Source organism: Aegilops tauschii, chromosome 2, assembly GCF_002575655.3.
Source record: "Aegilops tauschii subsp. strangulata cultivar AL8/78 chromosome 2, Aet v6.0, whole genome shotgun sequence".
Taxonomy (NCBI): Eukaryota; Viridiplantae; Streptophyta; class Magnoliopsida; order Poales; family Poaceae; genus Aegilops; species Aegilops tauschii.
Genome location: NC_053036.3, coordinates 19,489,282 through 19,561,370, shown reverse-complemented (window position 1 = coordinate 19,561,370; position 72,089 = coordinate 19,489,282). Strand labels below are relative to the sequence as shown.

At 43.7% G+C, this 72,089-nt stretch overlaps 1 protein-coding gene, 1 long non-coding RNA gene and 4 pseudogenes across 4 annotated transcripts; 1 reads left to right on the top strand and 5 right to left on the bottom strand.

The window, feature by feature from the left end:
* Positions 1–23,541: 23,541 nt before the first annotated feature.
* Positions 23,542–27,922, bottom strand: LOC109775745 (disease resistance protein RPM1). The gene is made up of 3 exons (XM_045232492.2): positions 27,748–27,922; positions 24,023–26,769; positions 23,542–23,898 (listed from the first exon to the last, which is right to left on the bottom strand). Exon 2 carries the CDS (start codon positions 26,737–26,739, stop codon positions 24,592–24,594), a length of 2,148 nt encoding a protein of 715 aa, XP_045088427.1. The 5' UTR covers positions 26,740–26,769; positions 27,748–27,922; the 3' UTR covers positions 23,542–23,898; positions 24,023–24,591.
* Positions 27,923–29,126: 1,204 nt separating this feature from the next.
* On the bottom strand, positions 29,127–30,245 carry LOC141040630 (disease resistance protein RPM1-like; annotated as a pseudogene).
* LOC109775744 (disease resistance protein RPM1-like) lies at positions 30,092–31,926 on the bottom strand (annotated as a pseudogene).
* Positions 31,927–34,250: 2,324 nt separating this feature from the next.
* LOC109775743 (disease resistance protein RPM1-like) lies at positions 34,251–44,376 on the bottom strand (annotated as a pseudogene).
* Positions 38,985–43,086, top strand: LOC109775746 (uncharacterized). Of its 3 annotated transcripts, XR_012201626.1 has the most exons (7): positions 38,985–39,218; positions 39,296–39,504; positions 40,472–40,744; positions 40,833–41,059; positions 41,576–41,879; positions 41,984–42,168; positions 42,624–43,086. It is a non-coding gene; the product is annotated as an uncharacterized lncRNA (long non-coding RNA). The 3 variants fall into 3 exon arrangements; XR_012201625.1 differs by having other exon boundaries at positions 39,215–39,504; XR_006669161.2 differs by having other exon boundaries at positions 39,215–39,504; positions 40,472–41,059.
* A 1,813-nt stretch (positions 44,377–46,189) lies between the features above and the next one.
* Positions 46,190–48,927, bottom strand: LOC109775742 (disease resistance protein RPM1-like; annotated as a pseudogene).
* Between the last annotated feature and the right edge of the window lie 23,162 nt (positions 48,928–72,089).

Below are 72,089 nucleotides of genomic sequence, written 5' to 3'. Positions count from 1 at the left end.
CTAATCAACGGGCTATGGAGATGCCCATCAATTGATGTTAATGTGAGGAGTAGGGGTTGCCATGCAACGGATGCACTAGAGCTATAAGTGTATGAAAGCTCAAACTGGAAACTAAGTGGGTGTGCATCCAACTTGCTTGCTCATGAAGACCTCGGGCATTTCAGGAAGCCCATCATTGGAATATACAAGCCAAGTTCTATAATGAAAATTCCCACTACTATATGAAAGTGACAAAATAAGAGACTCTCTATCATGAAGAACATGGTGCTACTTTGAAGCACAAGTGTGGTAAAAGGATAGTAACATTACCCCTTTTTCTTTTTCTTTTTCTTTTTTATTTTTTTCTTTTTTTTCTCTTTTTTGCGGGCTTCTTTGGCCCCCTTTTTTAGGCTTCTTTGGCCTCTCTTTTTTTTGGATGGGACAATGCTCTAATAATGATGATCATCACACTTTTATTTACTTACAACTCAATATTACAACTCGATACTAGAACAAAGATATGACTCTATATGAATGCCTCCGGTGGTGTACCGGGATGTGCAATGATCTAGCTAGCAATGACATCAAAAAACGGACAAGCCATGAAAACATCATGCTATCTATCTTACGATCATGCAAAGCAATATGACAATAAATGCTCAAGTCGTGTATATGATGATGATTGAAGTTGCATGGAAATATATCTCGGAATGGCTATGGAAATGCCATGATAGGTAGGTATGGTGTCTGTTTTGAGGAAGATATAATGAGGCTTATGTGTGATAGAGCGTATCGTATCACGGGGTTGGGATGCACCGGCGAAGTTTGCACCAACTCTCGAGGTGAGAAAGGGCAATGCACGGTACCGAAGAGGCTAGCAATGATGGAAAGGTGAGAGTGTGTATAATCCATGGACTCACATTAGTCATAAAGAACTCATATACTTATTGCAAAAGTTTATTAGCCCTCGAAGCAAAGTACTACTAAGCATGCCCCTAGGGGGATAGATTGGTAGGAAAAGACCATCACTCGTCCCCGACCGCCACTCATAAGGAAGACAATCAATAAATAAATCATGCTCCGACTTCGTTACATAACGTTCACCATACGTGCATGCTACGGGAATCACAAACGTCAACACAAGTATTTCTACTAATCCACAACTACCCAGTAGCATGACTCCAATATCACCATCTTTATATCGCAAAACTATTGCAAGGAATCAAACATATCATATTCAGTGATCTACAAGTTTTATGTAGGATTTTATGACTAACCATGTGAATGACCAGTTCCTGTCATCCCTCTAAATAGATATAAGTGAAGCAAGAGAGTTTAATTCTTTCTACAAAAGATATGCCCACGCTCTAACAAATGTAAGTGAAGAAAAAGAGCATTCTCCAAATGGCGTTTTTCTATGTGAAGAGAAACAGGCAGTCCAAACTTCAAATGATATAAGTGAAGCACAAGAAGCATTCTATAAAGCCATACTCAAAAGATATAAGTGAAGTGCAAAGAGCAATCTATAAATAAACCAAGGACTATCTCATACCAGCATGGTGCATAAAAGAAAGGTGAAAAACTAATGCAAAAGACGCTCCAAGATTTGCACATATCGCATGAACGAAACGAATCCGAAAACATACCGATACTTGTTGAAGAAAGATGGGATGCCTTCCGGGGCATCCCCAAGCTTAGATGCTTGAGTCTCCTTGAATATTTACTTGGGGTGCCTTGGGAATCCCCAAGATTGATCTCTTGCCTCTCCTCCTTCTCCTCATATCGAGACCTCCTCGATCTTCGAACACTTCATCCACACAAAACTTCAACAGAAAACTCGGTAAGATCCGTTAGTATAATAAAGCAACTCACTACTCTAAGTACTGTTGCAAACCAATTCATATTTTGTTTTGGCATTGTAGCTACTGTAATATAACTTTTGCATGGCTTAATCCACTGATATAAATCGATAGTTTCATCAAAACAAGCAAACTATGCATCAAAAACAGAATATGTCTAAAACAGAAAAGTCTGTAATAATCTGAACATTCACCATACTTATTATATTGAAAAATTCTGCCAAAATTAGGAAAAATAAAAAATTTGTATAGAAAGACAGTGCAAAAAGTTTCAGAACCATTTGACGTTCCAGTAAAAGATGTAAAATCGCGCACTACAGCCAAAGTTTCTGTCCTGCACCGCACAAACCAACAAGCATTGTAAACATCCTAAAGGCAAACCTTGGCACATTATTTTTATAATACAATGGAATTGTACAAGGGGACAGTTATTTTTGTTAAAAAGTTTCTGTAATCAAGAGTCACAAAGTTTCCATGGGCATGAACAAAGTTCAAGGCTAGCTCCCATTTTAACAATGCTCGTCTTTCTCACTTTCGCTTTTCTTTTTGAAAAAGTTTTAGGTTCCCCTCTTTATTTTTTTTTGTTTTTAAACTTTATAACAGCACACAACAGAAATAAATGACTCTCTAAAACTTCTGGGTTGTCTCCCTGGCAGCACTTTCTTTAAAGCCATTAAGCTAGGCATATAGTGCTCAAGTAATGGATCCACCCGGATCCCACGGTATATCAAAGCCAATTTTAATTAACAATGATTTGGCATTTAGTAGTGAGCACAAGGCAACATATATCAAGCAATGACGAAGTCTAACGCTCTTCCTATGCATCGAAATGTCATAAAAGAACAATTCATACACACATAGTAAAGGCCAATGCATAGTATAAACAGTTTCTTGCAATTTTTCGTGTTGGAAACATAAAGAGGCGAAGATGTAGTTCCTCTCTCATAATAAATGCAAGTAGGAGCAGCAAGCACATGCATATTATATCTATCAAAATCATCATGTGCAACGCTAAAAGGCAACCCACCAATATAATCCTTATAAAGGCAAACTTCTCCGATATAGTGTAGTCGGGAGAATTCAAAAAGATAATAGGACTATCATGCGTGGGTGCAATAGCAACTATTTCATGTTTAACATAAGGAACTATAGCAAGTTCATCTCCATATGCATAATTCATATTGGCATCTTGGCCACAAGCATAGCAAGCATCAAGTTCATCAAAAAGGGGTATTTCAAGAGAATCAACGGGATCATAACAATCATCATAGCATTCATCCTTCGGTAAGCACGAAGGGAAATTAAACAATGTATGAGTTGAAGAGTTAATCTCATTAGAAGGTGGGCACGGGTAGCTAATCCGCTCTTCCTCCTTTTGTTCTTCGCTCACCTCATCATCTTTTTATCTAATGAGCTCACAGTTTCAGCAATTTCTTCTTCCATAGTTTCCTGCAAAATATTAGTCTCTTCTTGGACAGTGGAGACTTTCTCAATAAAAGCATCAATATCGGAATTATATTCATAATTCTCATAGAAATATTTCAATATGGCAAAAATTTCAAGCCTATAAACATCATCATCAAAAGCTTCATACTTTTCAAACAAAGATTCAATTTCATAAGCACCCTTAAAAGCAACAAATTCTTCAATTTTTTCAACATAATAGTAATCATATATACCATTAGCATAAGAAGCCAAGGTTTCATTATCATTAAATTTGCATGAAAAAGGAAGGTGTGGAGCCTTCATCCTAGAGCAACAAGTATAATCATATCTCAAGCATACTTACCGAGCATACCACTTCAACATATAAATTTGATCCCATAATAGTTTCCCTTTTTAAGTCAAGCAATAATCCCTAAAGTATTCACGTTGATCCAACGTGTCTCCCATTACATAGTTGAATGGGGTTTTCTAATGATTATCAAAGTAGTACATAATATTTTTCACATAATAAACATCAAGGGTTTTAGGAGGTTCCCCATCTCCATGAGTAGCAGGTACACCTAATGTTTTTGGTATTTCGTGTTCCATATCCATAACCAAAGATAGAGAACAACTAAGAACAGCAAATAAAAATTACTTAGTGATAAAGCAAACAAGCACACACGAGAATATTCACCCACGCTATTGCTCCCCGGCAACGGCGCCAGAAAAAGGTATTGATAACCCACAAGTATAGGGGATCAATTGTAGCCTCTTTCGATAAGTAAGAGTGTCGAACCCAACGAGGAGCTAAAGGTAGAACAAATATTCCCTCAAGTTCTATCAACCACCGATACAACTCTATGCACGCTTGACGTTCGCTTTACCTAGAACAAGTATAAAACTAGAAGTACTTTGTAGGTGTTTTTGGATAGGTTTGCAAGAATATAAAGACCACGTAAATAAAAACTAGGGGCTGATTAGATAAAAACACAATAAAGCAAATATAGCGAGTGTGGAAAAGTGGTGGTAAGAGTTGCGAAATTGTCCCTAAGCAATTGACTACTTTACTAGACCGATAACAAGTTTTATGTGGGAGAGGCCACTGCTAGCATGTCATCCCTGACTTGGAATTCTATGCACTTATGATTGGACCTATTAGCAAGAGTCCGCAACTACTAACGTTCATTAAGGTAAAACCCAACCATAGCATTAAGATATATTGGTCCCCCTTCAATCCCGTATGCATCAATTTCCATGCTAGGTTCAAGCTTCTGTCACTCTTGCCCTCCAATACATAGTCCACTACAGGAATCAGCTACTTTGCCGTCTGCCACGGCGGACGGCAAAGGCATGAACGGCGGACGGCAAAGGCCTTTGCCGTGAGCCGCGGACGGCAAAAGGCTCCGGCAAAGTAGGCTACGGCAAAGACCTACTTTGCCGTCTGCTTTCGGCGGCTGACGGCAAAGGCGCCTTTGCCGTCTACCGCGGACGGCAAAGAAGCGGACGGCAAAATGAGTAGTGTTAGTGTCCGTTAGGTGGCTAACGGCAGCCTTTGCCGTCCGCCAGCTGACGGCAAAGGCTGCAGGCTCTTTGCCATCTGTTGGCAGATGGCAAAGAGACCAAATAGGCATTAATTCTGTTTCTTCTTATATCAATTCATTTTCACAGAAAATCAAACACACATATATATATATGACCAATATAGCATATCCAACACATATTACCAATACTCATGAACACATATATATCCAACACATGTTACCAATATATAGTCATGAACACATATATATCCAACACATATCCATGAACACATATCCAACAAATATTACAAGGAATGATCTAAAACTAAATATCTATTTTCCTAAAAAATATCTTATTGCTAAGATCTTCTCCGGATCTTCTTCTTTTCTTCCAACCTGCATAACAAAAACACTAAGAAAGAGGGAATGGGTTAGGAGTAGAAATGTAGCATTTCACTTGGTGAAATGCAATGCTGTAGGAGCCAGTACTTGAGATCAAGATAATCTTAGTTAAGATCCTGATTTTCAAAGTGATCTTAATTATAAAGCCAAATAGAGTAAACCAATACCAAAGAGCCAAAGGAGAGAACCAGCCAAGGACCCAATCAAGAAGCCACCACAATTAGCAGTAAGTTAAATGCCAACACAAAGACCACTATCAGTACTAGCTCCAGGAATTAAGCCAACTAAAAACTAGTGATTAAAGCCAAAGATTAGACTTCATCACCACAATCAGTTTTGTCTAGTGACAATAGGTACATGTCACTGTGCAACGCCAAAAACAAAGCTCCAGGAGGAGATATACATCACAACCAGCCAACCAGACCAAGTCCCAACACATCCAACCACCAGCAGCTTAGAAGAGATAACTATTAAGGAGAGCTACAGAAGACCTCAAGGTATACTTGAGGGATTATGTGCTCAGACAGCCTGGAAGTGCCAGGGCTAGTTCATCACAGCACAGGGATAGTCAGATGTAAATTAAGCCTAAGAGAGGGGGGCTCAGACCAGCATCACTGCCCAAATCAGATGTAGTATCTGTCTTATCAGTAGAAAACTAGGAAAGTAACAGCCAAAACCAAGTATAGCATCTGTTCATAGGCTATTAGAAAGAGACGAATAGGAATAGCCAAACCAAGTGGTATCTGTTCATATCAGTATTAGAAGTAAAATAACTAAGAACAAGTGAGTATCCGTTCATGAGTAAGGTAACTGACCAAAGTAACAACTCCATGATCAACTAAACAGAACAGAGCAGTACAGGAGTATATATACTTCACAAATACACATAGATGGTCACTGACCAAAACCCTGACACAGCAAGAATCCATCACAGAGAGCTCCAATACAAGTTGATGCTCATCTACAGCAGCTAACCACAGCTAATAGAGCCTCACATCCAACAAGATCAAGAGCTAGAGCTATGCATTAGAGAGATCAGGAGGGGAGCAAGGAGAAGCTCACCAAAAGGAGTTGTAGCCGAAGTAGGATGCAGCCACACCATCACTATGGTGTGACCAGCATCACAACCAACACCACCACAACAAGCCGGAGCTTGCCAGAGAGCACCACAACGGCGACACCAGTGAGAGCACGGGCACGAAGGCGCCAACCAGGGGCACCGCAGCACGGAGGCGCCACCCAGGGGCACCACCGCGCCACGGCACATCCAGCACCGCCGGAGGATCCTCACGGCGACCGGAGCAACACCGGAGACACCCCGGCGATGTGGTGGCCGAAACCCTAGCCGCAGGGGAGGGTCACGCGTGGTCGCAGGACGACGCAGTGGGGCGGGTGGGCCGGCGACGTGGGCGGCGCCGGGCGGCGCGTAGCGGGGCGTCGGCGGGTGGGGTGGGGGCGGAGGGGTGGTGGGGGCTGCTCCGGGAGGCGGGGGCGGCGCCGGACGGAGGCGGGGGCGGCGCCTTACGGCGTTGGGCGGCGGGTGGCAGGGCGACGCCGGGCAGCGGGTGGCGGGGGCAACGCTGGGCAGCGGGTGGCGGGGGCGGCGCCGGGCAGCTGGTGGCGGGGCGGGGGCGGCGCCGGGCTGCGGGGCAGGTTCGGCGACGGGTGGCGGGGGCGGTGGTGGGTGTGGATCTGGTGGGCGTCGGGGAGGAGAGAGGGAGAGAAGAGATAACGGGCGGGGGGCGGTGCGTGTGGTTCTGGTGGGCGTCGGGGAGGAGAGAGGGAGAGAAGAGATAACGGGCAGGGGGCGGTGGGTGTGGATTTGGTTTGCCGTCCGCCGTTTTGTCTCTTTGCCGTCTGCTAGCAGACGGCAAAGAGAGAGCGTTTTTTTCGTAAACGGCTCGTTAGTGGGGGCCACCTCTCTCTTTGCCGTCCGCCAGCTGACGGCAAAGAAGTGACTGATGGCAAAGGCCTGTTTTGCCGTCTGCCATTTCTTTGCCGTCTACTTTTGGGTAGCTGATGGCAAAGACCTTTTTTGCCATCTGCTAGCAGACGGCAAAGAGCTGGCAGATGGCAAATTAGCTGATTCCAGTAGTGGTCCTATCAACATACAACTAACCCTATGGTGTGATCCACGCACGCGCTCATATGATGGGCACAAAAGGACAGCAACATAACCACAAGCAAATTAAACCAATCATAGCAATTCATCAATCACCGATAGGACAACGAAAATCTACTCAGATATCATAGGATGGCAACACATCATTGGATAATAATATGAAGCATAAATCACCATGTTCAAGTAGAGGGTACAGTGGGTTGCGGGAGAGTGGACCGCTGTAGATAGAGGGGGAAGGTGATGGAGATGTTGGTGAAGATGGTGTAGGTGTTGGTGAAGATCGCGGTGATGATGATGGCCCCCGGTGGCACTCCGGCGCCACCGGAAGCGAGGGGGAGAGAGCCCCCCTCCTTCTTCTTCTTCTTCCTTGACCTTCTCCCTAGATGGGAGAAGGGTTTCCCCTCTGGTCCATGGTCTCCATGGCATGGGAGGGGCGAGAGCCCCTCCGAGATTGGATCTGTCTCTCTGTCTCTCTCTGTTTCTGCGTTCTGGATTCTGCCCTTTCACCGTTTCTTATATATCCGGAGATCCGTAACTCCGATTGGATTGAAACCTTCGCCAAGATTTTTTTTCTGAAAATTAGCTTTCTTGCGGCCAAAGAAGAGCAGCAACTGCCTTACGAGGGGCCCACGTGGGTCAGGGGCGCGCCCCCTGACTCGTGGCCACCTCGGGCACCGTCTCGCGTTGATTCTTCCTCCCATATTTCCCAAATATTCCAAAAATATTCTCCGTCTGTTTTTATTACGTTTAGATTCCTTTTGATATGGGGTTTCTGCGAAACATAAAACAAGCAACAAACAGGAACTGGCACTGGGCACTGGATTAATATGTTAGTCCCAAAAATAGTATAAAAAGTTGCCAAAAGTATATGGAAATGGTATAATATCGGCATGGAACAATAAAAAATTATAGATACGACGGAGACGTATCACATATCTAATAAAGTACGGTTACGATGTTCGGACACACCATTACGCTGTGGTGTTCCAGGTGGCGTGAGTTGTGAAACTATTCCGCATTGTTTCAAATGAAGACCAAACTCGTAACTCAAATATCCTCCTCCACGATGAGATTGTAGAAACTTTATTTTCTTGTTACGATGATTTTCCACTTCACTCTGAAATTCTTTGAACTTTTCAAATGTTTTAGACTTATGTTTCATCAAGTAGATATACCCATATCTGCTCAAATCATCTGTGAATGTGAGAAAATAACGATACCCGCCGCGAGCCTCAACATTCATCGGACCACATACATCAGTATGTATGATTTCCAAAAAATCTGTTGCTCGCTCCATTGTTCCGGAGAACGAAGTTTTAGTCATCTTGCCCATGAGGCATGGTTCGCAAGTACCAAGTGATTCATAATCAAGTGATTCCAAAAGTCCATCAGAATGGAGCTTCTTCATGTGATTTACACCAATATGACCCAAACGGCAGTGCCACAAATAAGTTGCACTATCACTATTAACTTTGCATCTTTTGGCTTCAATATTATGAATATGTGTATCACTACGATCGAGATTCAATAAACCATTCACCTTGGGTGTATGACCATTGAAGGTTTTATTCATGTAAACAGAACAACAATTATTCTCTAACTTTAAATGAATAACCGTATTGCAATAAACATGATCAAATCATAGTCATGCTTAACGCAAACACCAAATAACATTTATTTAGGTTCAACATTAATCCCGCAAGTATAGGGAGTGTGCGATGATGATCATATCAATCTTGGAACCACTTCCAACACACATCGTCACTTCACCCTTAACTAGTCTATGTTCATTCTGCAACTCTCGTTTCGAGTTACTAATCTTAGCAACTGAACTAGTATCAAATACTGAGGGGTTGCTATAAACACTAGTAAAGTACACATCAATAACATGTATATCAAATATACCTTTGTTCACTTTGCCATCCTTCTTATCCGCCAAATACTTGGGGCAGTTCTGCTTCCAGTGACCAGTCCCTTTGCAGTAGAAGCACTTAATCTCAGGCTTAGGTCCAGACTTGGGCTTCTTCACTTGAGCAGCAACTTCCTTGCCGTTCCTCTTGAAGTTCCCGTTCTTCCCTTTGCCCTTTTCTTGAAACTAGTGGTCTTGTCAACCATCACTTGATGCTTTTCTTGATTTCTACCTTCGTCGATTTCAGCATCACGAAGAGCTTGGGAATCGTTTCCGTTATCCCTTGCATATTATAGTTCATCATGAAGTTCTAGTAACTTGGTGATAGTGACTAGAGAACTCTGTCAATCACTATCTTATCTGGAAGATTAACTCCCACTTGATTCAAGTGATTGTAGTACTCAGACATTCTGAGCACATGCTCACTAGCTGAGCAATTCTCCTCCATCTTGTAGGAAAAGTGCTTGTCAAAGGTCTCAAACCTTTCGACATGGGCATGAGTCTGAAATACTAATTTCAACTCTTGGAACATCTCATATGCTCCGTGGCGTTCAAAACGTCTTTGAAGCCCCGATTCTAAGCCGTAAAGCATGGTGCACTAAACTATCAAGTAGCCATCATATCGAGCTTGCCAAACGTTCATAACGTCTGCACTCATGCAATCGGTCTGTCACCTAGCGGTGCATCAAGGACATAATTCTTCTGTGCAGCAATGAGGATAATCCTCAGATCACGGATCCGATCCGCATCATTGCTACTAACATCTTTCAACTTAGTTTTCTCTAGGAACATACCAAAAATAAAACAGGGGAGCTAAACGCGAGCTATTGATCTACAACATAGATATGCTAATACTACCAGGACTAAGGTCATGATAAATTTAAAGTTCAATTAATCATATTACTTAAGAACTCCCACTTAGATAGACATCCCTCTAGTCATCTAAATTATCACGTGATCCAAATCAACTAAACCATGTCCGATCATCACGTGAGATGGAGTAGTTTTCAATGGTGAACATCACTATGTTGATCATATCTACTATATGATTCACGCTCGACCTTTCAGTCTCCAGTGTTCCGAGGCCATATCTGCATATGCTAGGCTCGTCAAGTTTAACCCGAGTATTCTGCGTGTGCAAAACTGGCTTGCACCCGTTGTATGTGAACGTAGAGCTTATCACACCCGATCATCACGTGGTGTCTCGGCACGAGGAACTGTCGCAACGGTGCATACTCAGGGAGAAAACTTATACCTTGAAATTTTAGTAAGGGATCATCTTATAAAGATACCACCGAACTAAGCAAAATAAGATGTATAAAAGATAAACATCACATGCAATCAAAATACGTGACATGATATGGCCATCATCATCTTGTGCTTTTGATCTCCATCTCCAAATTACTGTCATGATCTCCATTGTTACCGGCATGACACCATGATCTCCATCATCTTGATCTTTTATCAATGTTTCGTCACATGGTCGTCTCACCAGCTATTGCTTTTGCAACTATTGCTATCGCATAGCGATAAAGTAAAGCAATTACATGGCTCTTGCATCTTATGCGATAAAGAGACAACCATAAGGCTCTTGCCAGTTGCCGATAACTTTAACAAAACATGATCATCTCATACAACAATTCATATCTCATCACGTCTTGACCATATCACATCACAACATGCCCTGCAAAAACAAGTTAGACGTCCTCTACTTTGTTGTTGCAAGTTTTACGTGGCTGCTACGGGCTGAGCAAGAACCGTTCTTACCTACATATCAAAACCACAACGATTTTTCGTCAAGTATGTGATGTTTTAACCTTCAACAAGGACCGGGCGTAGCCACACTCGATTCAACTAAAGTTGGAGAAACTGACACCCGCCAGCCACCTGTGTGCGAAGCACGTCGGTAGAACCAGTCTTGCATAAGCGTACGCGTAATGTCGGTTCGGGCCGCTTCATCCAACAATATCGCCGAATCAAAGTATGACATGTTGGTAAGCAGTATGACTATTATCGCCCACAACTCACTTGTGTTCTACTCGTGCATATAACATCTACGCATAAACCTGGCTCGGATGCCACTGTTGGGGAACGTAGTAATTTCAAAAATTTCCTACGCGCACGCAAGATCATGGTGATGCATAGAAACGAGAGGGGAGAGTGTTGTCTACATACCCTCGTAGACCATAAGCGGAAGCGTTATGACAACGCGGTTGATGTAGTCGTACGTCTTCATGATCGACCGATCCTAGTACCGAAAGTACGGCACATCCACGATCTGCACACGTTCGGCTCGGTGATGTCCCACGAACTCATGATCCAGCAGAGTGTCGAGGGAGAGCTTTGTCAGCACGACGGCGTGATGACGGTGATGATGAAGCTACCGGCGCAGGGCTTCGGCTAAGCACTGCAACAATATGACCGAGGTGGATTATGGTGGAGGGGGCACCGCACACGGCTAAGAGATCAATGATCAACTTGTGTTTCTATGGGGTGCCCCCTAGCCACGTATATAAAGGATGGAGGGAGGACGAGGACGGCCCTCACAGGGCGCGCCCAAAGTGTGGAGTCCTACTAGGACTCCCTAGTCCTAGTACGTAGGATTCCACCTCCCACATGGAATAGGAAAAAGGGAAGGGAGAAGGAGAAGGAAGGAAGGGGGCGCCCCCTTTCCCTAGTCCAATTCGGACCAGCCCATGGGGAAGGGCGGCCACCCTTGAGGCCTTTCTCTCCTTTCCCGTATGGCCCATTAAGGCCCAATACGAATTCCCGTAACTCTCCGGTACTCCAAAAAATACCCGAATCACTCGAAACCTTTCCGATGTCCGAATATAGCCTTCCAATATATCGATCTTTACATCTTGACCATTTCGAGACTCCTCGTCATGTCCCCGATCTCATCTGGGACTCCGAATAAACGTCGGTCATCAAATCACATAACTCATAATACAAATCGTCACTGAACGTTAAGCGTGCGGACCCTACGGGTTCGAGAACAATGTAGACATGACCGAGACTCATCTCCGGTCAATAACTAATAGCGGAACCTGGATGCTCATATTGGTTCCTACATATTCTATGAAGATCTTTATCGGTCAAACCGCATAAGAACATACGTTGTTCCCTTTGTCATCGGTATGTTACTTGCCCAAGATTCGATTGTCGGTATCTTAATACCTAGTTCAATCTCGTTACCAGCAAGTCTCTTTACTCGTTCCATAATGCATCATCCCGCAACTAACTCATTAGTCACAATGCTTGCAAGGCTTATAGTGATGTGCATTACCGAGAGGGCCCGGAGATACACCTCTGATACACAGAGTGACAAATCCTAATCTCGATCTATGCCAACTCAACAAACACCATCGGAGGCACCTATAGAGCATCTTTATAATCACCCAGTTACGTTGTGACGTTTGATAGCACACAAGGTGTTCCTCCGGTATTCGGGAGTTGCATAATCTCATAGTGTGAAGAACATGTATAAGTCATGAAGAAAGTAGTAGCAATGAAACTGTAACGATCATAATACTAAGCTAACGAATGGGTCTTGTCCATCACATCATTCTCCTAATGATGTGATCCCGTTCATCAAATGACAACACATGTCTATGGTTAGGAAACATAACCATCTTTGATAAACGAGCTAGTCAAGTAGAGGCATACTAGGGACACTTTGTTTTGTCTATTTATTCACACATGTACTAAGTTTCCGGTTAATACAATTCTAGCATGAATAATAAACATTTATCATGAAATAAGGAAATAAATAATAACTTTATTATTGCCTTTAGGGCATATTTCCTTCAATCTTCACAATTGGGGTACAACCCTTTTTTGTGATCCTCTAACATGCGATCAAACTTTAGCTTCTCCTTTTGACTTTTGCACTGTCTCCTTGCATCAACAATGACCCGGCGGAGATCATCATCGGCCACATTGTCTGGTTCCTCTTAATCTTCAGCAGCTTCTTCCCCCGTGGCAGCATCACCGTATTCAGGGGGCACATAGTTGTCATCGTCCTCTTCTTCTTCACTGTCTTCCATCATAACCCCTATTTCTCCGTGCTTGGTCCAAACATTATAGTGTGACATGAAACCCTTATAAAGCAGGTGGGTGTGAAGGATTTTCCGGTCAGAGTAAGACTTCGTATTCCCACATATAGGGCATGGACAACACATAAAACCATTCTGATTGTTTGCCTCAGCCACTTCGAGAAAATTATGCATGCCCTTAATATACTCGGAGGTGTGTCTGTCACCGTACATCCATTGTCGGTTCATCTGCGTGCATTGTATATTATTAAGTATGTCAAAAACCATTACAGAACATCATGAATAGATAAGTGACCAAATTAATAGAAGTTCATCATCACATTAAAACCAAAGTACATACATATTGTTCAATGAGAACTATATATGTATGTACTTTGGTTTTAATGTGATGACATCCGCAACATGCAACTCCAATATCATCTTCTCCTCCTCAATTTGTTTTATTTTTTCCTTCAAGTAATTGTTTTCTTCTTCAACTAAATTTAACCTCTCGACAATAGGGTCGGTTGGAATTTCTGGTTCACATACGTCCTAGATAAATAAAATCTATGTCACGTTGGTCGGCATAATTGTCATAAACAATAAATGAACCAAATAGTTATAAAAGATAATATATATACCACATCCGAATCATAGACAGGACAAGGGCCGACGGGGGCGGATACCAAAACCATCGCACTATATAATAACAAGAAATAATAAAAGTAAGAAAATTAGACAAGTATCTATCTAATCATACAAGTAAGAATTTCTTTCTTTCAGAAAGAAGATAAGAACAAGAGGCTCACCACGGTGGTGCCGGCGACGAGATCGGCGCGGGCGATCGACGGCGGTGAAGACGGGGACGGGACGTGACGGACCGCTAAACCTAGACAAATCTCGAGGAAAATGGATCTTGGAGGTTGAGCTTCGAGAGGAGAAAGCTTAACTAGTGTGGCTCGGGCATTTCATCAAACACCTCATGTGCATAGGAGGTGAGCTAGAGCACCACAAAGCTCTCCCCTCGCCGGCCAGAAAAATCAGAGCAGTGGAGTGCTCTGCTCGCGGGCGAGGGAGTATATATAGGCATCTCATTGGTCCTGGTTCATGGCTGGAACCGAGACCAAAGGACCCCCTTTGGTCCCGGTTCCAGCCACGAACCGGGACCAATGGATGTGGGCCAGGAGAGAGGCCCATTTGTCCTGGTTCTTGTCTGGAACCGGGACAAAAGGGTCCGGACGAACCGGGACCAATACCCCTCGAGGCCCGGCCGGCCCCCTCGGCGCACGAACCGGGACTGATGCCCCCATTGGTCCCGGTTCGTGACTGAACCAGGACTAATGGGCTGGCTAGACCCTGAACCAAAGCCCTGTTTTCTACTAGTGGTATAAAGAACACTATAAGTAACATAAAGAATATCCATGTCCATAGACCACCTACCGACGACTACAAGCAATTGAGCGAGCTGAAGGCACGCCGCCGGCATTGCGCCTCCCTTATGGGAGTCAGACAAACCTTGTTGGGGTAGACTGTCAAGAAGTCATCGTGTGAAGACCCCAAAGGACCAACATACCAGAACAACAACCGTTGCCGATAAAAAGAAGCATACATAAAAATATCCAACTTGTAGAGACATGCAGAGAGACGAACGAATACCAGATTCATAAAGATTCACAAAGACAAACACCAACTGAATCCTGCAAGATGAGACACACCATCTGACGATGCTAGATGCAACCACTGGAACCGGGGCTAGGTGAGGAGAACCTTATTCCATTTTCAGAGAGCCACCACTGCCTCACTTCCTGAGCAAAACACAAACCCTAAACAAAATAAAAAACACCTATAAAATGAAGCAGGATTTGGGATCCGCCCTGCCTCCATGGCCCAAAGACCAAATGAGGCGAGCTAGATCGGTGGTAGCACCTGCAGGAGGCGTGTAAAACTATTTGCTGGAGTCACTTGTTGGGAAGAGGAGGAAAACAATTCATATGTTTGGTTGACTATCTATTCCTGGGATGTTTGCCATTTCTCTCTGAATAATGCATTTTTTTAATAATAAACCAATAGGTATAATCGATTTTGAACTTCACGTCTCCATGAAGATGAGTTGCACATCACATCTATTTTATTGTAAGAGGCTCACCAAAGAGCTAGCTATGGATAGAGGTGCGTGGAAGCTTGCTATCCATGTGCCAGAGCCATGAGTTGGTTGTGAGATCTTATGGAATTCACCTCTAGCCTACCCCAACTTGTTTGGGACTAAAAGCTTTGTTATTGTTGTTGTTGTTAGGCTCAGTACCAGACTACCAGTACCAACAATCAAAGGCATCCACAACCTTATCCTCTCCTACCTCTTCATCCTCCCTTCCGTTCGTCGTTTCTAGAGACTAGTGGTCAGTTTAAGTCGGGACACTTGTCGGTGAAGGTAGCGGCGCTCGAGGCAGAGGGCATGATTGTGCTGCAGCGATCTTTGCTAGTGAGACGTCCATGACCACGATCCTGTCGGTAGCTTCACGGGAGGCAACATCAACCTGATGCGTCATAATATGATGGTTCTTTCCTCGGGCACACATGTGACAGCGTGGTCTTGAGCTGGTAGGCGATTGCTACAGCTCGACAGGGGGTCTTTGTTAGCGACCAACCGTACACTCTTCACGGGCTGGGCCATTGGTTGCGCCTATTGGGCCTGGGCTGATGGGAAGCAATAGAAGGCAGCAACTACATATACAAGCGAACGGGCTACGAACGACTCGGCTTGGATCAGGACGGCTTCGGCCTCCTCTGCTTCTGTCTCTTCTTCCTCTCGTGTTCCTCTCCTCCTCTGTACTAGCTAAACCTTGGTGAATCCATGGCTTGTAGTTCAAGTCCTTGAGCAATTGATCTCTGTACTAGTGTGTTGCTAACAGTCTTAGATCTACATATCCGGTGACAACGACGAGTATGTTTTGCGGATTGATCCTGCCACCACAGATGAGGACATCAGGGCATGGGGATGGAGCAGGACTGATGGAGTGTCCCGAATTGGTATTTTGACAGTGATGGTGACCTGATCTCTCGCTGATCTCTGTAGCATGTGCGACGGGGAGCTTCGTTGTTCGGAACCTTCGGTAATGATCGTATCTTGTTGTGACTCGAATGTCTGCATCTGCGATCATGATCTTCACCTGCATCGTGTGTCAGGTCAACATTGTGTTAAACATGTACATGCTGGAATCGCGGAAAGTGATGACAACAATACATGATGACTATGATTTGATGGTGTTTCTCAAGTACAAGTCTTGAGCTCTAGTGTGAAAGCCCAAGGTTTGACCCTAAGAGCATCTCCAGCCGCGCCCCCAACAGCCCCCCCCCCCCCTCCCCCCGGCTTTTTTTAGCGCCGGCGGGCGAGAATCAGCCCATTCGCGCCCCCATGAGTCCGCTTTTCGCCGGGTTGGGCCGAAGTAATAGCCGGCGCACCCGAGCCGAACCCGGCACGCTGGGGGGCCTGGGGGCACCGGCACAAGCGAAAAGGGGCGTGGGGCCACTCTGTCGGCGAGTTGAGAGCCTTTTCCCGCCATTTCTTCCCGCTTTCCCCCCGGCTTCCCTCTCATTCTCTCCATTCCTCTTGCCAATCTCCCTCCTCCTCCCCTCCCAGCCGGCCGCCATGCCGCCGAAGAAGTACGCGCTCCCCCGCACCGCAACGGCTGCGACCGCCACGTCACCCAGCCGAAGCAGAGGAAGCCGAGGGCGCCGCCGTCCAAGCCACCGGGCATGTCCAACGCCGACTCGAGGGCGGAAGTTCAGCGTCGGGAGGCTGTCACCACCGACCGGCGGAACAGTGCCAACGCCAAGAAGGCCCGGGACAGCACGGTGCTCGCGGTTGCGGCTGCGGCTGCGGCGGATCAAGCGGAGAGCTCGGCCGAACAAGCCGAGGTGGCTCGCGTGGGGATGATGAATCCACCTGGCGGCCACGCCCAGTACGCGCCCTGGAGCCAGCAAAGTGTCGGTTCTCCGGCCGGCTTCTCGTCGGTGCCGCAACCCTGGGGATGCACGCCGTCGCCGGGCTACGCCGGCGGGGACGCGCATCAAGTGGGCGTCCAAGGAGCAGGAATGTCTCGCCGAAGCGTGGAAAGTCATCTGCCTCGACCCGATCATCGGCACGAACCAGAGCATCGAGGCGTATTGGGAGCGCATCAAAGCCGAGTTCGACGAGCGCAAGCTGGTCGACCCCTACTTCAAAGGCGTCTACATGCAGCGCTGGTCGAAGGCAATGGCGCATTGGGGGCTCATCCAGTCGGCGTGCAACAAATGGGATGGGATCGTCGAGGAGATCGCGGCTCGCCCGGAGAGCGGCGCCAGCATTGAGGATCAGGTATGGCACGCCGGTCTCCCACTTCTTTTCGCCGTGCGCACCCACCAACTGATTGTTCCTCGGCGCAGCTGCTGCGCATGTTCGCCATATATCGCCAGGACAGCAGCGACAAAGAATTCAAGTACCTCCATGTCTTCAAGCGGATCGAGAAGTGCGAGAAGTGGGCAGATGTCCGGCGCACCCTTGCCAAGGCCAAGGAGACCTACAAGCCGGACGCGCCGACGCAGGGCGCGGGCGACGGGGGCCCCGAAGGCAACAAAGGGGCCAAGAAGGGGAAACACGCCGACTCGGTTACTGCGCGCGTGCAGGAATCCATCGAGCATTCCTCGCCGACGCACAGGCCTGGGTCGCCCTGCGTGAAGAGAAGACCGAGGCGCGGTGGTCGGTGTTGATGATGAGCAGCGCCGTCAAGCTCGACCTAATCCGGACCAACGTCGCCGCGAAGAAGAGGAACACCGACCTGGCTTTCCTACTGGGTGGGGCGGACATGCTCCTAAGCAACGACGAGCAGGTCAAGGCTTGGTATTTGGCGGAGCGCGGCCTCATCCTGAACCAGCTGCCGTCGACGGCGCCGCCAACTCCCACGCTCACGCCGACGACGCCGCCAAGTCCGAGCGATGATGCCTCCACGACGCCCAGCAGCACAGAAGCCGCGCCGACGCCGCCCAGCACAGAAGTAGCTCTGACACCGCCAAGCCCGCGCACGCCGACTCCGCCGACGCCGCCGTGTGATGCGTTGCACGCACGTCTTTTCTTTCTTTTTTTATACGCCAAACTTTTCATTCGATCCCCGAACTGTGGCAAGATGATGATTGCCGAACTGGGCCGCTGATCGCCAGAATTGTGGCATTTTTTTGTGAGCGGGAATGACCAAGTTTGAATTTGCCGCGGCGCCTGGGGGCGTTGCTGGGAGCTAGGTCGCTCCCAGGGCCAATCTATCGCTGGTTCGCCCCCAGGCCGCTCTTTTTCGGCGCCGGGGGGGGGGGGGGGGGGGAGGGGGCGGCGATGGCAGGAGATGCTCTAATTGGTTATGTCTGTAAATGACGATGTTTTTGTGTCGTTACCTTATTGAAGGCATTGCTCAAATTTGCTTAGACTTGAACCTTAGGGTGAAAACCCAAGAACTGACCTTTGGTGGTTGGATTTGGCGATGCCCATTATACTTGTGATGTCAAGAGATGGTTGATGTGGGCATGGGCATTGTTTTGATTGCTTCTAAGTCTTTTTTCTTTTTCTATACTCCACCTAGCATAGCTTGGATCCTGTATGAATTTGCTTTTTGTCGGTTTGACTTTTGTGTGTGTGCTTTGATATTGGCTATGCGCATCCGATCTATGCAGAGGTAGTGTGTATGCTTATATCCTCTTCACACTTTTTTGAGTTAATAAAATCTACAGTTTCTTGAAAAAAATTAACTATTAATGGCAACAACAACAAGATATTATTTGTGCGGAAAAGAATAGCCACATGAGTCAAACGAACACAAATATAGACCACATAAAAAATACTAATGTAGCAATACTGGTTGAGCGAACGAGATTGTGATAATCCATCGCAACGCAAAATAGAACCACAATACATAACGTTGAGGTGCGTCCAGGTCGGTGTACGTAGGATACACTTTAATTGTGTAATAATCACTATCTTAGTCGATTTTATCGCAGGAGAAATGATTAGAGGAGGAAAAATGTTGCAACAACTGTTGAATCTTAATATGATGATCTAGACAATTGACTTAACCAAAATAAAATGTCAGCAGACAATACGTAGTCATCGGTAGGTGGACTACGTGTATGTATATATTTTATATATTCCCAGTATTGACATAACAGATAATAATATATGCTAAGTTTTTGCCTAAAAGAATGCCAAAGACAATATGTTCAAATAATTCTTGAACATGTAAATAAATTGAACATCAAAGCTGGAATAGCTCAGTTGGCTAGAGCGTATGGCTGTTCACCACAAGCTCGGAGGTTCGAGCCCTCCTTCTAGCGCATTATTTTCTCCCTTTTTTAGTTGTGCATCTTTTTTCTTTCTAAATTCCCAGCAATAATTGCTCTTCCCGTATGACCAGACTTTCCTTTCTTCCCATCAGTTCAGCAACGAGAGCCGCTGGACCTCGGAGGCGAAGCGATATGTCGCGAGCAGGCCGATGGCGAGCGTCATCCCCCGATGGTTCACCGCATGACGGGATGTGAGGCCATCCTTGCTTTGTGAAGTTGTCCGCCGTCAAGCAACCAACCAAAGACGGCCAATCAGAAGAATATCATGCACTTGAAAAAAAATTGAGGAGATATAGCCACACTGAGCCAATGACCGGCCTCTGCACAATACCCATCCATGATGGAAGAAACCTCTCTAATCTTATCCTCTAGTCGACACACGTCATCATAAAACGTTGTCGGCGGATGGTACGGATCAACCGGCTGATTTCCCTAGGAAATTAGTCGGGTCGTGAGCCATCGGATCCGCCCGCTCACAGTCGTTGGATCAGTCAACGCACAATGCATCGTCCTCGTCTCATCACCTCTAGCCGCGACGAACCGAGTGTCGAAGAGGAAAGCAGCACGCACCTGGCTCGCGGGAACGGTAGCGCAGCGACACCCATTGCAGCGTCAACACCGGCTCGGTGGTGCTCCATCGTAACCGGTCACAGCATCGATGGAAGCCGGCGATCCTTCATTGCAGCACCACACCGGCGTGACGGTGCTCCAACGCAGCACCGGCTGCTCGTCGTAGCTTCATCGCAGCATCTGCAGAAATCCGGCAGTGCTTCATTGATACTCTGACGACGGCGCGGTGGTGCTTCATTGCAACACAACGTCGCTGTCGCATGTCACATCACAACAGCGGCGGCAGTTGTGATGCTTCAATGCAGCTGCATTGTAGCACCGGTGGCACATAGTAGCTTCATTGCAGCACCGACGGGATGGCCTTGACGGCGGCAAGTTGTAGCTTCATCGTGACATCATGGCTCGGTGGGGCTCCGACTGGTTGCAGCATCGGCGAGATCGAGCACTCCCAACTCCGCCACGCCGGGCTCGCAGCACGGCTCCGCTCGGGGCCGTGAAGGCAAAAAAGAGGGAAGCACGAGAGGTGGAAGGAGATGGATTCGTGATGAATGTGAGGCGAGGACGAAGGTAGAAGAAAGGGGAAAGGGGGAAAAGGGATAAGGCGTGCTTGTAGTTGGGGCCCACGCGAGACACATGTCGATAGGACGAGGGGGTTTGCTGATGGATCAACCGGTTGATTTCAACACTTCTCCAAAGTTGTATGTCCTTCGGCCTCTACTCATCACATGTAGTTTATTTTAAGAGGTTTGTTCGCTCCCATCCAGTACAATTGTGAGAGAGTGTCTCCCCATAAAAGATTGCTTCTATGCCAACCAAGACTCGTTTGGATGTTCAGGTTTATTGTCGTGGAATGGTGTGGTATGGCATGTCCATCGCCTACGAGGACGAGGTTACGTGCGTGTATCCATAGGGATGAGTATATGTGTGTTGTTGTAAGCGTCTACATATGTGATGTGTTTTAAAGAAACTGTTTCTACCCACATAATAAATACACTGGTAAAAAACAAGTCAAACAATCACAAATATTGACAAAAACAAGTTGAGAAAACAAGATTTATACTACACCAAACACAACCGCAATACGTAGGTAACGTGGAGGTGCGTCCAGATCGCAGTCGGACACGCCTTAATTCGGAAATTACCACTAGCTAGTACATATAACATATTTTTGGTCATGATCGATGATGAATAGATCAATAGCTTTGAAAAAAAAGAAGATATTTTTCATCATGACGAGACACTTCTACATAGTACGTACCACATGAGAATATGTAGCACGCCACACAAGAGTACGTATGTTCATCAGGTTCAATAACTGAGGAAAAAATTAATATTTTGGCGTCTTGGATTTCTTCCTGGACCCGACGACCCGGCGGTACGCTTTGTTGACGATGGTCTCGACCTCGTCCTGGCGCTTCGCGATCCGGAGCATCATGCGGGAGCGCCTGAGGCCGAACCGCAGCTTGCTCGCCAGGTTCTTCTTGTCGTCCTGGTGCGACATGATGAGCGCCTGGAGGCACAGGTGCTGGTGCTCGATGTCGTCCAGCGCGAGCTCGGCCGCCTGGAGCGCCGCGTCGAGGTCGTCCACCAGCTGCTTCACGTCCATCTTGATCATGGTGCGGGCCGCTTCCGCCGTCAGCTTCTTCGCCAGCTTCTTCCCGAGTGTGGTCAGCTTCCCCGACGCGTCAGCGCTGAGGAAGGGACGGTCGGCGAGCCTGGTGATCACGGCGAAGATGTTGGGCCGTGTGGGTGCCGGTGGCAGTGCTGGTGCTGCGGCAACAACGATCTCCTTGCGGGTGTTTTTGTCGTCGGCGGCGGCGGCGATGTTCGCTGCCAGATTCTTCTTCATCTCCGCCATGCTCTCTCCCGCCGTGATCGCCAGGGCCGTCATCTTCGCCTTGCCCGCTGCTGCGGCGGTGGTCACCATGGCCGTCGAGATGTCTGCCGGCACCACCAGAGATTTCCCCAGCGCTCGAGCCGATGATGTTGGAGTAAACATCTTCTACTTCTTCTCCGAGGAAGTAGTAGCAGGAGCAAACGTCTTTCTGAAAGAACTAACGAGTCACGACGTGCTGGGTGTGCGTATATATAGCATCGAAGGACCTGTGTATGTTGAGTTGGACCTGGTGTGCGCCTCGATCGCTAGGATTCCCGATCCGACTACGGCAGTACCAAATTACCAAACGCAGGTCGTCGTCTCTTGTCCGATTCGACACCACCTCTTTCGTGCCTCCGGCCCGTATTACTACCCAGTAGCGTGCCCAAACATAAATAAAAGCCCATGATCAGATGGGCTGCAAATTCCCCAATGTGGACCGGTCCATTGGCCGGGATGGGCCGGGCGAGCTGCTTGCTCGCGTTTGCCGAGGTCTTCTAAAAAAGAACAGAGAGACTCGCGGAGGCACTGCCGCCCAATCCGCCGCTCCGGACACCTCCACCGCCGGCCGTCGCTCCGCCGGGCGCCTTTTACCGTGGTGCCTCTACTATACCAGCGCCACTCAGCTTTGCTTCCTCGCGAGCTTTCGGCCCCCTTCCGTCTCTCTCGCGACGGGGTTGAGAGTCCAGATCGGATCTCGCCCGTCCGTACCTCGCCGCCGGGCGCCTCCAGAAGGTGAATGCTCAGCTCCCACTCTCCGGATTCATCAGGTGCTCTGCTCTGATTGCCGCGCAACAACACCCAACTATTCGTACTTGTCTTCTAGTTCAGGCTCAGTAGAACGGCTGCTGCTATGCTAATGCTATGGTTTCAGGCTGACGAACTGTATACAGAAACTGAATACAGATTTGCACATGCTGATGCGAACCGGCAGAAATAATATCACACCTCACGCCTGCAGCCTGCTAGTGCTTGCTACAATACTACCCTGATTAATCATCACTTCCCAGTTCTCACATGCCGAAGCACTAGTTAATGTCACAATCTTGCAACTCTTCTTGCATCTAGCATGTGTGCAAGGCTCAGCTCACACCTCCGTGAAGAAATCTCATCATGTAAGTTTTATGTTAGAATTATAACTTTCTAAGTGCCTAAGTGACTTTAGCCAACCGATGAGAAGTTTTCGATGACAAGCAGCCGCCTCCTCTGATTTTTTGTAAACATTTTCGGAAGGGTTACTGTTTGTTCCTTTCTCATATGAATGAAACTTATCTGACTGCAGTACCCTTGTCATTCTACTAATACACAGTGCACCAATATGTAGTGCAGCAGATAAATAAACCATATGAATGTAAGGGGTGTTGCATAAGTTACATGCCATAACATTTTCATTCCCAGAAAAAGAGCTAAAAGAAACTGAACTGTTGAGTTCCGAACCTCAGCAGCCCCAGAGGATGAGCACAAAGTTCAGATGCTTAACACTGGGGCAAATAAGGTTTGTTTTCTCTTAAATACGTGTCGAGCAAGTAGCTGAAGTTTTCAACATTATTACATGGATCACTGTGTAAAAATACATAATAGTTATCTCGCGCAGTAGCTTAGCGCCACTATAAACTTAGATGGTGTATAAAACCAAGATGGGATAGCAGTAATACAGATCATTCCCATACGTTATTACAAACCAGTTCGTGTTTAAATAAGCAGAGATAATAATAGCAAGAAGAATGACAGTTGTCTCATGAATCGCCATTCTTCAACAGAGATACATAGCTCCCACATTGATGGCAATAACTAACTGCAAACCCCATCCACGCAAGAAAGACTCATGCCTCTCCGGATCTGCAACAGAAGGAAATTTCATCAAGTCCAGAAGCTAGAATTTGGTGCAGGTGATCGAGCACACATTGAATGGCATGAAAAGGGCGAATCTAATATATTGGCCAGCTGAGGATGTTGCACTTACCATATGGTGCAGTAAACTTCCGGAACATGCTCTAGTGTTGCCGCTGGAAAATTTCTTACAAAATCAGGGTTCATCTCAAAAAAGCGCGCCGCTTTGAGGGATTCCAGATGTTCCAGGCCGGTAGGGATGTCCCGCAGTTCAACAAGGTCACGGATCACAAGTTCTTCAAGGCGGACCAAAGCTCCCTCGTGTATGCATATTTGGTTGACATGTGGCAAATTCAACAAGAAAAGAATCTTCACATTTGGGAACCACACTGGCTGGAAGTTTATCTCCTGTCCAGTATACGCTTTGCTTAGAACTATTTCGGTCAAGTTTGACAACTCAGAGAGGCGCGGCACTGGGTTCTCTGAGAGCTGGGACCAACGTAGAAATATTTTGTGAAGGACATCTCCGTTGCTTGAGAAAAATGGAGATTTCAATGTTCCTTTTGAAATCCGCCCTGATAAAGTGAGCTTTCTAAGGCGGTTTGACAATGTCAAAGTTTCAAGCTGGAGCACCTCATCTTCATCGCTGGCTGTTATTTCTAATGCCGAGAGCTGGTCTATTTTTGATAAAGAGTCACACAGTTATGCACAGTGGCTGCTCCTTACCCCAACAATGTTAAGGATCCTCAGCTGAGATAAACTTGCTAGTTTTGAAACAAAAATTTTGCTAGCTCGAACTGCACCCAGAGTTTGCAGGTCCTTCAAATTCCACAATCCCTCCAAAGGCTCCATAGGTTCAAAGCATTTGAAACTCGCATATGTTTTGTCCAGAAGTTTAAGAATTATAATGTGCCGAACTCTCTTCAGCTTTTCTGACCCTCGAGGTAGAGACAAACAATCTGTATCTCTAAGGCTCAGTGTTTCTAAGTTGTGAAGCTTCGTGACTGATTTTGGGAGTATCTTCACATTGGTATTGTTGAGGCCCAAATACTTAAGGTTGAATAACTCCCCAATTGAATTTGGAACAGTCTCAATAGGTAATCCTGATAGCTCCAGCACAGCAAGGTATTTAGATTCTGAGGGAAACAATGAAGATGATGCATTGCTGGTGCTAAATGCTATGAAGGTACGAAGCCTGCATTGACCAGTACTTGGTCGGATGCCATTTTTGCATTGGAGCACCGACATACGACGAGAACCCGACTCCACATGCATCACCCCATGACTATCATCATAAGTCGTACTGAAACTCTCTCTGTTAGATTGGTAAATGGCTAATTCACGTACAAGATCATGCATTCGAAGACACCTGATCCTGTTAAAACTGTTCCTCTCTACCACATGAAGCATGCTTCGTTGAACGAGCTGTGTCAGGTAACCTTCAGCAACATCTTCTAAACTGCAATTTCCAATTTGTTCAACAAACCCTTCAGCGACCCATAGTCTGATCAGTCTTTTTCTATGGATCAAGTGGTCTTCTGGGAACATGGCACAATACAAGAAACAACTCTTCAAATAGTCAGGCAAGTATTTGTAGCTTAGATTCAGAATTTTCTCCACGCGACTTAGGTTGTCATTTTTGTGTAGCTCGGAAATAAGTTGTGCGTCAAATAGTTTCCACTCTGTAACATTCTGCGTCTTAAGAGACAATAAGCTCCCTATGGCCACAAGAGCTAATGGTAAACCATCACACCTCCCCACTATCAATTTACCACACTCTTGTAATGCTAATGGGCAGATGTGATTTCCAGTGCTTGGAAATGCCTTCCTGCAAAAAAGACGCCATGCATCCTCCTCCTCAAGAGGCACCACTTTGATCCTGCAACCATCAGGAGCTATTGAAGCAACTTCTTCAGATCTTGTCGTCATTATTATTCTGCTTCCCATTTTTGCATCGACAAGAACCTCTGTAATTTTTCTAAAGTCTTCAGCTGTCCAGATATCATCCAGTATGATCAAGTATCGCTTTGTTTTCAGGATTGCTTTCAGTTCATCTTGTAGCTCTGCACAAGTCATCTTCTCAGCATCAAATTCTTTCTTGTCTTTAGGATAGATTTCTTTCAGCATTCTTCTCCAAATATCATCTAGTTTATAGGACTGAGAGACGGAAACCCATACACGGCATTCAAAGTTGGATGCTTCATATCGGAACACATTACTGACAAGAGTGCTTTTCCCGATACCACCCATACCCCACAAGGCAATGATTTGCAGATTTAGACAATTTTCCAAATTCAGTGACCCCATCAATAGTTTTCTATTTTTATCAAATCCCACAAGTTCATCATCAGAGATTGAGTAATCATGTCCAGGAAGATAAAGTTGCTGTTGGCTGTCATAATTTGTTGCAAAAATATCGCCCACACCAGTTATTGGTTGAATCCAATCTCTGTTTTCTTTAAGATGTGTAAGGGCTCGGTTTATTTTCTCAAGGCCAGTAGCGATTTCACCTAGTGTAAACAGATACTGGGGTTTCTTCAAGATTTTCTTCACACTACTCCACCATGATCCTTTCTGATGCTGTTTGCCAACAATATACACAAATTGATCCACAATGTCTTCCATATCATACGCCAATCTTCGGACTTGCCCTGTCCATGTTTCGGTGACTCCATCTGTCGAAGCTTTCCTTCCAATCTCCTTGAGAAATGCTCGAATAAGCTCTTGGTCATTCCTTATCAGTGTCATGTTCTCAGAGAGTTTTGCAACAGACCTAGCGTAGTGAAGCATTTCTACTCCCACAGCTATTCCAATCTTTGTTGTGACAAGAAGAAGAGCAGCCTCTGCCATTTCTCTTCCTGCAGTTTGACCTCAATATTTCTGCAAAAAGAATTCTAGAAATCAACATTCAATGTCGAATAACAATATCATCCTTACACATACGATCTACAACAAGAAAACAAACATTTTATCAAATACCGGAAATCCTAGCTAGCGGGACAACTTCGTAACAGATTTTTGATGATTATATGACTGCTTTACTGGGATGTTTGAAATGCACTCCCTCCGTCCCGAATTACTTGTCTTAGTTTTGTCTAGATACATGTCTTAGTTTTGTCTAGATACAGATGTATCTAGACAGATCTAAGACAAGTAATTTAGGACAGAGGTAATACTTTACATGGACTCAGACTGAGCCGGCATATCATCTTGAGACTTTACGAAATCACCGTAGGCGCCTTTACATGGATATTTGATATGTAGAGCTAGCTTGATAAACTTGACTGGTGCGCTGGTTACTAGACATAATGGATCAGAGAGACACCCGGTCAATATTTCCTTTTTACTGGAACTAGCAGGAGCACTGCTTGTGCATATAAAAGGGTGAAAATTGTAGAATCTGCCAAAAGCTGGCATATAGAGCTGGGGAAACAAGAACAAAAAGGAAAAACATCAACCATCGCACCCTATCGTATTAGCAAAGGACAATGGGTATGGCAATTATTGTGTGAGATCCGGCATGTTTCCCGATACTGTAAAACCTTTCTCTCTAGAACATAGTACTTCAATACATATAAGCTTTCTTGAATTTTGGAGCATTCACGCAGATGCCCGGGGATCAGAAATAGGCAACTAAAAAAATCAGAAATGGAAACTTGGACCAATCAAAAACAGGAGTGCAGTAGGCATAAAATAGTAGTACTTTAACAGGGACAAATTCAGCTCACAGATTTGGCCTCAACAAACTGAAACCGCAGAGAGCTCAAATTCAGCGTCAGGACATCACACATGGCTGGCTGCAGATAAAAGTTCTCACTTCTTAACGAGGAGGAGAGGGAGAGTAGAATAGACCTGCACCTGTACTAAGCTGGTGGAGTTGCCTTCGTCACCGCCATGCAGGTTTGGACTCTAATCTGGAGCTTCTTCCTTTCTGAGCCAAAGATAGGAGAGATGTCTCCGAGCTGGGCGTGAGTCTGCAGCAACTAGCAGTACGAGCGAAACTAGAGCAGGAAGACTCTAGCTACCTCAGAGCTAAGTTGATATAATCCATCATTGGCGATGATACATCATCCAACAACTCCTGGTTGGTCCGTCAGAAAACAACTCCAAGTTGCAGTATAGCAGCCTTAATATACTATTGTTACTCCATGATTAGGGCTAAACAATTACCCCCAGGCCCCAGCAACTCCAAGAACCAAACCTCCACACTTAAGTTTGAGAAAAGGCTCTACGGTTGGTCGTGTCCTTGTCTACTTCTCCTTGTCTACATCCTTGTCCAACAACCGCATCTTGTGTGTTCAGGATCAGGACCAGATACATTAACCTGTCAGTCATTAAGTATGCTCAGATAAACTAACAAAGCTATCCAAGGTAAACTAAATTACCGAGGGATTCACTCATACGCATGGAGGTACAATAAATTCAGACATGTACTACTGAATAGTACCTCACCGGCAATGTCTGATTGTGGAAATTTAGTTAATTTGATTCAGTTAAAGACGGTTAGAACTCGGTACCCTAAGGGTCACCGATTAGCACCCTACTTGGTGAAGTTAGAGATATCTAACACCAGCACTCTGGGCAAGTTGGCATTATAAATTTATAATACAGCGACTAAAGAAAACAGAAACATATAAAATGGTTCCAGAACTCCACAACAAATTGGTGCAGCAGGGTGAATAAATGGCACAACTTACTGTAGGAATGTAATGGGTATTGCATACTTCCATGTCATAAAGCATTTAGCTCCCAGAAAACCTGTGGAAAACAACTGACCTGTGAAACTCTGAATCTCAGAGGCCTGGATGATGAGCAAACGTTCAGATGAGGCAAATGAGGATACCATTCAGTGGGAGTTGAGGATTTTTCTCTTAAACATGTGTTCACCAGGTACATGTTGTTTTCACCATAATTACACGAATCACTATGTAATGTAAAACCAAGATGGTAGAGTAGCAATATAAATCATTCCCATGAATTATTACAAACCAGTTCTTGTTTAAATAAAGCAGAAATGATAACAGAAATAATAATGACAGTTATCTCGTAAATCACCATTGCTCGACGGAGATTTATAGCTCTCTTATTAACGACAATAACTGTAACCATCCACGCAAGAAAGGTTCATGCCAAATCAGATCTGCAATGGAACGACATTTCATCAACTCCAAAAGAGCACACATTGAATGGCATCAAAGGTGCGAATGTAATAAATTGTCTAGCTGAGGATGTTCCAATTACCGTATATTGTAGTGGACTCTTGGGATATGATCTACCTTTGCCGCTTGAAGATTTCTTACGAAATCAGGATGCATGTCATAAAACACCGCATGTTTGAGGGATTTAAGATACTCCAGGCCAGTAGGGATGTCCTGCATTTCGATAAGGCCACTGATCACAAGTTCTTCAAGGTGGACCAATGCTCCCTCGTGTATGCATATTTGATTAACATGGGGCATATCACACAAGGCAATAATCTTCACACTTGGGAACCACTATGGATGGAAGTTTAGCTCCTGTCCAGTATATGCCCTTGTAAGACCTATTTGGGTTAAATTTGACAATTCAGAGAGGCGTGGTATTGGGTTCTCAGAGAGCTATGACCAAAATAGAGATATATTGTGAAGTGCACCCCCGTTGGTTGAGAAAAATAAGGATTTTAAAGTTCCTTCGGAAATACGCCCTGAGAAACTGAGCTCTTTAAGACGATTTGACAATGTTAAAGCTTCAAGCTCCAACACCTCATCTTCATTGCTGCCTATTATTTCTAATGTTGAGAGCTGGTGCATCTTTGATAAAGAGTCACACAACTGTGCACAGTAGATGCTCCTTACCCCAGTGATGCAAAGGGACATCAGTTGAGATAAATTTCCAAGTTTAGCAATGAAAACTTTACTAGCACGAACTGAATCCAGAGTTTGCAAGTCTTTCAAACTCCACAATCGCTCAAAAGGCTTCATAGATGCATAACTTTCAAAAATCGAAAATGCTTTATCCATCAATTTGTAAATAAGAATGTGCCGCACCCTCTTCAGCTTTTGAGACCCTTGCGGTAGATTCAGACAGTCAGCACCTTGAAGACTCAATGTTTCTAAGTTGTGAAGGTTCACAACAGATTTTGGGAGTATCTTCACATTGGTTTTGTCGACGCCCAGATACCTAAGATTGAATAGCCCCCCAATTGAATTTGGAACAGTCTCAATAGGTAAGCGTGACAGCTCCAGCACAGCAAGGTACTTCGACTGTAAGAAAAACCATGGAAATGCTTACATATTGGTACTAAATTCTACGAAAGTGCGAAGTCTGAATTGACATATGCTTGATTGCATGCCATCCTTGCATTGGAGCACTGACATGCGACTGGAATCTCACTCCACCTGCATCTCATCATAAGTTGTACCGAAACTCTCTCTCTCTTTGATTGGAAAATGGCTAATTCGCGCACAAGATCATGCATTCGAACACACTTGATCCCGTTAAAACAGTTCCTCTCTACCACATGAAGCATGCTACGTCAAACAAGCTCTGTCAGGTAGCCTTCAGCAACATCTTCTAAACTGCAATTACCAATTTGTTCAATAAATCCTTCTGCAGCCCACAGTCTGATCAATCTTTTTCTATGGATCATGTGGTCTTCTGGGAACATGGCACAATACAAGAAACAACTTTTCAAATAGTCAGGCAAGTATTTATAGCTTAGATTCAGAATTTTCACCACATGGTTTAGGTTCACATTTTTGTTTAGCTCAGAAATAAGTTGTGCATCAAATAGTCCCCACTCTGTAACATTCTGAACCTTAAGAGACAATATGCTCCCTATGGCCACAAGAGCTAACGGTAAACCATCACACCTCCCCACTATCAATTTACCACACTCCTGTAACACTAATGGGCAGATGTGATTTTCAGTTCTCGGAAATGCTTTCCTGCGAAATAGATGCCATGCATCCTCCGCCTCAAGAGGCTTAACTTTGATCTTGTAGCCATCATCAGCTTGTGAAGCTACTTCATCAGATCTGGTTGTGATTATTATTCTGCTTCCCATCTTTGTGTTGACGAGAACCTCTTTAATTTTTCTGAAATCTTCAGCTGTCCAGACATCATCCAATATGATCAAGTATCGCTTTGTCTTCAGGATTGCTTTCAGTTCATCTTGTAGCTCTGCACAAGTCATCTTCTCACCATCAAAAGCTTTCTTCTCTTTAGAATAGATATCTTTCAGCATTCTTCTCCAAATATCTTCTAGTTTATAGGACTGAGAGACAGAAACCCATACACGGCATTCAAAGTTGTATGCTTCATTTCTAAACACATTACTGACAAGAGTGCTTTTCCCAATTCCACCCATACCCCACAAGGCAATTATTTGCAGATGTGGACATTTTTCCAAATTCAGTGACTCCATCAAAATTTCTCTATTTTTTATCAAATCCTACAAGTTCATCATCAGAGATTGAGTAATCATGTCCAGGAAGATATAATTGCTGTTGGCTGTCATAATTTAGTTCAAAAACATCGCCCGCACCAGCTATTGGTTGAGTCCAGTCTCTGTTTTGTCTAAGACGTATAAGCACTCGGTTTATTCTCTCAAGAGCAGTATCAATTTCACCTAGCGTAAACAGATACTGGGGTTTCTTCACGATTTTCTTCACACTACTCCACCATGATCCTTTCTGATTGTGTTTGCCAACAACATACATAAATTGATCCACAAGGTCTTCCATATCATAAGCCAATCTTCGGACTTGCCCTATCCATGTTTCGGTGACTCCATCTGTCGAAGCTTTCCTTCCAATCTCCTTGAGAAATGCTCGAATAAGCTCTAGGTCATTTCTTATCAGTGGCATGTTCTCTGAGAGTTTTGCAACAGACTTAGTGTAGTGAAGCGTTTCTGCTGCCACAGCTATTCCGATCTTTGTTGTGACAAGAAGAAGAGCAGCCTCCGTCATTTCTCTCTATGCAGTTTGACCTCAGTATTTCAGCCAAAACAGCTCCAGAAATCAACCTTCAATGTTGAATAGCAATTCCATCCTTGCACGTTAAATAAATCTACATAAAGAAGCAAACATTTTGTCAAATGCCAGAAATTCCAGGCTAGTGAGATGTTCTGTACGGTGAAGCGATCCTATGGTTGCGCTGTGAAATATGATTGCTTTAAATTGATGCTTGATGTGTACCTTTTGTATGTTTAATTAGTCAAGCTAGGTTAATTAAAATTCTGGCAACGCCACTCTACGTGTAGGCGCAATTCTAAAATCGTAGATACATTGATCCCTGGAAATTGCCTCCAAATGAGATTTACAACACCACCAACAAACTCAGATGTATTGTCAAATATGTACTACTGTATGTTTCAATGTCATACAATAAAATCCATACTATGTACGGTTCGTGCCTAACGCCAACTCAGATTGAGCCCACATGATTTGATTAACATGGTGTTTGGTGGCGTGTATTCGAGATTTCCTCTAGTCTTTCTTACTATTGATGGGAATTAGACGATTGATTGATATCACATAATGCAAATAGAAATGTTTCTCGATAGTACTCTAAAAGATCTTATACTAGTTTACAGGGGGAGTACTAATTAACAGTACCATTTTGTTTCTTCCGTGAGTCTTTTAACAGAGAGGGTCTTCAACGGGAAGACAGATTCAGTTTGTAGATCCCGTCTCAACTCGCAACCAACCGCACCGAGCTCAGATTCATCATGGTGGTTGACATCGCACACTGCTGGCTGAAAAACTAATCCAGTAGATCTCAGTCAGATATTGAAAGATGGAAAAGGTGGAGCAGAAGAGGATGAGTAGGAACTGTGCGTACCTCTAGTAATCTGGTCGAACCAGCTTCATCGTCGCCACACCCACGCAGGTAGTATGGAGTTTCTTCTTCTCCGAGCCAAACAGGAGAGATGTCTCCAAGATGGGCAGAAGTTCGTAACAACGAGTATAGGCAAGATATGCAAATGCAGAGCAGCGATAATGCATCCACCCAACAACTCCAAGTTGCCCTATATATAGTACTCGATTTGATATACTATTGTTTACGAGTACATGATTAGCGATAAATAATCACCCCTGGCAACTCCCAAGAACTTTCGGCCTCCGAGCTCTCATGGTTGGGCTGGTCCTCACGGCTCTTAAAATTTAAATGCTTCCAATATTTCCTATTTTTTATACGAGGGCACTCCAGTTGGGTGCATGTTCTCCCGATTCTGTTCTTACTCCTGGTGTGCTAGTCGACCCCCCCTGCTCTGCTTGCGCCTCGACCACACCAAACAGGTTGTTCTAGTTCAGAGTTTCAGACTGCGTAACACGGTTCCTGCTATGCTATGCTACGGTTTACTGATTTGTTCTTGTGCCCCAGTTTCTGTCTACTGTTTAGAAACTGGTAGATGTTTCAGGAAGCATTTCGAACATGAGGAGCTCCATTGCATCTGCTTCTGCAAACTGGCAGAACAAATAAAGGCTGATGCGTGCTGGTGTTTGTGTTCGCTTGAAGCCACTATTCACACGACAAACTGTTCTGATACTTCCAGTTAACATCTTCAGATTTCACTCATCAACTGCAGCACCATTTTTCCTTCTTTAAAAAAAAATACACAAGAATTTCCTTGAAGGTTGTATGCTGCAAGTCTGAATCAGCAGAGATATCCTATGAGGCTATGACACAAATTTGAATTTTTGCTAGAGATGCAGACCATGGAGAACTGAAGGACAAAAGCTTGCCAAAAGGCACATCTCATCTCTTAAAGATCACCACACACACAGAAAGACATTAACCAGATTGTCATCAAGTGTACTCACGTGAACCAACAAGCAACAAGTCCAATGCGGAAGGAGTGCCGTCGAAATTAAATAAGATAGAGCCTACCCGCCTGTGACAGTATTCGAACAACTCTGGTTAGTACGGATGCACCACTGTGAGCCTACCACTAGACCATTGCCCAGTTCTCACAAGTCAAATAAACCTGGACAAGTGCTACTGAATACTATCCCTCTTGCAATGTCTCTCACCTGACAGAATATAAAAGGGCAACTCTTCTAGTACGTATCTAGCATGTATGAGAGGCTCAGTATGCCTCCGTGAAGAAAGCTAATCATGTAAGTTTATATTAGCATTCTAAGTACCTCATTTACCCTAGCCAACTGACCAAAAGTTTTCGGTGATTAGCAGCCGCCTACTCTGATTTTGTTTTAACAGTTTCAGAAGGGTTGCTGTTCGTTCTTTTCTCATATGATTGGAACTTATCTAACACCAGCAGTACTCATGGCATTCTAATACACAGTGCACCAATATGTAACAGTAGTGCAGCAGATAAATAGATGGTGTGAATGTAATGGATACTGCAAATGTTACATGTCAAAAAACATTCATTTCCCAGAAAAAAGAGCTAAAAGAAACTGAACTGTGAAGTTCTCAACCTCAGCAGCCCCAGAGGGTGAGGAAAAAGTTCAGATGCTTCGCACTGGGGCATATGTAGCATTCAGTGGCAAATAAGGATTGTTTTGTCTTAAAAATGTGTTGAGCAAGTAGCTGAAGTTTTCAACATTATTACATGAATCACACTATGTAAAAGCACAAAAAAATTATCTCATGCAGTAGCTTAGCACCACTAAACATAAATAAATACTGTAAAACCAAGATGGGATAGAAGCAATAGAAATCATTCCCATGCGTTATTACAAACCAGTCCTTGTTTAAATAAGAAGAGATAATCATAGAAAGAAGAATGACAGTTGTCCCATAAATCGCCATTCCTCAACAGAGATCCATAGCTCCCTCACCAATGATTATAACTACAAACCATCAATGCAAGACACTCATGCCACTCCGGGTCTGCAGCAGAACAAGATTTCATCAACTCTAATAGCTAGTGTTTGGTGCTGGTGATCCAGCACACATCGAATGCATGGGAAGGGCTAACATAATATATTGGCTCGCTGATGATGTTTCAATTACCGTATACTGCAGGTGACTCTCGGGATATGATCATGTGATCTTGCCGCTTGAAGATTTCTTCCGAAATCAGGATGCATGTCAAGAAACAACGCCTTTTTGAGGTATTTCAGATGTTCCAGGCCTGTAGGGACGTGCCGCAGTTGCGCAAGGTCTCTGATCACAAGTTCTTCAAGGTGGACCAAAGCTCCCTCGTGTATGCATATTTGAATGACGCATGGTAAATCCCCCAAGGCAATATTCTTCACATTTGGGAACCACCCTGGATGGAAGATCAGCTCTTGTCCAGTATACGCCTTTTTAAGATATATTTGACTTAAATTTGACAATCTAGAGAGGTTCAGCACTGGGCTCTCCGCTAGCTGGGACCAAATTAGAAATATCCTGTGAATTCCATCTTCGGTGGTTGAAAAATATGGAGATTCCCAAGTTCCTTCAGAAAATCACCCAGATAAAGTGAGCTTTTTAAGGCGGTTTGACAATTTTAAAGTTTCAAGCCGGAGAACCTCATCTTCGTTGCTGGCTCTTATTTCCAAGAATGAGAGCTGGTGCAGCTTTGATAAAGAGTCACACAGTTGTGCACAGTGGATGCTCCTTATCCCAGTAATGGCAAGGGTCCTCAGCTGAGATAAATTAACAAGTTTTGCAATGAAATCATCATTAGCACGAATTGCATCTAGAGTTCGTAATTCCTTCAAATTCCACAATCCATCAAACATCTCCATAGATTCATACCTTCCAAAAGTCAAGGGTGAGTTAACAATCCATTTAAACATAAGAATGTTCCGCAATCGCTTCAGCTTTTGAGACCCTCGCGGGCATTTCAAACAATCAGCATCTTGGAGACTTAGTGTTTCTAAGTTGTGAAGGTTTGTTACAGAGTTTGGGAGTACCTTCACCTTGGTGTCATCGAGGCCCAAATATCTCAGGTTGAATAGCTCCCCAACTGAATTTGGAATAGTCATAATAGGTAATCCTGATAGCTCCAACACAGCAAGGTACTTAGATTCAGAGCGAAACAAAGAAGATGATGCCATGCTGGTGCTAAATGCTAAGAAGGTACGAAGCCTGCGTTGACCTATGCTTGGTTGAATGTCATTTTCGCATTGGAGCACCGACAAGCGACGAGAATCTGACTCCACCTGCATCACCTCATGACTATCATCATAAGTCATACTGAAACTCTCTCTTCTAGACTTGAAAATGGCTAATTCACGGACAAGATCATGCATTCGAAGACACCTGATCCTGTTAAAACTGTTCCTCTCTACCACATGAAGCATGCTTCGCCGAACGAGCTCTGTCAGGTAACCTTCAGCAACATCTTCTAAACTGCATGCTCCAATTTGTTCAATAAACCCTTCAGCGATCCACAATCTAATCAATCTTTTTCTATGGATCATGTAATCTTCTGGGAACATGGCACAATACAAGAAACAACTCTTCAAACAGTCGGGCAAGTATTTGTAGCTTAGATTCAGAATTTTCTCCACGCGACTTAGGTTCTCATTTTTGTGTAGCTCGGAAATAAGTTGTGCGTCAAATAGTTTCCATTATGTCACATTCTGCGCATTAAGAGACAATAAGCTCCCTATGGCCACAAGAGCTAATGGTAAACCATCACACCTCCCCACTATCAATTTACCACACTCTTGTAATGCTAATGGGCAGATGTGATTGTCAGTGCTTGGAAATGCCTTCCTGCAAAATAGACGCCATGCATCCTCCTCCTCAAGAGGCTCCACTTTGATCCTGCAACCATCATAAGCTATTGAAGCAACTTCCTCAGATCTTGTTGTCACTATTATTCTGCTTCCCATTTTTGCATCAACAAGAACCTCTTTAATTTTTCTGAAGTCTTCAGCTTTCCAGACATCATCCAATATGATCAAGTATCGCCTTGTCTTCAGGAGTTCCTTCAATTCATCTTGTAAGTCTCCACAGGTCATCTTCTCAGCATCAAATTCTTTCTTGTCTTTAGCACAGATTTCTTTCAGCATTCTTCTCCAAATATCATGTAGTTTATATGACTGGGAGACGGAAACCCATGCATGGCATTCAAAGTTGGATGCTTCATTTCTGAACACATTACTAACAAGAGTGCTTTTCCCGATACCACCCATACCACACAAGGCAATGATTTGCAGATTTGGACAATTTTCCAAATTCAGTGACTCCATCAATATTCTTTTGTTTTTATCAAATCCCACAAGTTCATCATCAGAGATTGAGTAATCATGTCCAGGAAGATATAGTTGCTGTTGGCTGTCATAATTTGTTGCAGAAACATCGCCCACACTAGCTATTGGTTGAGTCCAATCTTTGTTTTGTTTAAGATGTGTAAGGGCTTGGTTTATTTTCTTCAGGCCAGTAGCAATTTCACCTAGTGTAAACAGATATTGGGGTTTCTTCACGATTTTCTTCACAGAAATCCACCATGACCCTTTCTGATGGTGTTTACCAACAACATACATAAATTGATCCACAATGTCTTCCATATCATACGCCAATCTTCGGACTTGCCCAATCCATGTTTCAGTGACTCCATCTGTCGAAGCTTTCTTTCCAATCTCCTTGAGAAATGCTCGAATAAGCTCTAGGTCATTCCTTATCAGTGTCATGTTCTCTGAGAGTTTTGCAACAGACCTAGTGTAGTGAAGCGTTTGTGCTCCCACAGCTATTCCGATCTTTGTTGTGACAAGAAGAAGAGCAGCCTCCACCATTTCTCTTCGTGTAGTTTTACCTCAATATTTCAGCGAAGATAGTTCCAAAAATCAATGTTCATTGTTGGATAAAAATGCCATCCCTGCACAACAAATCTACATAAAGAAAACAAATATTTTGTCAAATGCCGAAAATCCTAGCTGGTGAGTTAATTTTAATAGTTGGGTGTTCTATAGTGGAGAAGCAACCTTACGGGTTTTTGATAATTATATGGTTGCTTTACATGGATGCTTGAATGTAATCATATGGATATTTGATATGTAAAGCTAACTTAAAAAACTCGACCTCATAGAGTAGGAATCTCGGCACCCCCGCTACCACTGCCATTGCATCTAATTAATAATAATGTTGATCCAAGATCGCCTGGCGTGTGATGGTTGATGGGCATAATGAAACAGAAGCACACGCGGTTTAAAAATATTAATTTTTTTTCTCATTTCTAATAATTTTCCAGCAGGCTGGCATCCCTCTAAGAGCATCCCCAACCGGACCCCCCTACTCCCCATATGTCCTGGCAGACAGCCCGGACAAAAGAACGCCATCCAACCGACCTTCAAACCCAACCTGTATGTCCGGGCTGTTCAGTACCCCTCAAGTCCAGACCATATGTGGGGCGAGTTTCGGGGAATTCAGATCCGCCCGCCACATCGAACCCAACACACCGGACACACGTCAAATCCCCCAAAATCGACCTCCACCCTCGCCATCTTCCTCTCCTTTCCTCGTTCGTGCCGCGTCTTGCCCGTTTCTTACTCTCCTACCCTAGATTTGACGTCGTCCTAGTCCAACGCCAACTGGCAGCTCCGCCACCACCCCCCATCGTCCCTGGACGTCCTTGCCGTATTGGACATGGTCACTGCCCCACACGCCACACTGGTACGTCCTACTCCGTCTGACATACACATCGCCCACCATGTGTTTGTGGAAATGTTGGAGCTGTTTTTGTTATGTTCTTTTGCACATTTGTAGGCAAATGATGGGTTCATCGAAGGATGGGTCTGATCACATGGAGATTGATGAGTTCATTTTCAAGGAGTTCATCAATTCATCGGATTCGGACATTGATGGCGATGAAGATGAAGATTTCATGGTGATGATGAGCATCCTTGAAGAAATGGAGAAGAGGAACATGTGGATCAATGAACACCAGCCCATAGGCTATTTCCTTCTGTTTGGGCCACCTAGCCCGCCCAACAATGAACTTCAAGCTCCGCCACTGAGAGAGAGAGGAAGGAAGGAAGTTGAGAACACGAAGTTTTTGCACTCGGGCGCAACTGCTCTCTTTATCCGGACCACCGAATATAGCTTGGGGATCTATTCCATGTCAGGTGCCTGGCACAATACGTGTGTTTTTTAATCGGGCCATCAGGTCTCTACGTATGTCCCCGTGCTGTGATGTGGGTCATCATCGGGCCGGCCGTTCGTGTCTGATGTTTGAGCCGTGGCTCGGAACGTCAACGCCAATGCTGATCCGTGGAACAGAAAACGTGCTTTCCGTCCTCGTGGGGTCGGGGCGCAGTCGATGCCCATTTTCATTGCGATAGAGCAGAGCAGATAAGATAAGGTTCCTGTTCCTCGAAGGGCAGGCGCCCGAAGAAGACGACGCCATTGATGGGGATGGGATTCCTACAGCAGCTAATCAGCCGGTAATGTTTCGATCCTTTGGGGATCTGTATGTTCATATCTGCAGTGGTGATTGTAATCTCGGTTTGACTGATTGAAGCGGTGGACGACACTGAATGCATGCGAGATCCGCTGCGGCGAATGGCTGCCTTGACGGTTGTTGGTGTGGATTAGGTGCCGGCGCCGGCCGCGAGTGCAGACGCACAGATCTGCTCGAGCGTGGTGTGGTTGGCAGAAGGAAGAACTCGTCGCCGCCCTCGCAGGTCTCCACGGGAAGGCCAGCCCACAAGCTCCTCGGTGGTTAAAGAGGTTAGTGCGCAACATGGTAAAGGTGTATTTCTTTTGTGGATATAGTAGTACTTCGTTGTAGGAATCCGTTAGTGATCTGGATTAGAGTCATGTCTGATCGGGGAAGTGGTTAGTTTTTCGTTCAATAGGAATTATTGCTACTGACTTTGCTAAAAATGGTAAAAGTCGGTAGAACAGAACTAACTAGCAACGACCAATGTTACTATGTAAATTACTACAAGAAGCGTACAGGCAGTGCTGTAGGACCTTGGATTTAAGGGAATTGCTTCTGACTTGAGAAGGTGAACTTCAACTACTAAACAACATATAACTACTGCTGCTGTAGGACAGGAAATGTGTAAGTTTAGTATAGCAGACCCATTTTGCAGTCATCTTTGCGCAAAATTATATTAGCTACGTCGTGTAGTTTGGCAGGGCACTTTGTTTTTAGAAGATTGTTGCTTACTCTTGAAAACAATTTAAAAGTAATTGACCAAATAAAGCAGTGTAGCTGATTTTGGAGATGTCTAAGGTTAATATGACAGAACAATTTTGAGGGCATCACTGTGCCCGAATATATGAACCGTCTGCACACGCAATGGGTGAGAAGCTTGCATCTATAATTTCTTGGTTGCAGCACTCGACGAAGACATGAACTAGAGGCCCAGCACCATAGACAGAGATCAGCAGTTTGTAAAGCTTTTGGTTCATTAGACCATGTTTGCATATTAGTCATAAGGACATGTGCAATTAAGTTAGCTGTGAATAATAGTAGGGTAATAATTTCAGGTCTCGTCTGGCCAAACATGTGGGCTCATTGGGAAAGTTGTACAGAGAATTCTATCAAATTTCCCTGATTTTTCACAGATTTTTTGTATGGAAAAAGTGTGTCCTGATTCTTTCTTGTTCTGTACCGACTGGATGTTTCTTCAATGTCCAAACTTATGATTAGTGCATGAGTATTTACAGGCTAAGGAACTTTCTGCAGAACGGCTGCTTCTTCAGTGCCCAAGCTTGAAAGATGTTCATGTCTATCGATGTTGTGATATGTTGATCGGAGCAATCAGAAACGAGGTGAGCCGTGGATCAGGTTCTCGATTTCTGTCTGGTCTGTGGCTCAGAAAAGTCGATGCTCCATGGATTCAATGCAAGGTGAGTCTGTTCTACCCCAACGCGGCCGTCATTTTGGAACTTCAGAAGCAAGGGAGGGAGTGGACGAACACACGACCGAAAGCGATGGATTTCCTCTTGCAATCAGGAGGTATGTCGATCCGATGCTACTAATCGACCTTGTGTGTTTTCCAGTGTCGAGTTCCAGCGGTTAACCTTTTGTGATTTGTCTCTCCCAGATCCACTCTGATTGAGGTTGGGGAGAGTCTAGTGCTGGAAGGTCGCCGGCACATGGCACCAGGTGGACAGTGGTCAAGGTGATGCTGCAGGAGGCCATGGGTGTGAGCGCCAAAGGGCGGATCTGCGGCGTTGCTGAAGCGGCGGAAGTGACAAGGGGCAGCTCGCCTCTCACTTCCGAGCTGTCGACGGGGAAGATGAATCTTCAGGTTCCTCGTTGGAACAAGAGGTCAGTGATAACATTAAATTCAGCATTCATACGAATATTTTCAGTAGTACAAATATTTCCATGCTTTTTAGGTCATACAGTTTGGTTGAATTTCTGGGTGTCCATGGTGTGAGACTAATTGGTGTGCAAATTGTCAGTTCTGAATTGAAGTTAAATTCAGCATTGCTATGAAGATTTACAGTACTATAATTTCATGCTTTCTAAGGTCATGCACTTTGGTTTAATTTCTGCGGGGAGTACTTCAAACTATGAACCGAGAGATGAAATTAGCCGTTCAAAACAGACAGTTCGCACACTAACTCCTACCAAACCATGGAGTGCTCCCAGCAGAAATCCAACCAAACTGTATGACCTTACAAAGCCTGAAAATATAGTACTGTAGATCTTTATAGCAATGTTGAATTTATCTTCAAGTCAGAACAGTCAGTTTGCACACTAATTCATGTCACACCTTCATGCGCAGCTTGATATTCAGTGGGTTAAATTGTTTGACACAATCATTGAAACTGCTTTTAGGTTGAGGACTGGAGCCTCTGCCCCAAGCTTGACGCCTTTCCCACCCCGCATAAGCACTTTTGAGAAGGCAGTTAGGGTGTTCATAGAAAACCTGACTGAAGATGAGCCATGGCTTGTAATTTGGTGGCGGTAATCTGGTCCGTGGACCAGGAAATTCGCTTTACGTAGGTGGATGGCTTGAATCATTCACTGCAGGCCGGCGGCTCCCCAGCTGCGGTATCCAAATCCATTTCCAGTCAGCGGGGTGCTCCAGCGCACACGAATCCATTCGAGCGATGGAGTTCCAAATGCAGCTAATTAGAAGGTAAGATGAATCCATGGATCTATCAAGCTAGCTGACTTGCTAAACTGTTGTTCGGCTTTATGTTCTGATTTGCGTCTGCTTGTGTGTTCTGTTGGCTTTGTAAGGTATCCTCTGGTGGAGGAGGTGAGTGAGAGTGACCAGGAGAGGGGATCTGCCAACAAGCAGGGCGGTGGCGACTTTCCTGGCAGTGGATGAACCGTCGGCGGCCTGTCCGCGCAGATGTGTGAGTTACAGACCGCCGTGTTGGGAAAACAGAAGAGCCCGCTGCAGCAGTCTAAACTATCAACTGGTAAGATGAACCCGCAGGCCCTGTCATGGTCCAAAAATTGCGTGCGTGTAAGCTTGGATTGGATCTGAATTTGTTGATAATGCTTGAATGAAATTGTAGTAGAATGCATAGATCTATCGATGTAGTGACGTTCATTCGGTAGAATGAGAAATTGTCTACATAGTACTTTTAGAGCACGTTTGTATTAATAATTGACTAAACAGTACCAATGGAAATTACCTCATGATTGAGCAATTCTGGAAAAAAAAAGTACGAGCCGTGCGGACATTTGTCGGTGTGAAAAAACCATAACCAGACTGTGATCTTAGCTGGCGTCCTGGTACACTGAGACCGTGTAGAGTTTTGAGTGTTTTTGTACTGAGTCCCTGAGGATTATGTTGATTAAGGACATGTGTTAAAAAGAGTACTCTGGTAGTATGATGATCTGACTGTTTCTTGTTTTTGTTCATGTGCAGATCAAAATCGAGCAGCGGAGGTCGCGATCAAGAGTGTGATGCTTGTTGGTGTGTCGACGGCTGGGGCACAAGAGAACTACGTACTTACCCGGATCTCGGTGATGTGCCAAAGCAGCCTCGGAAGCCGGCGAGTTGCAAAAATTGTGGTGTGGTGGGGCACCAAAGGAACAATTTTACGAAAGCGATGGAGCTGAGATTAGCTGGTGGCGTGTAGTGGTGAGTGAAAAATGCCAAACGATTTCAGTAAGTTTGAATTGTCAATCGCAAGCACGACTTGTTTTCTGCATTCATGATGTGTTTGTGCAACTGAGCACCTGCCCTGCGTGCAGGCATGCTTTATGTCTCGGATTAGTTTGCTGGCGTTGTGTTACCCGCCTAGAGCTAGTGGTGTGGTGTAATCCATCTCCAAGTTTGTTGTTCTGCCGTAGTTAATTAAGTTCGTAATCATCATATCACATTTGTCTTGCGGCCGTGTTCGTTGGCGATCGTGCAAAGTAATGTGACGGCGTGGACGGCCTTCTATGGAACAGAATCGACAAGTAATCGGCCCATGACGTTTGGTTCTGTTAGGTCCGTCAAACAAATAAACGGGGACGTTGCTTTTATGGGTGACCCTGCGTGGGCCATGATCCTTAAAAGCGATGGAATACGAGTTACTATACCGCACGCAATACGCTCGGGAAAGGGGATCTCGGGGTGAATCAACGAGGGGGATATCGAGCACATGTGCGCTCGAGCTCAGAATATGACTTTCGGTTGAGAAGATGCATTTCTAACTTTCTATTTGTGGTTCTCTATAAAAAGCAGGCCCTGAAGAGACTTGGTCACGGTTAGCTAACAGAATGACTTCTCCTTCAAACTGTGCTTGGCCAAACTCCTAGTCCCTTATCTTCTTCTGTCGCTTGCTACCTTGTCTAGGCTAGGCCTTATCTTTAAACTCTGCTGAAGGAGGGGTGATGACGGTGGTGCACCTTCAGCTCGCGCCTGTGCTTGTAGTCGACGATAGGTGGTCCACGAACATGATTGTAGTTTTTGTTACCTCTGATGTTTTCTGTACTAACATGATTGATTATGAATAGATCGAAAATTTATCCCCCTAAGAACAAAAAGACAAATAGAAAATACCCTCCTAGAGCACATTCCCTTATCCACTCTTTGGTTGCCTAGAATATCCCACCCTGCTGCCAGAGGCCTGCGAGGACCGAGTGTCACCGCTACATGGCCTTATGGGACACACACAAGACAACCATATTCTCTTGATGCATGTACTTCAATAGACGAAACTAGGCTTTCTCGAATTTTCGGTACACTCATGTGCAGATGCACCATATTCATAACTAGGAACATGAACAAATCAGAAATAGGAGTACATAACACAACCAAAAAAAAGGAGTACAATAAGTATGGTGAAACAGTACCGTTTTATTTCATCCGCGCGCGCATTTAACAGGGGCTGATTCAGCTTTAGATTCCATCTCGACGAACTACGCAGGCTCAAATTCGTCATAACGACATCACCAATGGCTGGGCTGGCTGCAGATAATAGTTCTCAGATACTGAAATAAGACCAGCAAGGAGGAGAAGAGGAAGAGTAGGAGAGACCTGCACCACAGGTACTAGTCTGGTCGAGTTGCCTTCATCATCGCCATACAGGTTTGTGCTCTCTCTGCAGTTTCTTCCTTTCAGAGCCAAAGGTATAGTGTGAGAGGTATGTCTCAATCGAGCTGTGCATAAGTCTGTAGCAACTAGCAGTACGAGCAAAACTAGCGCAGGATGATAGTCTATACTATCACCAACCAACAACTCCAAAGTTGGTCCATCAGAAAAGCACTCAAAGTTGCCGTGTACGCACTATAGCTTTAATATACTATTGTTTACTCCATGATTAGGGATAAACAATTACCCCAGCAACTCCCAAGAAGCTAACCTCTGCACTTAAAGTGTGACAAAATTAAAGGGCACTGTGGTTGGTGCTGTCCTAGTCTACCTCCATGTCCAACAACTACATCTTTCTGCTTTTGCAGGATCACAACCAGAACCACACCCACAGATACATTCACCAGTCTATCATCAATTATGCTCCGATAAACTAGCAAAACTTTCCAAGGTAAACAAAATTACAGGGATTCTCGTGCATGCATGTCAAATTTACTTAGACAAGTACTACTGAATATTACCTCTCCTGAAATGTTTCTCACCACCTGATCGAATAGAAGGACAGCTCTTCTATGATCTATCATGTGTATGCAAATGCAAGTACACTACGCCCTAGTGTAGCAAGCTAGCTCAGCATGCAAGTTGTATATTAGTATTCAAACTACCTAAACACTACTAGAATCTGGTTTTGTCCGGAGTTCCGACACTTCGCCGAGTTCATTCTGTCGGGAACTCGGCAAACTTCTCTCTGCCGAGTTTTATCCAAAATTGGACTCGGCAGTCATAAGCAACTCGGCAGAGCTGTGCCTTTGCCAAGTTCCAACGAGAAACAACTAGGCAAACATAATAAACTCGACAGAATCTCATGTTCATCGAGTTCTTGCAGAAATACACTCGGCAAAGCCTGACAAGTGGGCCCTGCTATACGGTAGTCGACGGAGCCATGACGACAGCCTTTGTTTGCCGAGTTTCGGCTAAGTGAGACTCGGTAAACATTTTCTATTTTTATTTTTTTAAATCAGAATTCCATGGGTCCCACGTTTGCCGAGTTTTGTCATGAACGCACTCGGTATACATTTTTCATTTTTCATTTTTTTAAATCGAAATGCCAGGCGTCACGGCTTTGCCGAGTTTTGTGTGTGGAAAACTCGGTAAAAACTGACAGGTGGGACACCGGGTCATGTACAGTTGACCATGCGCCTGGTTAAGCCGAGTTCCAAAACTCGGCAAACGATGCCTTCGACTTAAATAGGGAACACGAGGGTTCGCTTCAAACGAAAATCCCTCACTCTCTCCTCACTCTCTGGCAACACCCTAGCTAGCTCCCTCTCCTCCAACGATGGACCACCGTCGTGCCGCCTCCTCCACTTCTCGCAGCTGCCGCCTCTCCACCAGCTCGAATCCGGCGTCGTCGTATCGACAATTCGACGGCCAAGTCATAAAGCATTTATTTCCCTTCCCCGGACAAGAGCTAAAAGACACTGAACTGTGAAGTTTGAACCTCAGCAACCGCGACCGATGAGCAAAAAGTTCCGATGCTTTGCACTGGGGCATGGCATGCAAGTGGCAAATAAGGATTGTTTTCTATTGAACATGTGTCGAGCAAGTAGCTGAAGTTTTCAACATTATTACATGAATCACTATGTAAAAATACATAATAATTATCTCGAAGCAGTAGCTTAGCACCACTAAACATAAATACTGTAAAAATCAAGATGGATGGCAACAGTATAAAACTGCCTCACCGACGATAATGACTGCAAACCCAATAAGACTTATGCCACTCTGGGTCTGCAACAGAACGAAATTTCGTCAACCTAAAAAGCTAGAATTTGGTGAATTTGATCGATCACACACACACTGAATGGCATGAAAAGTGCAAACATAATATATTGGCCAGGATGGTTCAATTACCGCACTGTCCTGTAGTAGGATATGGGGATGTGCTCTAGTCTTGCCGCTTGAAGATTCCTTATGAAATCAGGATGCATGTTACTAAACCGTGTTTCTTTGAGGGATTTCAGGTGTCCAAGCCCAGGAATGTCCCGCAGTTCGGCAAGGCCACTGATCACAAATTCTTCAAGGCAGACCAAAGTTCCCTCGTGTATGCAGATTTGGTTCACATGTGGCAAATCAAGCAAAGAAATAATCCTCACATTTGGGAACCAATCTGAATGGAAGTTTAGCTCTTGTCCAGTAAATGCCCTTTTAAGACCTATTTCAGTCAAATTTGAAAATTCAGAGAGGCACTGTAATGGGTTCTCCACAAGCTGGGACCAAAGTAGAAAGATCCTGTGAAGTCTATCTCTGTTGGTTGAGAAAAATGGAGATTTCGAAGTTCCTTCGGAAAATCGCCCTGAGAAAGTGAGTTTTTCAAGACGGTTTGACAATATTAAAGTTTCAAGTTGGAGCACTTCATCTACGTTACTGGATTTTATTTGTAATTTTGAGAGCTGGTGCATCTTTGATAAAGAGTCGCACAATTGTGCACAGTGGATGCTCCTTACCCCAGTAATACTAAGGGACCTCAGCTGAGATAAACTTGCTAGTTTTGCAATGAAAACTTTACTAGCTCGAACTGAATGCAGAGTTTGCAAGTCCTTCAAGTTCCACAATCCCTCAAATGGCTCCATGGATTCAAATCTTACCAAGATTGAAAATGTTTTATCCAGCCATTTATATATAAGAAGGTGCCTCAATCTCTTCAGCTTTTCAGACCCTTGTGGAAGATTCAGACAGTCTGCACCTTGAAGACTCAACGTTTCTAAGTTCTGAAGGTTCGCAATAGAGTTTGGGAGTACCTTCACATTCGTGTTGTCGAGGCCCAAATATCTTAGGTTGAATAGCTCTCCAATCGAATTTGGAATAGTCTTAATAGGTAAGCCTGATAGCTCCAACACAGCAAGGTACTTAGATTCTGAGGGAAACCATGAAAATGGTGACATGCTAGTGCGGAATGCTATGAATGTACGAAGCCTGAATTGACCTGTGCTCGATCGAATGTCATTTCTGCATTGAAGCACCGATAAACGACGAGAATCCGACTCCACCTGCGTCCCTCCAAGACTATCGCCGTAAGTCGTACTGAAACTCTCTCTTTTAGATTGGCATATGGCTAACTCACGCACAAGATCATGCATTCGAAGACATCGAATCCTATTAAAACTGTTCCTCTCAACCACATGTAGCATGCTTCGTCGAACAAGTTCTGTAAGGTAACCTTCAGCAACATATTCTAAACTAAAACCTCCAATTTGTTCAATAAATCCTTCAGCGACCCACAATCTAATCAATTTTTTTCTGTGGATCATGTGGTCTTCTGGAAACATGGCACAATACAAGAAACAACTTTTCAAATAGTCGGGCAAGTATTTGTAGCTCAGATTCAGAATTTTCTTCATGCGATTTAGGTTCTCATTATTGTGTAGCTCCCAGATAAGCTGATCCAGAAATAGCCTCCACTCTGTAACATTCAGCGATTTAAGAGATAATCTACTCCCTATGGACACAAGAGCTAATGGTAAACCATCACAGTTCTCCACTATCGATTTACCACACTCTTGTAATGCTTTTGGGCAGATGTGATTTTCAATTTTGGGAAATGCCTTCCTGCAAAATAGGCCCCATGCATCCTCCTCCTCAAGAGGCTCAACTTTGATCTTGTAGCTATCATCAGCTATTGAAGCTACTTCCTCAGTTCTTGTTGTGACTATTACTCTGCTTCCCATGTCCTTATCAACAAGGACCTCTTTAATTTTAAAGAGATCTTCAGCAGTCCATACATCATCCAATATGATCAAGTATCGCTTTGTCTCTAAGATTTTCTTCAATTGCACTTGTAGCTCTGCACTGCTCATCTTTGCAATATCAAACTTGTCTTCAGAATAGATATCTTTTAACATAGTTCTCCAAATATCATCTAGTTTATATGACTGAGAGACGGAAACCCATGCATGACACTCAAAATTGGATGCTTCGTTTCTAAACACATTGTTGACTAGAGTGCTTTTCCCAATGCCACCCATACCCCACACAGCAGTGATCTGCAGATGAGAACATTCTGCCAAACTCAGTGACTTCATCAAGGTTTCTCTATTTTTACCAAGTCCTACAAGTTCATCATCAGAGATTGAGTAACCATGTCCAGGAAGATACAATTGCTGTTGGCTGTCATAATTTGTTGTAGGAACATCACTCATAACAGAGATTTGTTGAGTCCAGTCTCTATTTTGTTTAAGCTGTGTAAGCTCTAGATTTATTCTCTTAAGTGCCATAGCAATTTCATCTAGTGTAAACAGAGATCGGGTTTCTTTATGATTTTGTTCACATAAACCCACCATGATCCTTCCTGATGGTGTTTACTAACAACATAAATAAATTGATCCACAATGTCTTCCATATCATATGCCAATCTTCAGACTTACCCTGTCCATGTCTCGGTGACTTGATCTATCCGACCCTTCGTGACAATATCCTTGAGAAATGCTTGCATAAGCTCAAGATCATTCTTTATCAGTCTCATGTTATCCGGGAGTGCTGCCACGGGCCCAGTTTTCCTTGCAAGCAATGGTCTAGCGTACTTCAGTGTCTCTACTGCCATAGCTATGCCAATCTTTTTTATGACAAGCACAAGAGCAGCCTCTGCCATTTCTTTGCGTACGGCTTTACGTCAGTTTACCAGCAAATGCGATTGAAAATATCAGTGTTCAATGTTGAATACCAACGCCATCCTTATACATTGAGTCTACATAAAGAAAACAATTATTTTGTTAGTTACCAGAAATCCTAGTGAGATAACTTTTGTGATGTCAGGCGCCGACATAACTGATTTTTTACTATCATTCCATTGCTTTACATGGATGTTCGATATGTTGGTTTGCATTAATATTTGATATGTAAAGCTAGCTTGACCGCACAGAGCCGTTGTGGTTTGCCAGACATAACGAAATAGAGGTGTGAGTGTGCTAGTGTGATGGTTGACAGGCATAACAAAATAAGTAATCCAGGCACTCACAAGGCCGGGCCGCATCCCTTTGTCAATAGACAACTGTGCACTCCAAGAAAATTTTGGCACCTTTTTTTTTGTGCACAATAGCTACTTGTAAGTTGCCTGCAAATCAAATTTGTGTCTGTCGATTTTGGGAGGAAGGAAAAGGCTGTCAAAGAGAAGGAAGAAGCAGTCACCAGCTCGCTGAAGAAGGCCTCTGGGTCTATCTAAGGGTAACAGGCGACCCCACTATTTATCTTTGGGTGGCAGGCTACCGCATTATCTATCTTATGGTTGTTGGGGGCGAGGGTGCAGGTCGCCGGAGAAAGTGGTGCATGGCCGGGGGCGGCGATTGCATGGCGGTGAGCGCTGAGGCTGGCGAAGGAGGGCCGCCAGCAGCAGGTGGTTAGGCCTGTGGTGGCTTGGTGGTTCAGAGATAGAAGATGAACAATGATCCATTTTCAAAGGATGAAGAAGCCCATCCGACCATCCATCTTGCATCCGACGGCTAATAATGATTGGACTGACCAAAATTGCATTTGCAGTCACCTGACGTCTTGCCAATCCCCTTTTTTTAAACAACGAGCCACCTCTTCGATTTCCATTAAAGAAACCACCAACACCAGTCATACAAAATTAAAGGTTCAAAACTGAAAACACAAGCCGTTGCTTTATAGCCTAAAGCGGAGGAAAACCCTTTTTCGTCGAACTGAAAACGCAAAGAAACAAAAAGATCCGGATGATACAAAGCATCTGGCACCTTATTCCCACCATTGTGAGGGTGCCGCCGAATCGAAAAAGAAAAAGAAAAAGGAAAGGAAAGATCCGGATCACCTACTTGCCACGATGCCAAATTGCGCTAAAATCATATTTTCCGCATACTGCCGAGCACCAATCTGCGATTCAGGCTTTAACTGCCAAGAACATCCAAAGTTCAGTTTTACAACTGTTGAAAGAACCCATACAAGCTGTGCAAGTGATACAACAACGCGCATGGGAGCATCAGAAAACAAAGCTGGAAATACATGCGAGCAAGCAAACCTTCGGTCATGCAAAGTGTATACTTGTCCCCAGTGGCCGCCTGCACGCTCCGATCGATACCAGCGAGAAGACGAACAACAGCGCACACCTGACGGCAGGACAGAGCAGGAGCGGCTTGGCCGTCGCGGCCCTCGCCCGAGTCGCTCGCCGCTGCCAAGCGGGCGGTTCTCGGTGCCAACGTTCGCTGCGGCCCGCGGGCATAATAAGCATCGACTTGGGCGGAAACCCCAAAGCCGTTGCCGGGCTGATAAGATGAGACTATAAGTGAAAGATTTTAGCCATAGCGGACAAGTCGAGGGACGAAGTTATTTAAAAAATTTATTTATAAATTTAAATATCAGAACAAATTTTATGTGCTCGCGTGAGAAGGTTTTGGATTTCGTTTTTGTTTTTTTGTTTTTGACCCCAACGAATCGGACGAATTTTGTGAGCCTTAATTTAAAATTCAAAAAACTTAAAAGTAACTCTCTACTAATATAATACTCCCTCCGTTTCCAAATATAAGTTTTCTAGAGATTCCAACAAGCGACTACATACGAAACAAAATGAGTGAATCTACACTTTAAAATATGTCTACATATATTCGAATGTTGTAGTCCATTTGAAATGTCAAGAAAAACTTATATTTAGGAATGGAGGGGGATGTATACTTTTTTTTACAAATAAAGACCCAAACAACATCCTATATCTGATTAATATCAACAGATAATTGGACGCGGAACTACCAATAAAAACAAAATTGCATTAAAAATCATACTAGCCTTTTTAATTGTACACCACTTGTCAAACATTATGAATTGATCAATCAACAATAAAAGAATGGGAGACTTGCAAATGCCCTTGCCATACCAGACTTTAAAGACCACAATAGTCACTAGCCCCTTGAGACCAGATCTATAAATCTGTAAACCAACATCGGTTGGAGCATCATCCCATGCAATACAGGCTTGCACTCCATCACCATCCTTTTAGAGGGTTTGGATGGATCGGACTAGAAACAACATTCAAAAGATGTCGAATTCGCGTCACCAAATAACCAGCCAATAGCCATCCTTGATTGATACACCAATTGGCCACGGATATTGGGACACAAACTCTCACAGCCCATTCGTCGGTGTCGTATGAGATGTCGTTGAGGTAGGGAGAGAGCAAAGAGACCTTATTCCACATGTCATTGCAACAACCACCTTGTCGATGTCATCATGGAAACGAAAACCTAAAGAAAAGAAAACAAGATAGACAGGTCCCACTAGTGCAGAACCTGGATTTAGCACCGGTTTGTAAGGCCTTTTAGTGCCGGTTCTGCAACCGTCACTAAAGTGTGGGGACTAAACCCCCTCCCCCCCTTTTTACTACCGATTCAACACGAACCGCCACTAAAGGGCCAGCACGTGGCACGAGCCCGCGCCGGGGTTTGGGAGACTTGTAGTACCGGTTGGTAACACCAACCGGTACTAAAGGATTTTTTATTTTTTATTTAAATAAAGCAAAAACAGCCCGCCTTCTGGCCCGGCACGGCCTACATACGACTAGAAACCCAACCTCTAGTTGGGCCAGGATGCAGGCCCGTATGGCCCAGTAGGCCCCACGGGGCAGAAGACTTGCAATAGGCCCACAAAGGCATGTTTAGAGAGGAGCTCGACACGGTAGCCGTGGCGGGGCTTATAAACCGGTGCGAGCTCCTCTCAACTAGCGAGGTGGGACTAAACATTGTGCACTGCGGGTGGCAGCGCACCCCTTTAGTACCGGTTGGTGGCTCCAACCGGTACTAAAGGGGGGAGGTCTTTAGTACCGGTTGGAGCCACCAACCCGTACTAAAGGCCACCACCACTTTAGTACCGGTTTGTGGCACGAACCGGCACTAAAGTTTCGCCACGAACCGGTACTAATGAGCGCCGCCCGCCTAGCCATTGGAACCGGCACTAATGGTCACATTAGTGCCGGTTCAATTATAAACGGGGACAAATGAGCTTCACATTAGGCCTTTTTTCTACTAGTGTCCCCACTCCTCTTGCTGTCGACAAGGACGCCAGACGAGGAAGGGGAGGGGAACCGAGGCGGTGATGTGTAGGGAAGCTAAGGCGGCGGCTAGGGTTGGGAGTCACCGATGAGACATGTCGGGCGTCCAATTCTCTCTCTCTCTCTCTCATATTATCGTATTTACATGCTACTATTTGAATGAGCATGCTTTTTTTTTTTGCTGAATTAGACCCAGATTACTTTATTTCGTAGCCTAAATGAAACGGACAAAATATTAGAACGAAACTGAAAAGCATCCTTAAGAAATCCATTATGATAATCTAACTTCATATTTGTTGTTGAATTTTACCTGCACTATGTAAATGGAAAAGGGAAGGGGGGGGGGGGGGGGGGGGTTTGATGTGCCCATCAATGCCTGAATTATCCTTCCTGCTGCTGGTTTGCTCGGGCCGGCTCCAAGTATTGGACAGGAACCATGTGCGACCCCGAACATGTTACAACTTGGCTCATTTTTCTTTGAGAAGCCAAACTTCAGGACTCCGCCGAGGTGAAATAATATTGAGCTTTTCATGTACGGTGAAGTAGTCCCAAGCGTGCAAGCAACCAAGTTTATTTTAGTTTAGGCTCGTGATCAGCGTGGCCGGAGAGATTAATTAGTTTCAGAATTAAAGAGTACTAGTTCAGAAAAGTCATCCACGTACAAGTTAGTTGGCTAGCTTAAATAAATGTATCTCTCCGAGATGTAAAAGGAGAGGATTGTTTTTCTATATTAGTTTGGGTTAGAGTTTTGCACGGCCGTACGTACGGCTGGTGGGGGTCACCTTATTATAAAGGTATCGTGAGTTGGATCAGGGACTCAGTTTTGGAAAGTTTAGTTGAACAAAGAACACGGAACGTCTCGAGTGGAGGGGCACCAACGATGAGTTTTTGCAATCCTTGATGATCGGGGATTTGTTTCTGCTACGCCACCGTGATTACCCTTGGGTTAATTTCGGGGCAAGTCTAATCCTTTGGTTTCTTGATATCTCGTTTGATCCAAAGGCCCTTCTTCTTCTTCTTCTTCTTCTTCTTCTTCTTCTTCTTCTTCTTCTTCTACGCACTAGTAGAAAAAGAGTCAAATGTTCAGCTCATTAGTCCCGGTTTGTATTTGAGCGGCACTAATGTGATCATTAATGCCGGTTCCAACGGCTAGGCGGACGACGCTCATTAGTACCGGTTCGTGGTGAATCTTTAGTACCGGTTTGTGCCACAAACCGGTACTAAAGGTGGTGGCCTTTAGTACGGGTTGGTGGCTCCAACCGGTACTAAAGAACCCCCATTTAGTACCGGTTGGAGCCACCAACCGGTACTAAAGGTGGTGCGCTGCCACCCGCAGTGCACAATGTTTAGTCCCACCTCGCTAGTTGAGAGGAGCTCGCACTGGTTTATAAGCCCCGTCGGGGCTACCGTGTCGAGCTCCTCTCTAAGCAGGCCTTTGTGGGCCTATTGCAAGTCTTCTACCCTGTGGGGCCTACTGGGCCGTACGGGCCTGCATCCTGGCCCAACTAGAGGTTGGGTTTCTAGTCGTATGCAGGCCGTGCCGGCCCAGTAGGCGGGCTGTTTTTGCTTTATTTAAAAAAATTCAAAAAAAATTAACACCAACCGGGACTAAAGGTCCCCCAGACCACGGCGCGCCTCGTGCCACGTGGTGGGCCTTTGGTCCCGGTTCGTGTTGAACTGGGACTAAAGGGGGGGACCTTTAGTCCTCACCTTTTAGTGCCGGTTCGAGAACCGGTACTAAAGGTCCTTATGAACCGGTACTAAAAGTCGTTTTTCTACTAATGACGTGTGCTATTTATTTTCTACGACTGTCACTGTTCGTTGTTGTTTTGCAAGTACAGTGAAGGATCAGACCTACCAGTGACTCGTCGTCTAGCCGAGTCTAATGGGGGGGGGGGGGGGGGCGCTCTGGCCCTCCTGATGATTTGGAATCCAAAAGCATCACCCTATTCACATGTACAACGCCATGCCAGACATATACAATGGGCCTTGTTTCTGAACAACACTAGCAGGGAAACATTTATAGAAGTTGTAAGTTAGTGGCGCAGCCCGCCGATTGCTGGACGCCGGTGCTATTCTGGCAAACTAGCAGTGTCGTTGATGTAACTACCAGCTCTACTGACATCATGTTGTTACAGGTGCGCCCTATACGATCAATGGCACTAGTTCGTGGACCCTAGCAGATAGAAGTAGTAGTGGCGTCTGTAATTTCCAATGCCATTAATTATTTTACTAAGTAGTGGCGTCGACGTATATGTCCAACGCCATAAGTTCGTTGACCCGGGCCTCTGGATCCTGACTCCTCCTAGTTCCAGACTCGGCCCTCCGCTGCACTCGGTCTGCCTATTGTAATAGAAGAACTCTTGAAAGAGGCTAACAGTGGGCTCGATTTGGAGGTAGAATTCGCAAAAAACTTCCCTGTCTAGATGGTCTGAGAAGATAACTGTTTCATTTTGGGCCGGCGTTGGCCGGGTCTCTTCTTATCGAGCCCGCCATTCAATCTGATCCTTGGCTAGCAATAAACCGTTTTTCACTAGCTCATCAAGCATAAGCTCCGTCATGCAGATTTCGTCCAGTTGACGGCTTTGCTGATTACCACTACCCCAAACTGACTTTTTCCTGACGGCTTCCCGTCAGGAACATACCTATACCGTCAGGAATGCCCCGTCAGCAATAGCTTGTCAGGAACGACCTTCATTCCTGAAGGTAACCGTCGATAAACACATTCCTGACGGGGTTTCCTGACAGACGACATTTTGCCCTGAGTTTGTGTTTCCTGATGGTATCCCCGTCAGGAATACACCTTCAGGAATGAAAGAACAACAAATTCAGTAGGTAGTACACTACATTCAAAATTCAGCACGAACACAAATTGATTCCATTCATATTTCTGCACAGAAATATTCACAACCGAGTAAATAAGATCACATCCAATCCAACTATTCAAGGTTCACAAGATCATAATCCATTGTAATATCTTGAAATGTTCACAAAATGAGATTCAACTCATGGTTCCCAACTACTTAAAAACTACAAGAGCTGCTCCATTTAGCCCGTCCAAATGACAAGTGAATCTGAACAGGCAGCAAATACATTCATAATTGATTCTCCTTAGTTGGAGTAGCACCATGGTCTTCTCAGCATGGGAAGAAGCTGCCAAACAGAGTACCAGCATGCTCTTAGGCTTGGGAAGATCCATGCACCTAAAAGGAAAAAAAAACTGTAAGTATTAAGTACTTCCAATGTTGAAACATATTTGAACTAAAAACTGCCAAAGGAATAACTGTGCTATACAGAAAACAAAAAAGAGATGAACATGCACATTCTATAGTATATAGATGAATAAGTGTGGTGAAATAAGGTCCTTACCAGCAAACAGAACTAAATAAAGACAATATGTATTGTTGGTAAATTACAGAGGGATTCACTCACATACGCATGGAGGTACAATAAATTCAGACTTGTACTACTGAATAGCACCTCACCTGCAACGTCTGATTATGGAAATTTAGTTAATTTGATTCAGTTATAAAGAGGGTTAGAACTCGGTACCCTAAGGGTCACTGATTAGCACCCTACTTGGTGAAGTTAGATATATCTAACACCAGCACTCTTTGCAAGTTGGCATTATAAATTTATAATACAGCGACTAAAGAAAACAGAAACATATAAAATGATAAACAGAAACATGTACGTGCAGTGATGAAGCCCCTCACCACGAATCACGGGTGTGAGCACGGTAGGATCAATGATAAATTGACTTTGAAAAGGCCTATGATAAAGTAAAATGGCCCTTTCTGTTGCAAACTTTATGCATGAAGGGGTTTTCACCAAAATGGTATCGATGGGTAGTGAGTTTTGTTTCTGAAGGCAGTGTGGCTATCAAAGTCAATGATGATGTTGGCAACTATTTTCAGACTAAGAAGGGTCTTCGCCAAGGGGACTCCATATCCCCTATTTTGTTCAACATAGCGGCCGATATGCTAGCTATCCTTGTTCAGAGGGCGAAGGTGGCCGGTCAGATTAGTGGTGTTATTCCCCATTTAGGCCCTCTTTGATTCATAGGATTCTCAAAACGCGGGAATAGGAAAAAAATAAATGATCGAAGTGGTATGCCAACTTGAATTCTGGATTAGCATAGAGTGTTTGATGCCACAGGAAAAACAAAGGAAGTGAAAAAAAATGTTTGATTGGATGCTAGATTTCTGGTGAAATGTAGTACACATAATTCCATAGGAGAATTCCTATAGGATTCAATCCTATGAATGAATCAAACGACCGATGTAGGAAAAAATCATAAGGATTCTAACCCTCCAAAAATCTTATGAAATTTCTTTGAATCAAAGGAGCCCTTAGTAGAAGAAGGTCTATCCATTTTACAATACGCGGATGACACTATTCTTTTTATGAATAATGACCTAGATAAAGCAAGAAACATGAAGCTTCTTTTATGCACATTTGAGGATCTCTCTGGTCTCAAAATTAATTTTCATAAGAGCGAGCTTTCCTGCTTCGGCGACGATGCAGAGTCCACAGCTGAATATGCTGACATTTTTGGCTGCCAGCTTGGGCAATTCTCGATTCGGTATCTCAGTATTCCGATTCACTATCAGCCCTTAACTATCGTTGAGTGGAAGCATGTGGAAGAGAGACTTGAGAAATGGCTAGCCATCTAGAAAGCCAAACTCTTGTCATATGGGGGGATTGATTTTGATCAATTCTGTCCTCAACAATATGGTTCTATACATGTTGTCATTCTTCCACTTACCAAAAGGGGTTCTTCAATATCTGGATTACTTAGATCCATGTTTTTTGGCAATGCGATAATGAATCAAAGAAATATGGGCTGGCTAGGTGGAGTGTTTTATGCCTCCTTAAAATTCAAAGGGGGTTTGGAATTCAAGATCTTGAGATTAAAAACATCGCTCTTTTGAGTAAATGGGTTTACAAATAACTCACTGAGAATGGAGTGTGGCAGAAAATCATTCGTAAAAAATACGTGGGGTCCAAAGCCATTTCTCAAGTTCATTGAAACTCGGTGATTCACATTTTTGGTATGGTGTCATGAAGGCCAAGGAATTCTGTTTTTAATTTGGTACTTTCTCAGTTAGGGATGGTTCTCATGTTCGATTCTGTGAAGATACTTGGCTAGGCGCCACCTCACTTATGGTGCAATACCCTAACTTAGAAAGGATTGTCAGACATAAATTTGTCATGATCAAACACGTTTTGGTGCAAGAAAACCCCGATATTTCTTTTCGTAGGGACCTCTTTGGCCTGCCAGCATGGAATGAATTACTTTCTCGTCTGGAGGACATTTAACTAACAAGCGACCGGGACAAGTTTTGATGGAAACTGTGTCAAAACGGTAGTTTCTCAGTCAAGTCCTTGTACGATGTGATGACTCATATTGATGTTTCCGTTGATAATTTTTTTTATGAAACCTAAAAATACCTCTGATAGTGAAGATATTCCTCTGGTTTTTAAGCAGATGGGTCATTTTAACTAGAGATAACCTGGCACGACGTAACTGACAAGGTAGCAAGACATGTTTCTTTTGCCAACATGATGAGTCTATTAAATACTTATTTTTTTAGTGTAAGTTCGCTCGTGCATTATGAGCCATAGTTCAAGTAGCTTAAAATCAATACCCCCCCTCCCACGGAGTGCATGTAACATGTTCAGCAATCGATTGCAGGGTATGGATAACAATTTTCTGCACATATTCTTGTGGGGGCGGCTGCCTTATGTTGGGTATTGTGTCTTACTAGGAGTGATGTGGTTTTTAATAATAAATGTGTTTCTTCTCCTTTGTAGGTTATTCATGCATGTATGCGATAGCTTTGTATTTGGTCTATCTTGCAGAAGTCGGAGGACAGCGACCTTTTTATGATGGCGTCTACCAGGCTGGAGCGTACGGCCAGGGAGGTTTTCTTCCTCCATAGATGGCGGTGTAATCTCCGTATAGGATCTACCCCACCCTAGGCTGGATTGATTTATTTTTGTTGCAAAGCAATGTTTTATTTTTCATTCGTTTGGAGTTGCTGGCTGTGTGCTTCATGTTATGCAGAGGCCGGACATTTTTTAGATGCGGTTGTAACACCTTGATAAATCAATTCAATGAAATGTTCTTTATCGAGGAAAAAACAAGGGTCGTGACTTACCGGGATGCTAGTAGTACTTCCTTTTCCTTTTTACTTCGCTATAAAATTTGTCTTTGTCAAACTTCCTAAAGTTTAATCAACTTTATAGAACAAATATCAATATTCATAATACAAAATCAATATCATTAAATGTGTCATGAATTTAATTTCCATAGTGTATAACTTTAGTATTTCAGATGTTGATATTTGTTTCACATAAAGATGATCAAATTTTACGAAGTTTGAATTCGAATAAATCTTATCTGTAGAGTAAAAATGATCAGAGGGCGTATTAATGCTAAATTACTAACCATCTAGTATTACGTATGACCCTGCAAATTGGGTTAATTAGGTCAGGTAGTCTTCCACAATTGGTTACGTAATTTCAGACAAAAAACGTTGTTCTAGTTCTCCCAAACCAAATCGTCGGGGTTCTCATCGACATGCAAGTCGTGAAAGTCGACAGGCAAGTCGTGAACCTATTAAAAAACATGATCATCTCATACATCAACATATACCACATCACAACATCCCCTGCAAAAACAAGTTAGACGTCATCTGATTTGTTGTTGCAATTTTTACGTGGCTACTAGGTCAAACTATAAGAATCGTTTTTATCTATGCAACATCACAGCAGTGGTATACAAGTGGCCTTTTAACCTTCTACAAGGACCGCTGTTGTCAAATTAGGTTCAACTAAGGTGGGAGAGACAGACACCCGCAAAGCCATTTTTATGCAATACATGTTGCATGTTAGTCAGTAGAACCGGTCTCTTGTGTGAGGACAAGTAAGGTTGGTCTGGTCCACTTCATCTCACAATACCGCCGAATCCAAATAAGACAAAAGGATTTGTGAGTAGTTCCGTTTGTTCTTGAGGACATGGGAGAAGTCTTGTTATAAGTAATCATGTGAAGTTGGTATTCGTTCAATATTTTGATGAAGTTTATGTTGTTCTTCCTCTAATGGTGTCGTTTAAAAGTCGACTACATGAAACTTAACCGTATTTGGGCCTATGGGAGGCATTGTGGAGTAGTAAGTAGATGAAGGGTTGCGAGAGTGACATAAGATTACACCCTAGTTTATGTGCTATTCCGTAAGTGGCTAATTTGGATCCACATATTTCATGTTGTGATTATATTTATCTTAATTCTTCTTTCGTAGTTGCGAATTCTTGCGAGAGGTGTTAAACATAAGTTGGTTGTTTGTTTAAGCAAGAACACCACCCTAGCACTGGTCCATCCACATATCAATTTATTAAAGTAGTGAATGTGAATTAACTAAACATGATGAATGTGACTAGATGAGAATTCCCATGTGTCTTTGAGAATGCTTTGCTTATTATAAGAGAAACTTTTTGCTGGTCCTTTGCAATAAAAGGCCGGGCCACCTTGTTGCACTTTGTTACTTTGGTTACTTGTTATTTGCTATGAATTATATCACTATCAAATTATCTGTTACTACTATTTTACAGCACCGGTGGAGATTACCTTACTGAAACCACTTATCAATTCCTTTTGCTCCTCGTTGGGTTCGACACGCTTACTTATCATTAGTGGATCGCGAGCAGATACTTGTGGATCATTAGTGCATTGCGAGCGGGGCACCGGACGGCGGTCGTGCCATCTGGACGACATTGTGGACGTGCCCTTGTCCACCTAAGGTACGAGTCGTTAGTTGGCCGATTGCGACCAATTCTTTGGCTACAATGGAAAATAAACATGTGAGAACTTTGGAACTATGTGTCCTATGCGGCTTTGAGCTGGAGGACACCTTCCATCACTACTAGGGAAAAGCCTAACAGCAGCGCGGGTTTTTGGCCTATCAGTAGCACGGGGTGCCGCGCTGTTGATACGGCGCTAAGCTAAAGGTTAGCAGTAGCGCGGGCGTACACACACTACTGCTATACGTACTTAGTAGTAGCGTGTTCTGGAGAAAGCGCTACTGGTAAATACTAGCATAGCGTCTGTGTGCCCGCGCTACTACTATTATTACGTATTCTATTTCTTTTTCATTTTATGTCGTATTCATACACCATTATACAAGTTTTCATACAGTAGCAATTTAGAGATTGTTTTTAGATCATAATGAGTTATTACATCACTGGGTGAAAGAACTGTGGATTAGTTTCAAGTGAATGGATCACTTGAAACTAATCCACACGGTTCTTTCATCCAATGATATAATAAATCATCATCATCATATCATTAACAACTTATCATCATAATACATCATAGTTATATAACAACTCCTCATGATCATCATTGTCATATAACAACTCCTCATTGCCTCATTGTCATATAACAACTCCTCATTGTCATATAACAACTCGTCATGATCATCATCATCAACTCTAACACATTGTAGCACATAATAACACATTGTACCTAGGACCTACTCCTCTCTCATAGGACTTACTACCTTCTCTTAGGTAAAATAGCATAAAACAAGATAGGCCCTGATTATCCTGTCTCCAATTGTTGCGCTTCACACAATGTTGCTTCCATGTAGCTCCCTACGATTGAGCATACATTTTTCCAATCTTTGATTGTCATGTCTTCATCGGTTTTAAAAATCCGTTATGAACAGCAGTGATGCGTAGGATGACCTAGCCGTAAGTTCATAACATCAAGGTGACCTTTCGGAAACATCAGATGAGGCACACAATCATTCGGGATTTTTTGTTGAAAAAAATAGTAATAACTTCGCAGTTAGCAATGTAGTTGAGTTTTAGAAGAATTTATGCAAAAGATGCACGGATGTCGTAATATGAAAAAAATCTTACCATGACATCTCCATGGATGTTACAGTAGTTCAACACATGCACTAGTGGCACGTATTGACCATAATGTGGAGGAGTTTGATAATAGATATTGTAATTCTTAAGATCAGTAATAAATGAGATCTGATGCTTTTTCTCCTGATAAGTTAATTCTGAGCCATCGGTGTAGTAGGTTCTGTCTACCATCTTTCGCACATTCTTTGTAGAATGAAAATAAGTTATCAATGGAAATAAGCTGTCAACTATTTTGAAATAAAAAATATAAATTACTTAATAACTATGATTGAGAAACTCACATAGCGGTAGAATTGGAAGCGTATCAACAAGGACCCAAATGTCCATATTGTCTTGGGCGATGTCAGGATCGCCAAGATCCATGGTGACAAGCATACCCTCATGAAAATCATACATCTTGCAAAGTGCTTCCCAATTCGGCAACCAAAATGGGTAACGCTCTCAAAATTGTATAGATTTACATCAAGATCCATATCATGATGGGTCCTTAGGTGAATTATCTTTGTTTCCATACTTTCATGATCTTCAAAATCCATCCTCTCTAAGACATAGCGTCTTGCATGACATGAGATATACTAGTCGAATTGTAAAAGACGAAAATTACACGTTAAAGTAGCAGAAGTCGTGCTTAGTTATGAAAAAAAACACTTGTCATCGTTGCGTACCGTTTCAACATCAAAGGCCTCCTGGAGCTTAATGCTGAAGCGCCCACTTTCTACCAGGTGAGGCCTGTCGCACAGACCCCGGTCGTCGCCGCACCAGTCGCACTCCCCTGGAAGACTTTCGTCGTTCGACAACGACATCGACGACATTTCCTATGTTCACAATTCAAAGATTAAACTTGTACAATTAAATATATTTACTACAAAAACTAAATTAGATCATTATTATTCATCACGGGTTGACTATCGGTCTATCGAGTCTTTTCTTGCAAACTATCAGCTCACGTGGTGTATACATTCGATCATTGGTGATGGTCGCTCCTCCTTTCGTCACGGGGTGCATTGCACGAAAATGTCTAGCACACAGGAACAAAGGAGAAGCGACCCCCACGACAACAGTCGGGATTCTTCGTCCTCTCTCATATATGGTGTAAACACTCCCTCACCGATTCCTGTCTGACATTTGCGACCGTCGGTGATGGTCATTCTTCCCTTCCTTCTCGTGCATTACCAAAAGGTCTATCACGAGAAAGAAGAGGAGGAACGACCCCCATGACAATAGTCAACATTCTTCTTCTCTCATGTATGGTGGAGTCCCGACAGACTTAAAGTCAACCCAAAATGTCGTTTAATTATCTCCAATTTGAGCATTCGATTATCTCCAATTTTATTATTCAAATTAGCATGCATTCAATAAGCAAAACTAAATCATCTCTTGCGTCCATACATCGTAGAATATTATCACTAATACATCTCGAATAGTATCATACATATAACATCACAAATACAACTAGAACCCTAGCGAACGACGAGTATCGGCGCGGGCAGTGGACACCCAAAGAGAAGTAACCATCACAGGATCATAGCTCCAGTGAGATCCCTGAAGAACCTGCCAGGTATTGGAGAACCTGCCCTCCAACACAACCATGTAGCGACGGACGTGCTCGTCCTCCTCGCTGACACGGTAACGTACCACCTCCGTGATGGACGAAAGCCTCCGCACTATCACTGGCCCACGCGACCGCCACCAAAGAAGGTCTGGGTCGACGATGGGCTGCTGATACGTCCATTTTGCATCATGCTTTTATATCAATATTTATTGCATTATGGGCTGTTATTACATATTATGTTACAATACTTATGCCTTTTCTCTCTTATTTTATAAGGTTTACATGAAGAGGGAGAATGCCGACAGCTGGAATTCTGGGCTGGAAAAGGAGCAAATATTAGAAACCTATTTTGCACAACTCCAAAAGTCCTGAAACTTCAGAAACTCAGTTTTGGAATATATTAAAAATATTGGGCGAAGAAAGCACCAGAGGGGGGCCACACCCTGTCCACGAGGGTGGGGGGCGCGCCCTACCCCCTTGGGCGCGCCCCCTGCCTCGTGGGCCACCTGGCTGGCCTCCGGTGCCCATCTTTGGCTATATGAAGTCTTTTACCCTGGAAAAAATCATAAGCAAGCTTTCGGGACGAAACACCACCGCCATGAAGCGGAACCTTGGCGGAACCAATCTAGGGCTCCTGTAGGAGATATGCCCTAGAGGCAGTAATAACACTTATTTTGTATCTCCAAGTTTGTAATGAATGTTTATGATCCATGCTATAACTGCAATGATTCTCGAGTCTACAATATCCACGAGGCTCGGAGGGAACTCATATGCACGTGTGGTATAATAAACGGTAAAATATATTCCTAGTCTTCCCTCTAAGACTAGCTCAAGTATTGCATGATGATCCTGTTTTCCTGATCATGGGCATGACTATGCCGGCAATTTTGAGGGCACAATGTTGGTAGAACGCTTGTGTTGAATCAACCCGAATTGATGTTATGCTATGAGATACCTTCGTCACAAGTTTAGGGTTAATATCATTGAGATAGTTAATGTTTGCATAATTCCTTAGACCATGAGAGTATCAAGTTCCTTCGTGCTTGCTTCGTGAACTTTGGGGTTTGTTAAACGTCATCCGTAACTGGGTGGCTATTACGGCAGCTTTCGGGTTCACGGAAAAGTATAGGAAGTAACAAGATAGCTCAAGATTGGGATTTGCTCCTCCGACGATGGAGAGATATACTCGGGCCCTCTCGGTGTAACGGTATCCATCATCGTCTTGCCAGACACATTGTGATTTGATCACTGGGATGCCGGAACACGGAAACGAGAAAAGAGAACAAAACCGGTAACGAGGTAACTTGCATGCTGGACAAATTGTTGATCCACAGGAATGCAATAAATCTCACCTCGGGTGTTTGTGACATATCGCGAAGCAAAATGAATAGCTCACTGCAACTGGAGGTTCACTCGAATATTTATTCGTGTGGGTATAGGGGTCAATATGGGTGTCCACGGCTCTGATGTTGATCATTGATCGGAAGGGGTTCCGCGTCATGTCTATACTTCACCGAACCTATAGGGTCACACGCTTAAGGGTCATCTATCTGCTGAATACTAGACAGGGAGTATGCGAGAAAATCACCGAAAAAGTTTCGGACACCGGAAAGGTTTCGGACAGCGGAATCGTACCGCAGAGAGAGGTCATCGGATAAGTTTCGATGGTACCGAAAAGTTGTTTCGGGATATACCATTAAGTCATATTGGTTTCGGCAAATGCCTGATAATTCTTGGAGGGTGACAGAATTATTCTGGAAGCTTTTTGGAATTTTTTGAGATAAAAACCGGAAATGTTCCGGAGCTGCCGGAGCCACTTCAGATGCGTTTCGCAGATGAAAATCACTAAAACCGAAATTGTTTCGGAACGCGTTGAAAATTATTTTAGTGGGTACTGGAAATGTTCTAAGCCCACATAAATATTTTCAGTTCGAACGGACGCTGAAAAATGTCGTCGTGAATAGTGAAAGTGCTTTTTGGGATTATTTTGGAGAGCCACCTTTTTGACTTGGTCAAAGTTCTAGAAGGAAGTGGCTTACAAGGGAAGGAACCCCATTTGGGGGGCCCCCTAGGGGTGGCCGGCCATGGGTGGTGGAGCTCCTTGGAGCTCCACATGGCATCCCATTTTGTCCTTAACACCCTCATGTGTGACCTAATGCATGGGTTTTTTTGGTAATTTGTGGAGGCACACTACCCCTTGGTTTTCCTATAAATAGAGGAGGTGAGGGCTGCCATCTCTTCATCCCTTGCTCTCATACACATGCCATGCATTATCTGGCTTCTTCTCTCCCTCCCACGAAAAGAGTTTCGTAGAGCCGTAAGGCTGTCTGGGTTCCGGCAGGAACTAGTTCTGGACGGCGAAGCCCTGCCGATAGCTGACACCGTATGTGTGCAACCCCGTAGAGAGATTGTAGTTTCGATCTTTTGCCCGAGGGGCTGTTCGAGTGTCCTCCCCATGGGCTGTCTGAGTCTCCGTCCGAGTTTCGAGGGTCCTCCCGAAAGGCTATCCGCGACATTGTCCAGGGGACTGTCCGACCGCCTCCCGAAGGGCTGTCCGGAGAGGGAGTACATCCTCGCGGTTGGGAGTTTGTAAATCCTAGCTACGGGGATCTACACCGACGATCTACACCGACTCTTCTTCCGCTGCACTTCGAGTCGGTACGGATCAGATCAAACCTTGTATGCAGTCTCCATAGTGGTCCTGGGCGTGCTCGCTATACCGAAAATTTTCGTTTTCTGTCGCGTTCCCTTACAGTCCGGCGGAGCTGTTCTGCCGGGGAAACATCCCTCCGGGAGGGGGAAATCACCGCCATCGTCATCACCATCGATCCTCTCAGCGGGAGGGGGTCAATCTCCATCAACATCTTCACCAGCACCATCTCCTCTCAAACCCTAGTTCATCTCTTGTATCCAATCTTTGTCTCATAGCCTCAGATTGGTACCTGTAGGTTGCTAGTATTGTTGATTACTCTTTGTAGTTCATGCTAGTTGGTTTATTCGGTGGAAGATCATATGTTCAGATCCTTTATGCATATTAATACCCCTCTGATTATGAACATGAATATGATTTGTGAGTAGTTACGTTTGTTCCTGAGGACATGGGAAGAAGTCTTGCTATATGTAGTCATGTGAATTTGGTATTCGTTCGATATTTTGATGAGATGTATGTTGTCTTTCCTCTAGTGGTGTTATGTGAACGTCGACTACATGACACTTCACCCTTGTTTGGGCTTAGAGGAAGGCATTGGGAAGTAATAAGTAGATGATGGGTTGCTTGAGTGACAGAAGCTTAAACCCTAGTTTATGCGTTGCTTCGTAAGGGGCTGATTTGGATCCATATGTTTCATGCTATGGTTAGGTTTACCTTAATACTTCTTTTGTAGTTGCGGATGCTTGCAATAGGGGTTAATCATAAGTGGGATGCTTGTCCAAGGAAGGGCAGCACCCAAGCACCGATCCACCCACATATCCAATTATCAAAGTAACGAACGCGAATCATATGAGCGTGATGAAAACTAGCTTGACGATAATTCCCATGTGTCCTCGGGAGCGTTTTCCTTCATATAACAGTTTGTCTAGGCTTGTCCTTTGCTACCAAAAGGATTGGGACACGTTGCTGCACTTTATTTACTCTTGTTACTTGTTACCCGTTACAAATTACCTTATCACAAAACTATCTGTTACCGATAATTTCAGTGCTTGCAGAGAATACCTTACTGAAAACCGCTTGTCATTTCCTTCTGCTCCTCGTTGGGTTCGACACTCTTTCTTATTGAAAGGACTACGATAGATCCCCTATACTTGTGGGTCATCAAGACTCTTTTCTGGCGCCGTTGCCGGGGAGGTGAAGCGCCTTTGGTAAGTGGAATTTGGTAAGGAAAAATTTATATAGTGTGCTGAAATTTACTGTCACTTGTTACTACGGAAAGTAATCCTTTGAGGGGCTTGTTCGGGGTATCTTCACCCCGACCAATAGAGCAAAGAGTTGCTCCTCAACCTACTGGACCTACTGAAAAAGTTTACTTTGAAATTCCTTTGGGTATGATAGAGAAACTGCCAGCTAATCCTTTTACAGGAGATGGAACATTGCATCCCGATTTACACCTAATCTATGTGGATGAAGTTTGTGGATTATTTAAGCTTGCATGTATGCCCGAGGATGTTATCAAGAAGAAGGTCTTCCCTTTATCTTTGAAGGGAAAGGCATTGACATGGTTTAGGCTATGTGATGATATGGGATCATAGAACTACAACCGATTGAAAATGGAATTTCATCAAAAGTTTTATCCTATGCATCTTGTTCATCGTGATCGTAATTATATATATAATTTTTGGCCTCGCGAAGGAGAAAGCATCGCTCAAGCTTGGGGGAGGCTTAAGTCAATGTTATATTCATGCCCCAATCATGATCTCTCAAAAGAAATGATTATTCAGAATTTTTATGCTCGTCTTTCTCTCAATAATCGCTCCATGCTCGATACTTCTTGTACTATTTTTATGATGAAGACTATTGAATTCAGATGGGATTTATTGGAAAGAATTAAACGCAACTCTGAAGATTGGGACCTTGACGAAGGTAATGAGTCAGGTATAACACCTAAGTTTGATTGTGTTAAATCTCTTATGGATACCGATGTTTTCCGTGAATTTAGCACTAAATATGGACTTGACTCTGAGATAGTAGCTTCTTTCTATGAATCCTTTGCTACTCATGTTGATCTCCCTAAGGAGAAGTGTTTTAAATATAATCCTCCCATTGAAGTAAAGGTAATTTAACCCATTAAAGTTGAAGAAAAGTCTATCACTTATAATGTTGATCCTATTGTTCCTACTGCTTATATTGAGAAACCACCTTTCCCTGTTAGAATAAAGGATCATGCTAAAGCTTCAACTGTGGTTAACAAAAGTAATATTAGAACACCTACACCCTCTGAGCAAATTAAAGTTGAACCTTGTATTGCTATAGTTAAAGATCTCTTGGCCGATAAAATTGATGGGCATGTTATTTACTTCTGTGATGAAGCTGCTAGAATTGCTAAACCCGATGCTAAAGATAAACATAGACCTGTTGTAGGCATGCCTGTTATTTCTGTTAAAATAGGGGATCATTGTTATCATGGCTTGTGTGATATGGGGGCTAGTGCAAGTGCAATACCTCATCCTTATACAAAGAAATTATGCATGATATTGCACCAGCTGAGATAGAAGATATTGATGTTACAATTAAGCTTGCCAATAGAGATACTATTTCACCAGTTAGGATTGTTAGAGATGTTGAAGTCTTGTGTGAGGAAGTTAAATATCCTGCTGATTTTCTTGTTCTTAGTTCCACACAAGATAAGTTTTGTCCCATTATATTTGGTAGACCCTTCTTGAATACTGTTAATGCTAGGATAGACTGCAAAAAGGATGTTGTTACTATTGGTTTGGGAGATATGTCTCATGAGTTTAATTTTGCTAAATTTCGTAGACAACCCCATGATGAAGAATTGCCTAGTAAAGATGAAATTATTGGTCTTGCTTCTATTGCCGTACCTCCTAATGATCCTTTAGAACAATATTTGCTAGACCATGAAAATGATATGTTTATGAATGAAAGAAGGGAAATAGATGAAATATTCTTCAAACAGGGACCTATATTGAAACATTACTTGCTTGTTAAAATACTAGGGGATCCCCCTCCACCCAAGGGTGATCCCGTGTTTGAGCTTAAACTATTGCCTGATACTCTTAAATATGCTTATCTTGATAGAAAGAAGATATATCCTGTTATTATTAGTGCTAACCTTTCAGAGCAGGAAGAGAAAAGATTATTGAAAACGTGATGCTATTGGATATACTCTTGATGATCTTAAAGGCATTAGTCCCACTCTATGCCAGCACAAAATAAAACTGGAGAAAGACGCTAAACCGGTTGCTGATCATCAACGACGGTTAAATCCTAAGATGAAAGAAGTGGTAAAAAGTGAAATACTAAAGCTTTTAGAGGCAGGTATAATTTATCCCATTGCTGATTGTCAGTGGGTAGGTCCTGTCCATTGTGTTCCTACGAAGGGAGGTATTACTGTCGTTCCTAATGTTAAAGATGAATTGATCCCACACAAAGAATTGTTACAGGTTATAGAATGGTAATTGATTTCCGCAAATTAAATAAAGCTACCAGAAAAGATCATTACCCTTTACCTTTTATTGATCAAATGCTAGAAAGATTGTCCAAACATACACATTTTTGCTTTCTAGATGGCTATTCTGGTTTCTCTCAAATACCTGTGTCAAAAGAGCATCAAGATAAGACCAATTTTACTTGCCCTTTCGGCACCTTTTCCTATAGACGTATGCCTTTTGATTGATGTAATGCACCTGCTACCTTTCAAAGATGCATGATGGCTATATTCTCTGATTTTTGTGAAAAGATTGTTGAGGTTTTCATGGATGATTTCTCCGTATACGAAACTTCTTTTGATGATTGCCTGAGCAACCTTGATCGAGTTTTGCAGAGATGTGAAGAAACTAATCTAGTCTTGAATTGGGAGAAGTGCCACTTTATGGTTAATGAAGGTATTGTCTTGGGGCATAAAGTCTCTAAAAGAGGGATTGAGGTTGATAAAGCTAAAGTTGATGCTATTGAAAAGATGACGTGTCCCAAGGACATCAAAGGTATAAGAAGTTTCCTTGGTCATGCCGGTTTTTATAGGAGGTTCATTAAGGACTTCTCAAAAATCTCTCGACCTCTGACTAACCTATTACAAAAAGATATTCCTTTTGTTTTTTATGATGATTGTGTAGAGGCATTTGAAATACTTAAGAAAGCCTTAATTTCAGCACCTATTGTTCAGCCACCTGATTGGAATTTACCCTTTGAAATTATGTGTCATGCTAGTGATTATGCTGTAGGTGCTGTTCTAGGACAAAGAGTTGATAAGAAGCTAAATGTTATCCAATATGCTAGTAAAACTCTAGACATTGCCCAGAGAAATTATGCTACTACTGAAAAAGAATTTTCAGCAGTTGTATTTGCTTGTGATAAGTTTAGACCTTATATTATTGATTCTAAAGTAACTGTTCACACCGATCATGCTGCTATTAAATATCTTATGGAAAAGAAAGATGCTAAACCTAGACTTATTAGATAGGTTCTCTTGCTACAATAATTTGATTTGCATATTATTGATACAAAGGGAGCTGAGAACCCCGTTGCAGACCACTTGTCTAGGTTAGAGAATGTTCTTGATGACCCACTACCTATAAATGATAGTTTTCCTGATGAACAATTAACTGTCATAAATGCTTCTCGTACTGCTCCATGGTATGCTGATTATGCTAATTACATTGTTGCTAAATTTATACCACCTAGCTTTACATACCAGCAAAAGAAAAAGTTTTTCTATGATTTAAGACATTACTTCTGGGATGACCCACACCTTTATAAAGAAGGAGTAGATGGTGTTATTAGACGTTGTGTGCTTGAGCATGAACAGGAACAGATCCTACGCAAGTGTCACTCTGAGGCTTATGGAGGACACCATGCAGGCGATAGAACTACACATAAGGTATTGCAATCCGGTTTTTGTTGGCCTACTCTTTTCAAAGATGCTCGTAAGTTTGTCTTGTCTTGTGATGAACGTCAAAGAATTGGTAATATTAGTAGACGTCAAGAAATGCCTATGAACTATTCACTTGTTATTGAACCATTTGATGTTTGGGGCTTTGATTATATGGGACTGTTTCCTTCCTCTAACGGGTATACACATATCTTAGTTGCTGTTGATTACATTACTAAGTGGGTAGAAGCTATTCCAACTAGTAGTGCTGATCATAACACCTCTATTAAGATGCTTAAAGAAGTTATTTTTCTGAGGTTTGGAGTTCCTAGATACTTAATGACTGATGGTGGTTCGCATTTTATTCATGGTGCTTTTTGTAAAATGCTTGCTAAGTATGACGTTGATCATAGAATTGCATCTCCATACCATCCACAGTCTATTGGTCAAGTAGAATTGAGTAATAGAGAGATTAAATTAATTTTGCAAAAGACTGTTAATAGATCAAGAAAGAATTGGTCCAAGAAACTTGATGATGCATTATGGGCCTATAGAAGTGCATATAAAAATCCTATGGGTATGTCTCCGTATAAAATGGTTTATGGAAAAGCATGTCACTTACCTCTCAAACTAGAACATAAGGCATATTGGGCCATTAAAGAGCTCAAACTTGCCAGTGAGAAGAGGCTATTTGACATTAGCTCACATGATGAATGGAGAACTCGGGCCTATGAGAATGCCAAGCTGTTTAAAGAAAAAGTTAAAAGATGGCATGACAAAAGGATACAAAAGCGTGAGTTTAAGGTAGGATATTATGTGTTGCTATTCAACTCTCGTTTAAGATTTTTTGCAGGAAAACTCCTCTCTAAATGGGAAGGTCCTTACGTTATCGAGGAGGTCTATCGTTCTGGTGCCATAAAAATCAACAACTTCGAAGGCACAAATCCAAAGGTGGTTAATGGTCAAAGAATCAATCATTATATCTCAGGTAATCCCATAAATGTGGAAACCAATGTTATTGACACTGTAACCCCGGAGGAGTACATAAGGGACACCTTCCAGAACGTTTCAGACTCCGAAAAGGAATAGGTATGTGGTACGGTAAGTAAACCGACTCCAAAACAGTTCTAATAGCAAATTTTCTCCGTTCTGGAATATTTAAGAAAATAGGAAAATAAGAAGTAGTCCGTGAAGGACACGGGGCATCCACGAGGGTGGAGGGCGTGCCCTACCCCCTGGGCGTGCCCCTGCCTCTTGGGCACCCCGTGCGCTCTCCGGACTTTGTTTTCTTGCACGATACTTCTTCTTGTCAGTAAAAATTCATTATATAATCTCCCGAAGGTTTTGACCACCGTATCGTGGAAAAAGCCAATGTCTTTGTTTTGAGTTGTTTTCTGCGCAGTTCTGAGAATATGTCGTCTCAAGACTCCGATGGAGGGAGCATATCACCGCACTCAAGGGCATTATCCGAAAATTGGAGAATCTCCTACGCTCGATGTGCGATCATCCATCATCACCACCAACTTCTCCCCCTTCGAAGAAAGAAACATAATCACATGGGTATGGGCACTCCCCTTGGCAACTGCCAAGCTTGGGGGAGGTGCCCCGGTATCGTATCTCCATCATACTCCTATCCTTACCGTTTTTCCTAGTTCGATCCTTTTTAGTAATATTTTGATCTAGTAGAATAAAATTTTAGTATGATTTAGTTTTGAGTTTTGTTTTATGATCC

Excerpts from the sequence above, each read along its gene's own strand:
- LOC109775745 (XM_045232492.2), bottom strand. The coding sequence starts at position 26,739 with ATGGCAGAGGCTGCTCTTCTTCTTGTCACAACAAAGATTGGAATAGCT.